This window comes from Trachinotus anak, unplaced genomic scaffold (genome assembly GCF_046630095.1).
Source record: "Trachinotus anak isolate AG129_WGS33_773 ecotype Australia unplaced genomic scaffold, CSIRO_AGI_Tana_v1 ptg000001l, whole genome shotgun sequence".
In the NCBI taxonomy this organism is placed as follows: domain Eukaryota; kingdom Metazoa; phylum Chordata; class Actinopteri; order Carangiformes; family Carangidae; genus Trachinotus; species Trachinotus anak.
The window spans coordinates 21,711,006-21,783,094 of NW_027273852.1; the positions used below are offsets into that span (position 1 = coordinate 21,711,006).

A 72,089-nucleotide genomic window follows, 5' to 3' on the forward strand; every position below is an offset into this window, starting at 1 on the left:
GAGCCTATTTCAGTGGAGTGCGAAGCGCCGAAGGTTACAAAGGGCTGTGATTCCGCTGCAGGGGAATCCAGAGATTCAGTTAGACGAAGGAGTCCAAGACCAGTTCGGAAAAGGGTCAGACCAAAACGTTACAAGAACTAGGGTTGAAGTGATTTTAGGGATGTCAGTGAAGCTTCCATGCCAGTGTACAGGAGAAAATAGTGGTGAAGGGAAATTTAGAGTCCAGTGGGAAGATAACCATGGTAGGGTTCTAGATCTGTCAGGTACATCACTATTAGGAAAGTATGTGTTATTGAATGATAAGAGAAGATTGAAGATTGAAGGAGATTGTAGTCTTTATGTACGTAGGCCTCAGCAAGAAGATCAAGGTGATTATAGGTGTTCTTTTTATGATCCACAGTTTGAGAATAAAGGATCAGAGATAGGATTCAGAGCTAGTGTAGTGAATCTAGTGGTCATAGATGAAAGTAAGAGTACAGACCTCGAAGATGTTGAGGCAATAAGAGAACTGACAATGGTGACATCAACTCTCCAGTCGAAAGTTGAAAAAATGGAATGGAAATCTACTCTTGCATCGCTGAAAGTTATGGAAGATATAAATGCGTCATATTCAACTACAGTGGCGGCTCAGAAGGTTTCTGCGACGCCAACTCCTTTGAAGACTGTGATCAGAGCTAAGTTAGGAAGAGAGGTTCACCTTCCCTGTCGATGTGGAAGATGGAATGTTGATGGTAACAATCCTCCTAAGTGGGAAAATAGTCGTGGTGAAGATGTGTTGGTAGCAGGATCTGAAGTTGATATTGTACCTTTGGATCAAAGGAAGTATCTTTTGTACAATGACATGAAGCGGTTGAAAATTAGGGGAGATTGTTCACTTGTCTTGCGGAATGTTACATGGGAAGACCAAGGGGAGTACACGTACTTCCTTAGAGCCAGAGTTTAAATTTGTTCCATTTCAAAATTATTGGATAGAGGGTTATATAACTCGTAAGGTGACACTTGTGATAAAAGATTTGAGTCCTATTGGAGTTGTTATGGTTGCTAAAGGGACTCAGGAACAGTTCACCACAGTAACTACTCCAAGGTTGAGTAGTGTACAGATGAAGGCTACTACTCTAACTACAACTTTGAAGGGGATGAATGCTACAACAGTGACGGTGACAACTTCTACTTTTGTTACTTCTGGAAATTTTACAAGTGAGGTTGCAACAAGGGCAACCTTTACTAATAAAACGGTGACGACGTCTTTGATGTCTATGAAGTTAATAAATGTGACACAGACACCTGATATGACATCTTTGAGATTTGAGGAGGTGGTAAATGTGACTCAGAAGCCTAAGTTAGGGATAGAGCCTAGTGTGAACAGTAGTGATGAGATTTTAGAAACTAGAGAACAATGGGTGGAAGATGAGTTCTTTGACTCTGACTGGACATCAGAAGATATGACTAACCATTACCATGCATTACAGAAGAGAGAAACTAAGTGGAAGGCATATGGATTTGATTCCTCTGTGTTACAAATCACAGATCCATGGGCAAGTAGGAACTTATGGTTCCAACAGGTAACTCATTCCGTAAGATCGGTTAGGAAAATGAATTGTCCATGTGTGGTGAAAATCCCATCACCAGGAACATGGCCTTCAATTTTAGAGACGGTACCACAACCACTAACTGTTGTATGTCAATTTTATGCACTATCGTGGTTGTTGTATCAGCAACAATCAGCAAAGGATATGTTGATGGCTTTGTCGGTGCATCTGTTTAGACCTAGATTTAATTGTTCTTGGTTGAGGGAGTTACCATATGTGAATCTACTGGATCAGTATGAAAATATGATAACAGCGGTTCCTGATGCAATGGAGGTGAAATCTGTGAGGGCTACAGATTGTTTTTGTTCAAACGATACCCATAATGGGCCTGGGATGTTTATGGGAATATCAGACTGTAACAAGTATATGATGAATTTGGGTAAGCGTAAACATAAGGCTAGTGATGACTTGTATGAAGTGACCTTTTATGTACCACATCAAAAACAGAGTAGAACTTTGATGGTGCGGAACCAAATTTTGCCTGGAAACGTGACTATAGGGAATTTCAAGGATATTTGGTGGGTTTGTGGTGATAAAGCATACATATTTTTACCGTATGGGTGGACAGGATGCTGTTATATGGCAACGCTGAAACTCCCATATGAGGTTTTTGCTATCCAGAGAGGAAAAGTACCTGATGAGGTCCAATCTAATGCTATTTCAGGGAGTAGAAAGAAAAGGGAACTGGCACAATTTCACAATTTGGAGTCCTACCATTGGAGGATAAGTCTAGGAGAGAAGTGGGGTATAGGATTATTTCCATGGTATGGTGTGACGTTTTTGGCAGATCACATTGATAATATTACCTACACCCTACAGGGTTTTGCAAATGAGACTATAAGAGGTTTTGAATATTTGTCAAATACTCAAAGGAGTCATAGATTGACATTGCTGAAACATGACATGGCCCTTGACTATATTTTGGCCAAACAAGGTGGTCTATGTGTGGCTTTGAATTTAACTGGGGATGCTTGTTATACTTTGATTCCTGATAGTTCTGATAATATGACTAGTGTCATAGAAGCACTGAGGCGTATAAGGGATGCGTTTGGCCCATCGGAGGGAGCTGGATGGTCTGCGAATGCTTGGTTGCAGGAGAAATTAGGACCAGTTGGAGCAGTGTTGGTTCAGATTTTGGTAGCAGCTCTTCTATCATTGTGTGTGATGTTTTGTTTTTGTACGTTGCTGTTGACCTTTGCGAAGGCTATGATATTGCGATGGGTTGGTATTGTGATGCCTGGAGATCAAGGTCAGATGCCATTATTACATAGAACAGATATAGACGATGATGAGGTAGAGGTCATAGAAGGCAAACTAGTAGAGCAATATCCATTTTGAATATCTGAATCTTTAACATATATTTTCTGTTATTATTTTTTAGTAGTTTCTTACTATGGAGTGGTATGATTAAAGGGGGGAAATGGAAAAGGTGATTTATAACTAGGAATAATGTGAAAGTATGATATTGTGAGTTTCACATCTACTTATAAGGTGTTAATCTGCATTTGATGTTTCAATTTGCATCTGTTGTTTCTGCAAAGATACTGTTTGGTGTTTTCTTTTTCCTCCTAGAATGATATTGGGGGAAGACCACTGTGAGGGTGGTTGGTTCTTCAGGAATTCTGACATTCTGAAGACGTTCAGACATGGACAATAAAAAGGACTGGCCAGATTTAAAACGACATCGACACTACACTGAGAGTCGACGCTGCTGAGGAGCTGCAGTGTGATGCATTTTTCTGTTTTCTCTTACATATATTTTCATAATATTGGATTTTGTTCTGTTTATTGTAATCTGTGATAGTAATAGAGGACGTTTATATAGTAGTGATAATTTAGCCAAACTAATATGTCTTGCTTAGTTTTGAGTTCCTTTATTACATGAGCAGTATTTTTATAGTGCTTTATAAAGTTTTTGTTTTAAATTGATTGAAGAATGATGTTTTCTGCTATTGAGTAAATATACTGGAATCTCAGATGTTTTCTTTTTTTTCGGGGATGCTTAGGGATATTGGTGCTAGGCAGGGAAAGGTCCATTGGAAGGTGCGATGGGTCGACCAGCCTGAATTTGGACATTGTTTTGATTTTATTTTCTGAGGTTTCCATATGTATTTACTTAAAGTCATGTCCCTACACTTTGTCAAAATTCCTCTTTTTAATTGGTCTGGAGTACTATATGTGGTCGCCTTAGGCAGAGGGGCCATGAGAGAATTTTCCTGTCTAGATTGTTTGATGGACATTTCAGGACAGATAGCTGCCTGACAGGTTTTTCACTCTCGCACTCCATAAAGTTGCTAAATTGCTAAGGTTATGTTGTAGGAGGAACTGTTATACTTCTTATAACTGCAAGTATGTATGTGTTATTCATTTATTTTTCGAGACTCTGCGTAGTCTCGAAGGGGGGAAATATGTAGTATCTGAAGTTCTGTATGTTATGTTGTGTGAATTTATGGATTTGGTATGTTTAGCTAGTAGTCCCCTGGTCAAAAAGATTTAATGGCCTTAGTCAGAAGGTACTAGGGTAAAAAGATTTAAGGACCTTAGCTAAAAGGTCTTAGGTCAAAAGGTCTTAGGTCAAAAGGTCTAGGTGCCACTGGGAGATGGGTGACTCCCTTATTTTACGTAAGGAAGCCTTTTTTCTGTATTTACAGAAACCATATGTTTTACCTTAGGTTCACGAAAACAACCAGCCTATATAGATGGGGAGTTAGAGCAGTTGTTCAGAGGAGATTCACATTGGCTTCGACTCCTCTCTCAGGCAATCTCGAGTGCTTGATTTGATGCTGGACTTCTTTGTAATAAATCTCTTTATATACAAGTAAGACGGTGTCAGCGGAGTTTTCTTCATCATCATCACATCATCGCTGCTTAAGAAACAACACTCTCACAGAGCTCAGTCAGACAATCATCCTCAGGCCAGGATTCAACGCAAACCAAAGAAGCAGATGCCACACCGGGAGGAGCTGTTTCAGCAGTTTTTTCCTGCTTCCCCTGAGCAGCTTCTCTGGAATGGTACGGCTTTAACATGTTAACATGGCACAGGCGCGTCTTCCTTCTCCGCTCAGGAGTGTGGACAACATAGTCAGTTTCAGACACTTTGCTTTTCACTACATAAGGGCCTGAAAAACGGGCAGTGAGGGCAGAGCCAGGTATGGGTAATAATACCCATACCTGGTCTCCAGGTTGAAAATGGCGGGCCACTGCTTTTCTGTCAAACAGTCTTTTCATGCCAGCCTGGGAGGAAGAGAGGGCTTCTTTCGCCAGAGTGGAAGCATGATGTAACTGTTCCCTACACTGAGAGACGAAATCCAAAACATTATTCTCTGGAGGAGAATCAGACATGAACCGTTCCTTAAGCACTTTCATAGGGCCACGCACATTGTGACCAAACACCAACTCAACTGGGCTAAACCCCAGAGACTCCTGCTTAGCATCTCGGATGGCAAAGAGAACAAAAAGGTACTCCCTCATCCCAGTCTCTACCTGTATCATAGCAGTATTTTCTCAACATCGATTTTAGAGTCTGATGCCACCGCTCTAGTGCACCCTGTGATTCTGGGTGGTATGCACTGGACACTGAGTGAGTGACACCAAGGGACAGCAAGGTTTTCCGGAAGGTTTTAGAGAGAAAATTAGTTCCCTGATCAGTTTGTACAACCTTTGGTAGCCCAAAGGTTGTAAAGAACTTGATCAGAGCCCTAACGACTGCTGGTGCACTGATCTTCCGCAATGGAATGGCTTCAGGGAACCGGGTAGAAGCACACATGATAGTCAAGAGAAACTGGTTACCAGACTTTGTACGGGGCAATGGACCAACACAATCAACAATGACACGTTCAAAAGGCTCACCTACAGCAGGGATAGACCGCAGAGGAGCTGGTGGCACTTTTTGGTTCGGCTTTCCAACAATCTCGCAGGTGTTGCAGGTTTTACAAAAATGCACTACATCAGCCTTCATACCTGGCCAGAAGAAATGTCTCAGAACACAGTTATAGGTTTTAGTGACACCCAGATGACCAGACTATAGGTGCTCGTGTGCTAATGCTAACACAGGCTGTCGACACTCAGTGGGAACTACTATCTGGTGCACAGTACACCAGTCCTCACCTGCGGCACCCGACTGAGAAACCCACCTACGCATCAGTACACCATCATTCACATGGAATGACTGCCTTCCACCACCCTTATGAGCGCCCTCAGCAGCAGCAAAACACTTGACCAAGGATGGATCACCTTTTTGGGCACTGATGAGTGCCTCACGAGTCAGTGGCAGGGGCACAGAGTCTGCCACACTCTCAGAGGCTACAGGAACATGATTTACTGACTCACCTACAGGGGGCAGTTTTTCTTCAGACAAAACAGAAGAAAACAAAGAGTCGGACAAATCAACGTCCTGAGCTTGCTTTCTGGCTTGGGCTCGGGTAAGAACACAAGCTGTGAACACCTCTGGATGACACTGGGCTACATCATTATGGGCAGACTCGGAAATAGGAACACTAACAACTTCAGGCGCGGGGTATACTTTACCTCCAGCTATGTCATTCCCCATTATGAAATCAACGCCTTCAATAGGAAAACATGGGCAAACAGCTACTGGAAATATACCAGTGACAAGGTCAGTCTCTACATGCACACGGTGGAGGGGCGCAGGCACAAAACTCATCCTGATACCTCTGACCACAGTGCTTATATCACAGGCAGATTCCATGCTCAAGGGCAGGACGCTGGCAAGGATGAAAGACTGAGAGCCCCCAGTGTCACACAACACAGTGACTGGGCGCCGATCCTCTGGCTTACCTGTGAGAGACACATAGCCAGAAGAGATAAAAGGTTTAAAACATTCATCTGGCACCTTCGGAGCAGTGGTCTGACCATGGGAAAATTCAGTTTTAATTAACCCAACCCCTTTTGGCTGCTTTGCAGCAGCTGCTTGCTGCTTGTGTTTTAAAGTCAGACAGTCAGCCACCAAATGACCAGGCTTGTGACAAAAAAAACCACTGTTTTCCAGCCTTCACACCAGACATGGGTGAGGAGGCACGAGAGACATCCCCAGGTTGCTGAGAAGAATCACGGGTAGTAGAATCGCGTTTGGTAAATACAGCTTTGTGTGTAAGGGCAAACTCATCAGCCAGAGAGGCCGCTTGCTGTAGGGTGGTTACCTTCTGCTCATTCAAATAAACCACAGTGCGCTCAGGTACACAGCCCTTGAACTCCTCAAGCAGCATTAGTTCACGCACTGAAGCAAGGTCATCAGCCTTACACGCTGAACACCAACGGTCAAACAGTAGCTTTTTCTCCCTAGCGAAGTCAGTGAATGTCTGGCCTGACATTTTCCGGAGGCTTCGAAAACGCTGCCTATAAGCTTCGGGCACTAACTCATACACTCTTAAGATCGCGCTTTTCACCTTATCGTACACAAGGCTGTCTTCCAAAGAAAGAGAAGAACACGCTTCCTGCACCTTACCAGATAATTTACACTGTAAGAGTATTGCCCACACATCTTTTGGCCAGTGTAAAGCATTAGCAATGCGCTCAAAAGCACTAAAATATGATTCCACCTCAGATTCGCGAAAAACGGGTACCAGGGAAAAATGTCTACTCACATCAAATGTGGTAGCTGAATCTGGGACAGATTGTGCACTAACAGGAGAGCCGGTCTTGGCCGTGCCCTTCTGTAGCTCTAACTCGCGAATCCTGATCGCAGTTTCCGCCTCCAACCTTTTCAACTCCAATTCCCTCCTGAGCTGGAACTCATGCTCCTCCCTGTCTTTCTCCATGTTCAGACGAGCGATTCGCAGTTTCATCCGGGCCCCTAACCTGGAGCCAGGAGACGACTCAGCAGAGTCTGGATCGAACCGTGGCAACGTGACCGGCTTTTTCCCTGAACCAGTCTCCTGCACATTGGGAGTAACACGTTCGGTCGCTTCCGCCACTGGGGAATCAGAGTGGCCAGCACCTGATAATACTGTGTCCATACCCTCGACACCTGTACCAAGAGCTTCAACATCTGACGGTAAAATTAAAATGCCTTTACTGGTCTAACCATTTAAAAGTACGGTTTTTAGGTCACTTTTACGCAGAGAAGTCGAGACAGGAATGCCATAGAAGTCAGCAATAGCCAAGAGATCAGCCTTCCTACAATGGTCAAGCTGGCTCCAAGTAGGATTAGCTACAAACTCATCCAGAACAAATGCCATACTGATCTTGAAGCGAACAATAGGCTACTATACACATGGACGCCACCACAGGGTCCACCAGGTCAAACAAACAGGACTAGCTAGGCTAACACAATAGCCTGGCACACCACACAACTACCAGCGGTTGACACAATGATCCTGATGCCGGATGCCACACACAAAATGCTCAGCCTTAAAACAAACTTCCTCAGACCCTGCCTAACCCAAACTTTACCTGCATATCTTCTGAGGCGTACCGGGCCTGAGGCGACTTGAAAGGCGAAAACTTCAGCGGCCAAAACCCTGAAACGCCTACCCCCACCAGGGAACTGGATCCCCGCCCAGAATTACCTCAAAAATAAAAAAGGAAAAATAATAAATGAGGGTCCGAAGGAAAGGCTGATACTGCCCAGCTGGACACTCACCTGTCTAACTGAGGAAGCTGTCAATGTTAGGAAAGGCCAGAGAATAAACACCCAAACATCAAAGCTCACTGCAACAGCCACTGGAGACAAAATACAGAGACTCCAACTTAACAATAATATTTCAGGCTTACCAACCTTCCTTTAAATATCCCGGACGAGCCCCCAATTATGTTACGTCCCTATTTGGCCAGGGGATGTGGGGAGTAACATAGATTTAAACCCAGGGAAAAGGAGAGGAGGAAAGCAGAAATATACAAAAAAAAGATAATTTATTTACAATGACTAACACAAGGAAACATCAACGAAAAGCGGACTTCTTTGGAAGGAAGTCGTCATTCTGCCTGAAACAGAGATACAACAAAGAATTAAATTAGCACCAAGACCTGGGTTAACAACTCTACCGAATCCGGTACACAACAACTGCTCACAGCTCACACACGCAGCACTCAAACTGCCAAATGGCCCACAGGCAGCAACTAGGTTCCTCCTCGAACTTTAAATACCCAAGCCACCTGATTAGTTAAGTGAACACTGGTGGGTTCACTTACCATGAGAACGGGGGAAGGGAAAAAGAAGGCGGATACCTGAATGAGAGGAGGGAAACACACAACCACACCTACACACGGCTCAACAGCCGTAACACACACAATAACCAAAACAAACTTTTTCCCTTCACTTGGTGTTAGTTCACTGAAATCCATTTGCAAGTGATCAAAAGGTTTGTCTGGTGGTGGGTGAGCAACCTGTGGAAGTTTTAAATCTCTTCCCACATTATTTGTGGAACAAATCACACATGAACCCTCTTGTGAACCAATGTCTCCGTACCTCACTTACCATTCCCCCCTTTGACACATGATCCAATCCATGTGTCAACTTTGCGTAGTGAGGGAAAAGATACCTGGGGAGACGAGGCAGGCCATCAGGGCCTGTCCACACTCTGTCTACAGCAGAGCAGCCTGCTTTCTTCCAAGAGTCTTTTTCAGCCTGTGAGGCTCTTATCTGCAGGTCAGCTATCTCCACTGTAGTCACAACTGGGGGAGTACAGCTCAAGGTTAGTGAGGCGCCTAGTATGTCAGGAGACAAAGCCTGCTTTGAGGCTGCCTTTGCAGCTGTGTCTGCTCGCACATTACCTAGAGAGATGGAGTCAGTGTTGTTAGTGTGAGCCTCACATTTACACACAGCAATTTCTTTAAGTAACAAAATGGCATCAAGGAGAGAAGTAACCAGCTTATGATGCGCTATCAGTCTCCCTGTGGAAGTCAGAAAGTCTCTGTTTCTCCATATCTGCCCAAAGTCATGGACAACAGCCCACGCATATCTGCTATCTGTGTAAATGTTAACAGATTTGCCCTCAGCCAGCTTGCATGCCTCTGTTAAAGCCACCAACTCAGCTGCCTGAGCTGAGTGTGATGAAGACAGAGGTTTTGCCATGACAGTGTCATGGAGAGTTGTGACAGCAAAACCTGCAATGTTTTTCCCCGTGCCTGGCAAAATTAGTGATTAGGATTAAATAATTATTTCCTCCACTGTAACTGCTGCAGCTGTTTCCAGGTGGTAGTGGGTTCCTGTTCTTGTAAACAATTGTTAAGACCTGCAGCTAAAATAACCTGTTTTGTATTGTGATGTGGGGTGAGTTTCTTGAGTATGGCGCTGATGTGGTGAAAATTGGCACTGGGGTAACTGTCAACCTGTACATTTGGGTTTGAAAATGGTGGGATGTGTGATAAATTAGAGTCCCCGATAATTAGGGTCTCCTTCTGCACCTCCAGCGATTCCTGCAGTTTTCTAAAGGTGCGTGGATGTGTATGTGGTTCTGAGCACCCTGTGGAGCCAGGTGCTACCCCAGATTCCCTGCTGGAGTTTGAGGTGGATGACTCAGATGTTTGGGGAGGAATCAGCTTTTCGCTTTTCATTTTCCCCAGCTTCATCATCATTTTATTATCCACCTTAGTGATTGTCTCCTTCTCACAGGGGTCTGAGGCATGCAGCTCTGGCTCCGTCTGCTGTGTGGTGTAACTGTATCTGAAAATGGAGAAGATGAAATGGTGTTACTGCAGGGTAGAGCAACATTACTGAAGAGCTGGTCTTGCTCTGGTTGGATATGATAAATTGGTGGAGGGGAGGGGGAGGCAGGGGGGCAGACAGAGGACCCGGTTCGCCCCAAGCCGAGTTGTTCCAAGTGTTCCTCAGGAATAGGATGCACCATGAATTTGACTTGGCATCTCGGATTTCGTTTTGGTAGCTGAACTGGGGGCCAGGTCCCCATGTCACATCCCTCCGCCGCCACCCCCTCCAACGTACAGGGGTCTGAAGAAGCAGATGTAGGATTCAAGATGGGCAAAGGGCTGGGCAGGAGGGTGGGAGAGGGTATGGGATTCAAAGGGGGAGAGGAAATTGGGGCAGGGAGAGAGGATTTCGGGAGAGGAGAAGGAAGGGAGATGGTAGGAGGGGAGGGAGGAGGAGGAGGAGGAGGAGGGGAAGAAGATTTAGGGATAATAGGAGAGGGGAAAGAAGGTAAGTAACTGGGAAGAGGGGAGGGAGGGGAGCTGGGGGTGTTGTTACTGTCGAGGGGCAGCGGCAAGAGAGGAGAATCATTTTACAATATACAATCGTGATTAATACAAAAGTTATGCTAAATGGATCCTAAAATCATTCAAATAGTAAAAGAATGATAAAAGGAGTGGTTGAGGGAGGGGCTAGAGAGGGAAAGGATACCAGTGTTTTCCCATATTAAAAAAAATGATAAATATTTAAATAATTTATAAAATTAAAAATATAAGAAGTATATCTATAAACTCAAGACAGTTCCAAAATTAATAAGTGCTAGAGTTGATATATACATAAGATACACACAATAATAAAATGCAAGTGGTTAATAAATAAGAAAAGATGCACAAGTGCTAATGTCAATTTAAAAAAAAAAAAAAAAAACAAGTGCAAGCAATGGACATCATTGAGTTATATACTTGTTCCTTTTACTGTGTATATACTCCTTTCTTTGGGGAAAAATAAATGAATAATGAATGAATAAATAAACTCTCCCAATCTGTTTGCTATTTGTTTATCTGTTTCATAGGGGTTATTTAATTTGCTTGGCCCTTTCTGCAGAACCATACCTCAAAACAGAGACCCAATTCCCAAAGAAGCAGTTGCGCTCCTGTGTAAATAAAAGTGCTGTTAGTTGATAAAATAGAAACATAAGTGCATACAATCAAAAATCAGGCAATAAATATATACATAAATATCAAATAATCCACATAAAAGGGGTTATAATTTTTCTTGTTTTTTTTTTTTTTTAGCTCTAACTTAATTACTAAGTGCTTGGAAAATACACAGGAGAAGAGAGTTCAGCTTCAGGGAGGAGATCTCTAAAACGGAGATGCTGATCTGCAGAGAGGGCCCCAGTGAAACCTCCTAAGGAAGGAAAAAGGTCATGGTGGGGTCAAGAGGCTATACCAAAAGAGCCCTTGGATCCCATTACCATTTTTCATTCAGACCACCCGGGTCTATAGTTTGCAATAGATGGATCCATTTTCTTTCAGCTGCCCGTCGCTGAGTCGTGGTCCAGGTGCGGTTGCTTTCCAGGCCCAGACTTTGGAGGTTGTGGGCAACAATGGAGTTTAAAATGTGTATATAGGACAGGTCAATGGTCAGGTTGAGGTTAGGTTAGGTAAAAAAGTGCTACGTGGGGCACAGGCACACAAGGACCCGTTAAAACAATGTTAAAAAGGGTCTCCCTTAAAATAACTTTAGTTTAGGTGCTTTAAAATTACACAGGGTATTCCACAGTCGTATCCCCTCCACTACCAACGGGACACAGAAAAGAAAATGACAAATTTGGGGTCATCAAGGTTAAAAATGTATAAAAAAATTAATAAGTTCAAAAGATAGCCCCTCAAGGTAGTAGTCAAGTTAAGAATGGATAAAACTCTTTTGGGCAGTGGACACCCATTATAGCTATAAAGCTTTTCGGTTTTTGTCCGTACCTTTGAACCCAGGGTTCTGGTATGATAACAGAGGTCAAAGCCAGCTAGTAACAAAACAGAAAAGGCTGTAATGCGTCTGCATGCCCTGCAACTCTGCCACTACACATGCTTTTAATCCCCCTTTTGTACTCAAATTCTATTACAGATGAGGTCTCACAACACAGACTATAGGAAATAAATAAGGTAAACTCTCCCAGTATGTCTGCTTATGTTTGTGTATTTAAAAGAGGTTATTTGGTATTTCCTGTCTGCAGACCAACATTCCAGACAAGAAACTCCATTTTCTAAAGTAAGCCTATATTTCTCCTGTGTAAATAAAATGTTGTTAGTTGGTTAAAATAAATTCATTCATTCAGTGTACACAATAAATATCAAGCAATATTATAAAACGTTAGATAGGGCAGACTACAATGTGTACATAAGGAATAAAAACAAGGAAGTGGGGGTAAGGGAGGGTAGTAATTATATTAAGAGCTACAAAAAACATAAGTGCTTACGAGATTCACAGGAGAAAAAATGTATTAATAGAGTTGAGCTTCAAGGAGGAAGTTTCTAAAATGAAAATGCTGGTCTGCAGAAAAGGGCCCCTGTAAAAAATCTCTTGAAGGAAGGAAAGAGGAACATGGTGAGATCATAAAAGCACATTAAAAGAACCTTTTATTAAAAGGAGTGTTTTGGATCCATCTAATATTTTTCATTTAAACCACCTGGGTCTATGGTTTGTAACTGATGGATCCATTTCCTTTCCGCTGCCCGTTGCTGAGTCATGGTCCAGGCTTGATTACTTTCCAGGCCCAAACTTTGTTTTAAAATGTGTGTATATAGGACACTGGTACCTGCCCCTCTCTCCATAATGTACTTATGTTGTTTTATCCTAAGAATTTTGCCGTTTTTAGTCTCCCCTACATACAGCTTATGGCAAGCTTGGCACCTAATAGCATAAACTGCATTTGGTGTGGTTGGTTTCAGTCCTTGGTTGGGGGGGGGGTAAAACCTTTTCCTGTGTATCTGTTAAAAATGTAAGGGAGACAGATAAAATCTATGTCAGCTCTCTGAAGCGCCTCCTTATATTTATGGTCTCTACTGAGTGCTGTGTGGACCAGAATATCCTTCAGGTTTTTGTTCCTTCTAAAGGCAGAGATCATGCAGCACTCCCTCGCTGTTTTCCCTCATTACCTGGAAATTAGTTTTTATACTTGACAGTAGTGGTCTTATACTCTCTGAGTACATAATTACCAGGGGAACGAGGGTCAAGCTGGATGGTTGTTCTGTTGTCTTGTTTTATTTTTGTCTGTAAATGTGCCGCTGACCTCCGCCTTGATTTTCCTAAGGAAGCACTCATATCATGGCAGTCATAGGACATTAAAACTTCAGTGGCAGATGTGCTGACAAGCCATTGATTGCCAGCCCTTTCTACCTTGGTCTCTGTTTCTTCATTTTTAGCTGACAAACTACCCTGGCACCTTTGTTCCGGAGAGTCGGTCCTTAAGTCACACAGGTAGCTAGTAACATCTCTGACAAAGGGGTTAGTTGGGCAAACCCAATGGATGTCTCTGGTTTTAGTGCAAAGACTCAAGTTGAGAAGGAGGTGGTAAGCTAGAGTTGGTGGTGTTTTTATGTATACATGTATGTTACCTTTTCAAACCCAACATTTAAAACTGACTTGAGTCTGTATACATTTGGCCTTTCAACAATGGGTAAGTTAAGAATGAATCCTATTTCTAGACTCTGGGGGTCTACAGCGATTCGGATTGTACTGCCAAGGCTGTATGCTAGGTGTACTTGTGAAGATTGTACAACGGTGGAAGTAGATTTAAGTATTTCCTCAACAAGTTCTAAGGAGACCAAGTAAATGGCAATTTTCTCACTGCTTAGGCTGTTGACTGAGGAGCTGATCTCTCTGATGACATCCTGTATTCTTAACATCCTTAACTATTCACACATACATAATGTCTTCTCTAACAATCTGTGACAGGGTTCCTAAAGCATGCAAAGTGTTAAGTAGAGCAAAGTGTAAGTTGACTGTGATTACCATCCCCTGGCGGCTTTTACTAAGGTCCAACAATTGTTTCTGTTGGAGACAGAGTCTCTGTTGGATTTCTGGCATCTCCTCATCGAGTTCACCCATGTGTTTTTGGAGTGTGCTGAGGCTGACCAAGTCAGCAGCTGAGAGGCCAACTGAAAATAGGGATCTGATGGCTGACACTGCGGCAATCAGTCCACCAAGAAAGCGTTTTGGTCATTTCGTTTCCTGCTCAGTGACTAGAAACTTTTGTAGCTGTTCGAAAATGTGAGCAGTGGTTTGTTTGGCCCGTTTGATTGTGTCATGAGTTTGTGTGCCGCTCAGTCTTTCTTAAGTTAGTTGTGGAGGAAGGCGGATGTGTTTACGGTATACGTCCCAAGGATCAAGACGCATGTAGATTCTCTGGGTGCAGAGGCCACAGTGGGTAAATAAGTCTGGGTATTTCTTGTAGGACGGTACCAGTTGGTGGGCCGCGTTCGATCACATTGGTTAGCTGGGCGACTTGTAGACTGAGGAGAATGCCAAGAACCCAAGGGAGTTTTATCCTGAAACAAATTCACAGAATTTAGTTACTTAAGGGAAAAGTGGTGTTTAAGAGTTAGCGCATGCTGGTGGGTGAGTTGAGACATACAGCTATTTCTACTGTGTTCTTGTCATGCGTCTGCTTTACTTGGACATGAGGACTGCTCCTCCTTCTCAGGTATAGAGGCAGTTTCCTTTCCTGGGAGTGAGAAAGGTTTGTACAGTTTCATTTGGTTCAAATGAACTCATTTGTATGCTGGTGACCCCCTTGGTTTTGAGACTCTGATTCTGTAAGCTACTGGTGACGGTTGTCCAACAATCTCAAAGGGGCCTGACCAGCTGGGCACGAACTTTTCAGAGGTTCCTGCTGGTTGGGCGAATCTGAAGTACAGGACTTTGTCCCCTACCTGGTATTTGTAGTGGGATGCCTTCCTATCATAATAGGCTTTGGCCCCCTTAGCGCTGTCTTCAAGATTCTTTTGAGCCCATGCGAATGGGATACGAAGGTGGTCGCAGAGGTCTGTCACGTATTGGTGTGCCGTATAGGCACATACTACTGATGTCATTGGGGCGATATGAGAGGTGCAGAGGCAGAGTCATTTGTCTCCCATTCATCTCGAAGGGTGTGATTCCCATGGAGTGGTGTGGGAGTGAACCTGATGGCCATCAACTCAGCCAGTTTAGGAAGTTGTAGGTGGAATTGCATCCCCAGATTATTGCTTTTCTAGCAGCTTGTCAAGGATTTCTTGGATTGACTAATAGGTAGCCACCAGAATTTTGTACCGTCGTACAAACATCAGTGGTGCATTTAGGTCTGTGGAAATGCGCGCACACAGTGTAGGTTGGTAATCCCACAGTCATGGGAGTCCCTCAAAAAGGTCGAGTGGAAGTCTCCAGAATAACTTTTGAAGCACATTTATCTGCTCTTCCGTCATCATAGCATCTGCTTTGGCAAGTTGCTGCTCAATCCAGGACTCAAAACCAGGGTAAGGTTCTTCTGGTGAGGAACAAGTCACACCACCACTTTAAGTTGTGTCTCCTGGCAGAGTCACAAGGGTATATACCACCATGTCACCCTCAGCGCCCAGGGCAGCGCTATAGATCACTTCGTCTTGCAGTGACTCATGGCAGGTGATGGTGATCATTTTAGTTGGGAAGGTGAAGAGAACCTCATTCAAGTCATCTCTGGCCAGTGATGGGGGCAGATTACCTATAACAGGCACTGTCAACGTCATGGAAAAAACTGTCAACCAGCATCCATAGCGATTGGCCCCTCATCACCTGAATGGGAATGTGGGTCAAATTCTGCACCAGCAGGTAGGTTGAACGATTGTCCAACTCAAGCAGGGGCATGCCACAGATAGTCAAGTTAAGCTCTCAGAAATGTGGCAAGGGTGGGAAAAACACTTGTGACCCAGGCAGCTTTTGTCCCTGCAGCATTGCAAGGCGAATAGCAACACCGGCTGTCCATGGGGGAATGGTTATATTGCTTTCACTGGCAACCTGACATGCCTGGGGGATGGTCTGCCCTGAGAGCATCTGTTCTGGTTCAGTGGTCAAGTGACATTTTTCCACTTTTGCCTGGGACCACAGAACTTGATTAACTATGTGCAGTTGGGCACCAAGTCTAACAAGCAGGTCTGCCCCCACAAGGAACAGAGTTTGTAGTTGAGGGACTATGCTTATGAAGTGCATCACCTCTTTTTTCCCTATGTACATGGAAAGGGCACATACCCCGGTTGTAGATTATATTTTGGATGCTGGCGTACACAGTCTGGCCTTAGTTTTCTGTTAGAAAAACTGCAGCTACTCCAGAGGGTTTGTTTTCCTTCTTTAATGTTCTACACATGAACAAGATACAGGATGTGTTGATGTGGTTTCCTGAAGTATAGAAATAAAAATTAATATGTTACAGACTTGAAATAATATGACTGTGAGCTAAACACACATATCGAACTACACAAAGAATGCAGTAAGATAACAACTGAGGTCAAATAATACTCTCTAATGGCCACACGGGGTGCTTCAGACCGCACCATTACAATTTAGCATACAGCAACTGCAATAAACGTAAATATCGTCAGATATAAAACCCATCCATGGTATGTAACACTCAATCAGAAAAGAATCATATGTTTAACACACATATGCAAACTTACTTGGTACTCACGCACAACTGACACAGAACGACAACGACCCGACTCTGCTTAACATGGTCACAACTGCAGAGCATGTACGCAACACGCTATAGGTATCTAGCTGCCCTTGGGTTCCCTCGGGACTACTCGGATCTTTCCGGTGATGTGACGGTAACGTCCCGAACACGGCAGAGCAGGGAAGTTTGCACACCGGTGGCCTTGAGGTAAAGTTGTGATGATATGGAAGAGTAAAAGTGCCTTTTCTGCATGGAGGGTGGAGGAAGGCCAAGCTGGCGCAGTTCATCGTACAGCTTTAGGCGGACAGCAGACTTCTCAGACCACAGAGCTAAGTGAGCATCTTGGATCAGAATGCCGTTGAGATGCACACCTTTGATCAGATTCCGACTTGTGGTCATGAAGAGTATTATGGCTGTTGGACTGTGGCAAGCCTGAGTAGGACTGAGAACTGTGCTCTGAAAGAGGCATGAGCCGTGACAGGGGTTCCTTGAAATCTTGAATGATGGCAACTTGGCCCTTGGTAGCTGGTGGATGGATATTGGGACAGAGTGGCTTTGGTGTGTTGATCTGAGCCCAAATGTGTCCACGATGACAGTCAATGAGTGGAACCAGTCGGTCAAGCAGATCCTGGTCAATGAGCAATGGTTCAGTGTCCATCGTGCAGATGTAAATAGGATGCACAGTCAGAGTCATTTCCTGGAAGGTGAGATCAACCCACGCGCGCCTGGTAATGGGTGACCTATCCTGTGTGTAGCTTGTGATGTTGACATTGCAAGCCTCGATCTGGGATGGCTTGCCGAGAGAGAGCATTGCTTTTGTGACTTCTGCAAACGTACTGGAGCACATCAGGCTGATTTCAGACCCTGAGTCAAGCAACGCAAGGGTGTTGATGCAACCCCTACTATCACGGAGGTGTAGATGCGTCTGGCATTTCCTTTGCGGACAAGTTCGCCCAAGAAGGTTAAGAAAGGAGAATGTGAGCTGGAGATAGAAACCAGAAAGGAACATCTAACAACATTACAGGCAGACATTGTCTTACTGCAGGAAACACACTTATCCAAAATAGGATATCATACACTTAGTTCATCACAGTTTCCTCATGTACACTTAGCTAACTATAACTCAAAACAAAGAGGAGTAGCAATTTTAATTAATAAAAGAATACATTTCACTTGTAAGGATACCATCACAGACCTAGAGGGAAGATTCATAATTATCAACATATCAATAAATAACAAAGATATGTATCGCCAATATATATGGTCCAAATGGCGATGACCCATCCTTCTTTCACTGCTTCTTCGCTGCAATTTCAGCACACTCAGACACAGCAGTTATTGTGGGAGGGGACTTCAACTTGGTACTTAATCAAGAATTTGACAAACTTAGTAGAGCAGCTAGTTACCGTAACTGCCAATCATCTGAAACAATAAAACAATATATGAATGATTTTGGTCTGTGCAATGCTTGGCGCTCTTGTCACCCCATGCTCAAAGAATACACCTTCTTCTCACCAGTTCACCACTCTTACTCCCATTTAGACTTTTTACTAACCAGGAACTCTTTCATGAAGGATATATCTGATACATAAATTCACCCTATCACAATCAGTGACTATACTATATATTACATACTAAATATGCACACCACCAATTAGACACTGGAGATTGAACACATTATTACTTACGGATGTGGAGTTTATTGATTTCTTCCAAAAAGAGTGGACAACTTTTTCTGAAACAAACAGCCTACCCGGCATCTCTCCTTGTGTTCTCTGGGAGACGGCTAAGGCTGTAATACGAGGCATAATAATTTCATACTCATCACACAAGAAAAAAAAGGATAAAAAAAAATTAAAACCTTGGAAGCAGCTCATGCTGCCTCTCAAGAGGAACACCTGTTGAATGAGTTGAGAAAATCTAAATTGAAACTAAAAGAATTAAGAGATATAAAAACCCAATTTCAGCTACAGAGATTGCGCCTGGAGAACTCTGAACATAGTGATGAATCAAGCAAGTTTTTAGCAAACCAACTACAACAGAACAAAGAAAAAGTAACAATCTCCTCAGTTACGGACTCCACTGGGAAAACAACTCAGGTCCCAGAGGAGATAAATAAAACGTTTAGGGATTTCTATAAAAACTTATATTCATCCAACATTAACCCATCAAACTCTGAAATAGAGGAGGTTTTGAGCAATATCGATCTGCCAAAACTATACAAAGAGCAAATGATGGCTCTGGAGGCACCTCTCTCAATTGCAGAACTCCACAATGCCCCCCAACGTATGCCTACCAGAAAAGCCCCAGGTCCAGATGGCTTCCCGGAAGAATTCTACAAAACATTCTGGCCTACGCTGGCACCAGTATTTCATAGAATGGTTACAGAAGTTAATGAAACCACCAGACACAGTTCCAAACTTTAACTGTGCAAATATTAATCTCCTCCTTAAACCAGACAAAGACCCTGCACTTCCATTTAATTATCGTCCAATATCACTCATAAATGCAGATCTTAAAATCATCAGCAAGGCGCTAGCTAGTAGAATTGAAAAAGTAACACCTTACATAATAGACCCAGATCAAAATGGGTTTATTAAAGGCCGACAGTCCACTGACAACACACGGAGACTAATTGACATAATAGACTTCTGCAACATCCAAAATAAGGGTCGACCTGCTTGGCCGGACCAGCTCCCTGTTCGTTGGCAAATCTGGATGTCCCATCCTGGGCACCTGACTGGGGTTTCACCATGCTCGGCGGGTCTGTGCCCCTCCAGCTTGCACCTGCAGGGGTGGTGGCCCTACCGCTTGGGCCGCCTGAAGGCATCTCTGGGCACCCCGGTTTGGCTCCCCGCTGGCTGGGCGGCGCAGGGATGGAGAACGTATTGGGGCCAGTCAGGGATCCGGCCCCTATGGGGGTACATGCCTCGCCTGCTCTTGTTGCTCCACTGCACCACATTCCACATGACAGTAGGGCCTCTGAGGGGTGGTGCGGGGACGAGGCAGGTTGGTGGGCAGGACTGCCCAGAACTGCTCAACCTTATGGGGGTGGGTGGCCTCCTCTTGTGGGTGGCGGGCTGGGTGGGGGCTGTGGCCATGCTGAGGGGGTTTGGGGCTCCGGCAGGTAATCCGGGCATTTCTGGGATACTCTGGGCCCTGCTGGCGAATTTGGGGGATTGGGTTTGCTGTTCTCTATCCCCCCGGGCTTGGCTTCCTGGTGGGGGGGTGGGGACTCCGTCTGCACTCCTTCCCCCATTTGTCCTGCAGGGTCACTGGGGCCGGAATACCGGGCAGCTGCGGCGGGCTGGGGTCTTTCCCGCTGGGTGGGTGGGGGCTGGGGGGTTGGGACCTCTCCGGTGCGTGGCGGGCTCTCCGCCGGTGGGGTGGCCTTCAGTTGCGGGGGCCAGTTGGCTCTGGGTCTGGCTCGCGCTGGGGTTGGTGGTCGCGGGTTGGCTCTGGGGCTTCCTGCCCGCTGTTCCTCTGCGGGCTTCCTTGCGCTGGGGGCTGTTGCCTCTGTACTCCCTTGCGGGCTCCTCCTTGGGTCGGGCACGTGGCTGCCGGGGGGGCACGCTGCCGCGGGTGCTTGGGCTCTGGGGGTGGCTGGGAGTCTTGGTGGCCTGGTTTCTGGCCACCTGTGCCTTTGGTCTCGGGGGGTGGTGTTACTGCAGCCCCCACACCTATCCCTTCCCTCATATATACACACACACACACACACACACACACGGAGCATTTAATGGTTAAGGACTATGGAGTGACCATAAATGTGGATATTGTTAGTTATTGTTATTGTTATTGTTATTGTGGTTGTTTTTCTGTTGTTGTGTTTGTTTTTCCCCGTCTCTCCACTCCCATTTTCCTTTTCCCCATGTTCTCTCTGTTTTTCTCTTCCTGTCCACTCTCATTCCTGATGCGGTCTGGTTGTCTTAATAAAGTTAAAATATGCGATAGGAGTATCCCACACTCCTCCTTCGCAGAGTAAATCTGCCCCAACAACACAAGGCATCCAGACCACTCATACTGCTTGCCAATAACTTCTAAAGACCACAACTTCTGATAGCTCACAAAGTAGACTTTGGTGGCAGTGGGAGAGGTCACCCGGCTTAGTCACACTGATGGTGGGCTGGTGTCGGGTTCCTTTGAGGAGTCCAGTGGCGCGGATGAGCAACTGGGCACCTCAAGCTGCCGTGCTTCCCGTTTCAAACTCTCCCCTCTGGGGTGGTTTAAGACCTTGCCATTATACTTACCTTCCTGCTTGGGGTTCCGCTCGAACTGGACCCTTTTTGGGTGGACGCGTGTCTCCCATGCCAGGTGCGCATACCTCCTGATTTCTTGCATAGTGAAATCACCTGTTCTGCAGTGCATGGTCACATCATAACGCACACTTTCACGAAGATTGTGGAGGAATAAGGATTTAAAGGCGTAATCCTCCTCCAAACCTGGTGCTTTGCGTCCCTGAAAGTATGCAGCTCTCAGGCGCCTGTAATATTCTTTTGGCAGTTCCTGCTTCTTTTTAATGATTGCAAAAGCTGCAAGAGTGGCCAAAGCCTGATCTGTGTACAGGGAGTACTCCTCCCGCAGGGGCAGACAGAGTGATGAGTATCGGTCTCAAGTCCCTGGTGGGAGTGTTTCCATAAAGACATAGATTCTTCTGGCAGTGGTCTTCCAGATAAGCTTCAGTTTGTCATGAGCTGAAGCATGTGGCAAGTCGAGAAGACAACGGTCAACTTCCCGAAGATAGTCATCAATGGTAGACTCCCTATTACTGGGGTCGAAACCCTCTATGTCCCTCACAAGAGACTCAAGATGGCAGGTGCACAGGCCCTGTTCCCGAGGTGGACAGGGGCTATCAGAGTCATCTGAACTGCCATAGTCTCTCACGTTGCCGTAGCGATGAGCATGACTCCTTCTGGTTTGTGCAGGAGGAGTCCAGTCAAGATGTGGGCGCATGCCACAAGATGTAGGCAGCCTAACCCTAGATGGTGGTTCAAAGCCACCCACGCTGCTTAGGGTTTGGTAGTATCCCCCTTCCCACAGGTGTGGGGTTACTGTGTCATCTGTACGCAAAGTGGTGTGGCCGAAGATGGGTCTAGATACACTACCTGGGTTCGGGGTAGTATCCACCAAACGGGTTCTCCGAGATGCTTGGTAGCTATCCAATGTGAGCAGGTCAGAGACTGCACTTCTGGGGATTGCTTGTTTCCCAGCCGCAGTATGTAGATTGGCTGGAGTAGCTTTAGCAAACTGCTGGACGTCTTCAAGCCTTCAGTGCAGTGTTGCTACTCTCATCTGGGTAGGTCAGAGTTCTGCCTGTAGCCGGTTGGCTGGGTCATCCAAAAGCAGAGTTGTGCCGAAGGGGAAACCTGTCTCAGAGTCAGAACCTGCCTCAGGGGACACTTGGGCAAACAGGTCAGAGGCTGTGCTTGCCTCTGACCTGTTTGCTTCTGTCGCTTCCTATTCGAGGCGACTGTCAATATACTGCACAGACTGAAAGTTGTCTTGCAGTTGGACGAGTTGTTCCACGTGTTCTGCAGCTTGTAACTGGGCTTTATGGTGGAACAACATGGTCAACTAACTGAGTACGTGGGGGAAGGTGTGCACTTCCCCTGTTTTTTATTTTTAATATATTTGCAAATATTTCAAGAAAACTTTTTTCACTTTGTTATTATGGGGTATTGTGTGTAGAATTTTGAGGTAAAAAAATGAATTTAATTCATTTTGGAATAAGGCTGTAACATAACAAAATGTGGAAAAAGTGAAGTGCTGTGAATACTTTCCGGATGCACTGTATGTCTGATATATTGAACAGCTCTACTAGCTGATCTAATGCGGAACTCTCTTGCCTCAGACACTTTGGTATTCAATTCAATTCAATTCAATTTTATTTGTATAGCGCCAAATCATAATATACATTATCTCAAGGCACTTTACAGGGTAAGGTCAAGACCTTACTTTGTTACAGAATAAACCCAACAGTTCCCACAAAGAGCAAGCGCTTGGCGACAGGGGGGAGGAAAAACTCCCTTTTAACAGGAAGAAACCTCCAACAGAACCGGGCTCGGGGTGGGCGGCCGTCTGCCTCGACCGGTTGGGTTTAGGAGAAGATAGAAAGAGGGGGAGGGGGAGGAGAGGGGAGAGAAGAGAGAGAGAGAGAGACCAGGAACAGCTGTGTCGGTAATGGTGTTATCAATAATAATGACAGGTAACAGTGGTTAATAGTAAAGATGAGTAGTGGTGGATCTGGGTCCTGCCGCTCCCGGGGCAGAAATACCTGCAGAATGAGGACAGAGAGAGGGAGAGAGAGGAGAAGCACAAACTACGGGAGAGAAAAAATACAATGTTAATGGCATGAAGTTATCGAGAGAGAGAGGGGGAGAGAGACAGAAATAGAGAGAGAGCGCCCAGTGAATCATGGGAATCCCCCAGCAGTCTAGCTCTATAGCAGCATAACTAAGGGATGGGTCAGGACATACCCGAGCCAGCCCTAACTATAAGCTTTACTAAACAAGACCGTTTTAAGCCTGATCTTAAAGGTAGAGAGGGTGTCTGCCTCCCGAACCCACACTGGGAGCTGGTTCCACAGGAGAGGAGCCTGATAGCTGAAGGCTCTGCCCCCCATTCTTCTCTTACAAACTCTGGGAACCACAAGTTGACCTGCATTTAGAGAGCGAAGTGTCCTATTGGGAAAATAGGGAACTATGAGCTCTCCAAGGTACGATGGTGCCTGACCATGAATGGCTTTGTAGGTGAGGAGGAGGATTTTAAATTCGATTCTAGAGTTTACAGGGAGCCAATGCAGAGAGGCTAACACAGGAGAGATGTGATCTCGTTTCCTAGTTCCTGTCAGTACTCGTGCTGCTGCATTCTGGATCAGTTGGAGGCTTTTTACTGAATTTTTGGGACATCCTGACAATAAAGAGTTACAGTAGTCCAGTCTTGAGGTAACAAATGCATGAACTAGTTTTTCAGCATCCTTTAGACATAGAATGGGTCTGATTTTAGCAATATTGCGCAGGTGGAAGAAGGCTGTCCTAGAGACTTGCTTTATATGTGAGGTAAAGGACAAGTCCTGGTCAAAAATGACACCAAGGTTTTGGTATTGTGGCCAGAGTATAAGTGTTGTTAAATAAAACAAGAGACTGACTGCCCTGCATGACTGTGACAAGTGTACTACACCTATTGGTGGCAGGCACGCTATACTGAAACACTTGTTCTTTTGTGTTACCTGTTTTTATTGGTTCTCATCATGGCTTGTCTCCACAGGTGGTGTCACAGCCTCTCGCTGCCGGACAGGTGCACCGCTGAACGTGTCAGCATATAGGCTGGTGGGGAGGGATCGGTGCTGGGGGTAGCTTCTCAGCCTCCCTACGGAGCACTTTGACCGCTTGGGTTACTTTATCCGTATATGTTTCTGGCAACTTGAATTAAATCAGAAAAATTAACGCACCAAAACACAACACGACAGGTGGCTAAACAATGTTTTTACCACACACCTTTTATTAGACAACAGGAAGAATAAACATTTGTTAGAAGCATTGGGAGGGGAGGGGGGTCTGTGAAGAGCATGCAAAGCGAGAGGGGTGAAGAAGGGGTGGGTCTCTCTGTATGTATTTCACTCCATTGGTGTCTATGTAGGATGTGTGTCGGTGTGGTGGTGTGTGCATATACACTTATGAATGGATGTCTGTATACAGTTGAAGCCAAAATTATTAGCCCCTCATATGAAATTAGACAAAACTTGTGATTTCTCCATGGAAGTGACCATTAAGAACAAGTGTTTATAGTGTATTTGTTTCCAAATAACAAAGACAAAATGTCCACTCAGTTTCATTTGGATATTTTAATGATAGACTGAGTTGAAGCAAGAAACAGCAAAAATGAGATGTCCAAAATAATAAACCCCCTGGCCATTAATAGTCAATAGTGTACCCATTCTGAGACACAACTGACAACAATCTCTTAGAGTATTTTTTTACTAGGTTGGCACAGGTTTCCTGAGGGATTTTGGCCCATTCTTCCATTGCAAATTGTTCCAGCTGCTCCAAATTGCGTGGTTTCCGAGCATGGACATTCACCTTGAGCACTCGCTACAGATTCTCAATAGGATTGAGATCTGGGCTCTGAGCGGGCCACTCCAGGACCTTGGTTTTGGTGTCCTTTAGGAAATGTTGGACCAATTTTGATGTATGCTTTGGGTCATTGTCTTGTTGGAAGACCCAGCAACGACCTAAACCTAGACTAAGAGCAGATTTCTTCATATTATCCCTCAATATTTCAACATAATTCTCTTTTTTCATGATGCCATGCACCCACATAAGGCTCCCTGTGCCTGTGGCTGCAAAACAGCCCCACAGCATGCTGCTTCCACCACCATGTTTAACTGTGGGAACTGTGTTCTTAGGGCTCAAGGCCTCTCCTTTTCTTCACCAAACATAAGCAACATCCATGTGCCCAATTAGTTCCAGTTTAGACCAAAGCACAGACTTCCAAAAGTCGTCTTTACCTTTTAAATGTTCACGGGCAAACCTCACTCTAGCTCTGATATGCCACTCTTTGAGTAAAGGGGTTCTTCTGGGACGATGGCCCTGAAGCCCACCACAATGAGGAGCCCTCACAACCATGTTCCTTGAAACATCAACCCCAGAAGAGGCCAGGTCAGCAACAATTAAAATTAAACATGCATGGTGTGCCCTCCTTTTTGCAACTCTTAGTTTGTGTGTGTGTGTGTGTGTCTCCAGTTGTATGGAATCCACCTCAATGCATGTCATCACTTTCAGGGGGAGGTTACAGGTTACATATTTGTTCTATGTAAACAATGATTTCTTGATCTATATTTGTGCCAATTTTTGGCACGTTTTTCACCTAGAGCAGACAATGTGTTTGAGGTGATTCACACTGCTGAAATTCCACTGCTAACAGGATTGATTTGACACAAATTGATTGACCTTACAAAGAAAATTGCTGCCAAATCTACCATCATCAACTAAGAATTATTGTTTTCAGGTAAGGACTTGGAGTCAACTTTTGGTTTCTAGCTTCATGAAATGTTCTAGTTCCCTTCTGGTAAAAAAGGGAAAACACTTTGCCTCATTGCCAATGTTTGTCAACCTCACAGGATTGCTCTCTTTTGCTGGAGCTACTGAAGACACTGTCAAAATGTTGAACCAATATTTCCTGTGCAATATGTCCTGGCTGCATGCATGTATCCGAATACATCCCATGCAGCTGTCCACCATTAATGTGTTGCTCTATATCATTGTCCTTTAATGCTACAGCTTGAGTTTTATCTTCACCTATATCGGTTTCAGATTTATAACTACTGACATTACATTTCTTTTTTTCATGAGGATTTGTCCACTCTGTATTAAATTGCATATTTTATACCATTTCATTATGGCTTTTTAAATATTCAAGTGTTGTGCACAGGTAGGAGCAGATTGGTTGTTAGGGGTAATGTTATAATTTATCGAAGATTTCTTACTAATTAAATTATTAATTAATATTACTAATAATTAACTAAACAGGGCACCACCCTGGTATCAGGGACCTTTAACCAACCTATGAATTCAGTCTCAATTCAGAATGCACTTGAAAATATTTATACTTATGAAGTGAAGGATGGAATCCGAGCACTGGCTTTCAAACCCAGCTGTGACCACCTGAAACATGCACAAATAATCACCAAACACGACCAGTTAAACTACCACAGGGTTTATTATCAAACATCAATTTACAATTGATATCGTAAAATCAATAAACACCTGTCCCAAGCTGTTCGACAAAAAGACATCACACAAACTATTATGCTGCAGGGTTAGTCATGCAAACCAGCACCCATTTAGTTAATGTGGAGTGTGTGCAGCCACTTTACTGCCACACTATCACCTTCTGTGTGTGCATGTAAATATTAACTGAGAAGAAAAAAAGGGATAAGGCAGAAAAGGTTCCTATTTACCACTTCAGCACAATAAACTGTTATTTTGCCATGGGGTAACAAGGCAGCTGAACTGATGCTTGACTGGCTTGGCACTGGTCCTTCAACTGGCAAAATCTCAATTATTAGCTTGGCAGTGGTACACTAGGCAAAGTGACAAGGTGGAGGAGTGCACACACCACCACAACAGGCTGAGTACTGGAGGGGCCGTTGTCTCGCGATCTCTGAGGGATCCAAAGCCTGGAGTTGCTCTTGACAGTAACATGGAGCGCAGGGAAAAAGCAAAGGAGTGGAGCAGGGTTGCTTTTATTACCTGAGTGATGTCACCGGGGAGCTTCCTGGGGTTCCGGTGAGAAGCGGACTTTGAATTTGAAACCAGGAATTTCACACCTAGGTGAGATTGTGAACACTGAAAAAAGTGTTACATGCAGTTGTTCATTCAAACTAATAACTGCCATTTAAAACAGGATAAAATTATTGATTTGATTGTAAAACTCATTCTTTTTGCATTTAGAGGCATCAAGTTTGATTTATACTGAACTAAATATACGTACAAAGGACCCAAAACAATGTTTCTGATTTCTCTCAAGTTTTTTTTTTTTCTTCATGACCTGCAGGTAATATTTTTAGTTTAACATGTGCTCTGCACAGTCAGAGCACATGTTTAATCCATGTTTAATCCCGTAGCTCTCTCTCGGCATGCTGGCCAGACGCACCATTTGACATCATGGACGTCGCTTAAGTCCTGGATGGATTTCGTCCAAAAATAAACCTAAGTAGCAAAGCAGTTGCTGATAATAAAAGTTTGAGTGTTTTGTGTTGTCAAAATTGCAAAGAATAGCCCAATTGTAGCTGGCTTAAATGGGGCAATAGCTGGAATGATTGTAGCTGGCTAGCTAGTTGGCAGCAGGCTAACGTTAGCTAGCTAGCATTTACTAGTAACATTATGGTCATGAATAATAATAAATTTATTTGTGATGCACTTTTACAAGTATTGGTAACATAAACCAGCCAAAAGCTCAAATTGGGCCACATTCAGGGCTAATATTGCACCTGGAAATTTGTTCATTGTCTGTAAAAAAAATAAATAAATAAATAAAATTAAGACTGGCCCCCTCCTCTCGGGCTCAATTGTGTAGCCTCCTGTCTTTGACAACAACAGTTGTCAGGACCGTAAAAGTTTTGTTACACTGAGCAGGAGAGCTGGTGGTGTGCTGGGAACCGGGTGTTAGTGGCGGATGCTAACCGCTACTGCTAGCCCAAGTTAGCATCGGGCTAGCTCACTACAATGGCTCTCATACTTATTACCACTCGAGGCTTTAGTTACATAGCGCCCGCCCACGGCTGCAGAGCTTCACTGTGACTGTATTTATTTTTCTTTTCGGTGCTGCTGCTGCGAGAGAGAAAAAGAGAGACGTGCTAGCACTTGCTAACATCCGGGGCAGCTAGTTGGCCTACTCTGCGGCTGAGCTCTGTAATTTGCTGGAGAGAAAATGCTGGCTCTGTTGCTCTCCACCCAGAAAGGTTTAACATTACTTCTTGGTTCTGTATTATGTGGTCTTCAGAGAGTAGTAATTGTTTTATTTTGTATGCTTTAAGAACTACAAGGCTCTCTTCAGTTTCCTGGCTGTGGCCTATTTCTCCATTCAACCTGAACAGGTAACATGCATCTACACTGCACATTGCCTTTTTAACCATTTCACATATCACCCTGAATATTAGACCCTAACTCATCTGTACATTTTCATAACAGCAAATGGATTACTCTATTTTTTTTTTTTTTTAGCTCTGTTGATTGAGCCAACACAGATCAGTGTATCACCTGTAAGGGAATTCACTATTTCCTCCTTTGTTTTCTCAGTTATCGGATGTGGAAATGCAAAGACTGCAGCCTGTCATTTTCAGAACGATCTGAGCTTCTAAAACACTATCACATTGACCATCGGTTTCACGGTAGGTGCCATGCATCCATGCAAATTGTCCCCGTTTGACCAAGACATGTAATGGTCTACAAAAACATCTTACTAGGAATCATCCTTCCCAGGAGTCCACACAAAGGCTCTCTTCATTCAAGTGCTACATTTGTGACAACAATCAGCTTTCCACAGAGTATGATTTTTTTCTTCATATCAATCAACATTTGAAAAAAAATGAACAAGTCTCTTGTATGTTTGATGGTTGTTCATACAAAACAAACATATACAGCAGTTTCAGGACCCATAAATGGAGAAAACATCAGTCATGCACCGTTAATGACTTCGAAAGTGGTATAATTTTCACATCATCATCACTCAGTTCCAATCCTTCTGACTCATTGAGCTCTCACCTGGATGAAGAAGTACAGCTGGATGAGCCAACCACTGAAGAGTCTAGGGATTTTGAAAAGGAATTTGAACTGAAATTAGCTTCACTTTTACTTAAATTGGAACATACATACTTGGTCTCCAGTACAGCTGTCAACGAATTGCTTGAGGAGCTACATCATCTTATTGGAACTGTCTCTGTGCCACATAGTCTAAAAACAATTAATCAGGTTTTGGGAGATAATGATTCTCATGTGGAAGCATCTGTTGTTGAAGAGCTAACCACAGTTCTTTGTTCTTCACATCCAATTCAAAAAGCAATAGTGAAACAGGGCCCATGGTCTACTTCTTGGAAGTGTAAGTCATATTATAAAAGAGAATTTGGTGTACTGTCACCAGTGGAATATATTCTTGATAAAAGGAACAAAAAATCATTATAGTATGTATCTGTGCTGAAAACATTGCAGCAGATTCTAAATTTAGATTCTATCTTGATAAAGACTGCCAATTTGAAAGGGAAATATCAGTCACCCGAGAGTGATATAGCAGTTTACAGTTGTCCCTTTGATGGTGAATTTTTCAGAAACAACACGCTTTTGTCTAAAGACGGTGCAATTTCACTTAACCTTTATATTGATGATTTAGAAATATGTAACCCCATTGGGACATCACAAAGAAAACATAAGATCTGTTCACTCTATTGGACTTTAGGTAATCTGTCCCCCAGTTGTCAATCTTTACTGTCATCGATACACTTGGCTCTTCTAGTCAGAAGTGATGATTTGAAGGTGTATGGCTATGAAGCAGTACTCGAGCCTCTCATTTGTGATTTAATTTCCTTGGAACAACACGGTGTGTTTTTGCCAAAGTTAGAGAAATGTGTTAAGGGAACAGTACAGTGTGTCATAGCAGATAATCTTGGAGCCCACAGCATCGTTGGATTTATTGAGTTTTTCAAGTGGTCACATATGCCGATTTTGTACAGCTTCCAAATCAGAAATTCAAACTAAACAAGTAGACAGTGGATCTTTTACACCAAGAACAGAGGACCGTCACTCAGACCATCTCAAAACCATCGAAGAACAATCTCTGAACAATTTCTGTGGTGTTAAGAGGAGATGTGTTCTCTCTGAGAAACTCAGTCATTTCAAAGTCACTACCGGTTTCCCCCCGGATCTGGTCCATGATTTATTCAAAGGGATTGTTCCTGCAGAGATAGCTTTATGTCTGGCCATCTTCATATCTAAGAAATACTTTACACTTGCATATTTAAACGAGTCCATACAACATTTCCCCTTTAAGTGGACTGACAAAGTTAATTGTCCCCATCCAGTGCCATTGAACTTTGCATCTCGAAAGACGATAGGGGGGAATTCCCACGAAAACTGGACTTTGTTAAGGTTTTTCCCCTTCCTTGTTGGCCAGAAGGTACCTGTTGAAGAACCTGCATGGAAAGTACTGACTGATCTAAAGGATATTGTGGACCTTATTGCCTCACCTGTCCATACAGAGGAATCGATTGCATATTTGAATTTCAAGATCTCAGAGCACAGAGTACAACTTAAAGAGGTTTTCCCAGACTACAACCTGCTGCCTAAGCATCATTATTTAGAACACTATCCCCAACTAATTCATCAATTTGGACCATTAGTTTGCCTCTGGACTTTAAGATTCGAAGCCAAACACAGTTTTTTTAAAAGAGTTGTTCGAAAATATCAGATCTTTCAAGAATGTGTTGTTGCCTTTGGCAGAGCGACACCAATTTCACATGGCGCAGCAGGTATTTATGTACCCTCAAAAACCTCTTCTGGAAGTGTCAAATGTTTCAACTCTTTCTCTTGATGTGTTGAAAGAGGAGATTGCACAAGCTATACGTCTGAAGCACCCGACTATAGACAATGTGTGCCTGGGAAAGAATGTTACTTACGATGGATTCAATTTCAGAACTGGAATGATCCTTGCACATGGATCTTTGGCAGGGATCCTTGAATTCACTGAACTTATCCACTTGTTGGTTCTGAAGGACAATCTTTTTTTTATTGTTCGGAAGCTGAGTGCATGGCACTTGGAACACTTCAGGGCCTTTGAACTTAAAGTGAGCCCCACCAAAGACATAACACTCGTGGCGCCAGATGAACTGATGGATCTATATCCGCTGGTGGATTACACTGTGGGAGGAGTCCGTTTGATTACCCTGAAGAGATATATTCAAGTTTAAGGTCTGCATTCTCATCAAAACATCATATTTGCATATAATAATATAAAATGTTAAATGGGCACTTAATTGACACGGGGGCAATTTGACACACTGCACTTCTTACAATTCTAACCTGTCATATTTATGCTCACACAATGTGGTTGTGAATGTGAAATAATGCTTTCCTCCCCTCTCTCCTGTTCTCCAGACACAATCAGGACGTGTTTTGATACTTTCAATCTTGTTTTGATCGTGTTTTGATACTTTGAATCTTTCAACCCCTCTCAACACACCCAGGTAAGAAATGACGGTCCTGACCTTGACCCCACCCTGATTCTCCCTCTTTCTCGCTCTCTAGGAATCTTCATTTATCTCCTGCTGAGGTTCAGTATTCTGCATCACACGTGTCTGTCTCCGAGTCCTGTTGTGGTGGTGGACTACGACTCTAACCTGTCGCTTTTATGCCCACACAAGGTTGTTCTGAATGTAAACTAATGCTTTCCCTCTCCCCCTCTGTCTCTCCTGTTGCTCTTCAGATATCCAGGACGTGGTTTGACTCCAGCCTCCTGCACTACACAAGCTGTCAGGGCATCAAAATCTACACCAACACCTCTTTCAACACACCCAGGTAAGAATGAGTTGTGACCCTGTCTCCTAACCTAGTTATCTTTCGCTCACTCATTGGTCACCGGAATCTTCCTCCTGCTGACGTTCAGTATTCTGCATTATATCTGTCTGTATCTGACTGAGTCCTGTTGTGATAGGGACTCCTGGGTCCTGCTGTGTCATGTCTCTTCCCCAGTGTAAAGACATCCAGGACGTTTTTTGACGCCAGCCTGCACTTCATCGGTCGCCTGGGCATCACCATCTACATTCACCTTCCTTCAACACATCTAGGTAATAACAGTCCTTAACCTGACCCCCTCACCTGGTGAAGCCTACTCAACTCTAACCATGATTGTTGTGTGGGCTACCTAGAGGAGCCTGTCCATAAAACAAGTTAAAGGACAATTTTGGGGTAAAATCAACTTATGTTGTAATGTAGTATTATCCTGAGTTGAAGCATTACCCGAGAGCAAAAGCATTTGTGCCAAACGGTAGCTGATCTGAGCATGGCTAACGACTAGCTAGTCTATGGGGCATATGTCTACTGTGTGATATGCCCCATAGAGTTGCTTGTTGCTCAGATAGGCTACCATTCAGAAAAATGCTTTTATTCATCTGTAGAAACCTGCAGTGGGAGCTGATGCCATGTCTTTTGTGTGTCCCTGTCCTTTATTTTAGTTGGTATTGAAGCAGCTTCCTGGACCCTCACACTGATGCTACTTGATCCGTCAATATGGCAAATCCCATACGACTCCTCATCTTGTTGAGTGACGACAGCTCAGAGAGGATGGATCTACCACTGGTGCCAGACACCGTTGAAGAGCTCATTGAACAGGTCAAAGAAGCATGCAAACTTACTGGAGGCATCAGGCTGCAATACAAGGATATTGACTTTGGTGGAACATTTGTAAACTTGAGCTCAACCTCCTCGATCAAGGATCTTACCACCATCAAGGTCATACCTGATACTGATATCATTTTTGAATTCATATAAAGTGTCCCAACTGATTTGAGTGACTTAGATTCAAGCTCCTTATTGACACACACTGATTCAAGCTCCTTATCGACACACGCTGATTCAGATGACACAATCATACTCAGCAGAAGCTCCTCTGAGAGACTCCGATCAGAGCCCTGGCCGAAGGAGTTCAACATCCCAACTTTCTTGTTTGAAACAGAAGGTCAACTCGAGAAAGGTAATGCTGAATACACAAAGAACCAAATTAGACTCACACCTACGTCAAAAATGCTGTCGAACATTTTGGAAAGATTGGCAGAGAAGATTTTCTCCTACAAGGCGTATCCCACTAATGCAGACCTGAGTGATGTTGCGGAGGCTCTGACAAGGAAGCATCACTGCCTGAGGCAACCAGACTCCTTTAGTCAGAGCTATGGATGGAAACTGAGACTCAAGAGAAAGATGTGCAATTATCGCACTCAGCTTAAGTTGCATGGACTTGCATCTGAGCTCATGGTGAACACTTTCAAATCCAAGTCACGAGAAGATCCCCTTGCCCGCCCAGCAAAGAACAACAAAAAGGCAAGAAGAGGTGAGGCCAATTTTTATCCTCAGCCCAGCATTGAGACTCCAGAAAGCCTGGAACAAGAGAGAACATTGCTTCTGGCTGAAGTAAAGAAGAGAAACAATGAGAAAACCATACAAGAGAAGATGGCCAGGACCTTCGAGTTTAGGAGGCAAGAGGTTGTGGATCAGAAGCCTTCCATCGAGAACCTCATGGAAAGATGGCCAGCTCTGTTTCAGGTGGAAGAGGTATACCTTTCTTAACCTTTTTCATACTAATTATAACAAACATTTTTTTTTCAGAAATAATACATCCGGCTTTGCGAAGACTCGTAAAAGTATTGCTTTTTCATCAAAAATTATATTTTGTTTGAAATTACTTCTCAATTAAATTTTGACTAGGTAACAATGAACAACAACAAATCATAACCAAAACAGCCAAATGGGGAACAATTGTTATAGACCATACATTCTAGTGGGACTTAAAAGATCATTGAGGGGTATTTACTATTTAATGTGTATGAAGAATTATAACTTTTGATAATTGACAATTTAATAAAGGAGAGACTACATATTCTATCTTTAAGTCTTTGGAGATGGGGAATGCATGCTTGTGCCAAGTTTGTTTTCAATAAAAAAAATATTGTGCACTGCTTCCTCATGTACAGATCAATGCAGAGTTTCTGCGGGTTACTGCAGTTCCCCTGTTGACGAGATTTATGGCCCAGCTGAATAAGTACTCCACGCAGCTACTGAAGATCATCAGAAGAAGGGAGGGGCAACCAAAGCAAAAACTGCCACTATCCTGGAGTTTCTTGATCAGCTATGATGTATATAATTAACTACTAACAACAGTTAGCATTTTAACCCTTGTCTGATGGGGATAAGTATCCTTTTCTATTTATATTTTTCTTTCAGTGATTATGGTTATAGTCATTTGGTAAATGCTGTGTCTTTTTAAACTGTTGGTAGGAATTGTGTGTGTGTGTGTGTGTGTGTGTGTGTGTGTGTGTGTGTGTGTGTATGTGAAGCAGAAAGATGTGTGCTTTATATATGCATATATATATATATATATATATATATATATATATATATATGCATATATATATATATATATATATATATAAATGCTTTGCAAATGTTCTTTACACACTAGCAACAGGTGCCCTTCCTCTGGTACACACAGAGTTGCATTTTGGGGGATTTGGAGGAACTGCTGTCCTAACCTTGCTGTAGCCACTGTCATTTTTGCATTTGTGAAGTGACCAGTACTGATGCCAGCTCAAATCCACATTTATCCACAGCACAAAATAGTGAAAGCAGAGACATCCAGGATGAGAACACAAAAATGAGCAGTGGCAAGTATTAACAGAGGGATGTAAAAGGCAGGATTGGCCTGACCTGGCAAAGAGACTGACAGTGGTCTCTGACATAGATCCTGTAATGCTCTGATTTAAATTAATTGTGCTATGGATCCAATTGTACAAGCACTGACTGTTTGTGGTAGAACTGGGAATAAAAAAGTGTGCCTATCCTACATATTGCATAGTAACCCTTTTTCACTGTCCCTGCAGGATGCTGATGCTGATCTCAGAAGGGAGTGTGTCCTCAAATCTCTCATCATATACCTGGGAGAATGTGTTGAGGACCTGATAAAAGAATACACAGTATGTATCTGTTTTCTCTTCATGATAAGATGCAATTTAAACTTGATAGCTCTGCCTATGGATGTGGTGATTAATTATCGGTTGTTCACTTATACATTTTGTCCTAAATTTTACCTCAGATGTCCGAGAAAGATCAAGCCAAGCAAGAGCTGGAGAGTACCACCATGGCGGTCTTCGTCTTAAGAGAGAACTCGAGCCTTCTACAACAGCCCAAAGAGATCAGGATCATTATTGATGGTGTGGAAGTCCTCAATGAGTTGCCCTCTGTGGCAGCTGGAGTGGTAATGCTCTTTGGACTCTGTTATGCTCTTAACATGGAATATCCACAGGGGTTCAGGTTCACCTTTGAGGCTCTTCAGAAGATCCTGATGGAGCTTGGTTCCAACAAGATGAGCTCCAAGATTCGCAAACTGAATGGTGAACTCCACACTGCACAGTAGTATGTGTGTCATGCAAACACATGCTTGTGTGTGCTTGCAACATCCACAGTGTGTGCACCTGTGCTTGTGTGTATTTATATAGTGGTAGCCTGTAGTAACCACAAGCTGCTAGCCAGCACTTTCTGAGGGGGAGAACCTCAGCTGCACTTTGTTGCACCTAGCCAAAGGTGCTGTAGCCATTTAAGGCTATGTTATATTGTTGGGCTTTGAATGATTGTTTTGAATTTGGTCGTTTGAGGGTCAACACTGCTTCCAGAGAGTTCAGATTGGATAGAGCCTGTTTATAGGCCTATTACCACGAGTGTGTGTTTGTCCTGGTTCATTTGCTTGGAAGGCAATCTATTTTTTATCTGGCTTGCATTTCTTAAAGATCGTTACAGTTTATATCTGTGCTGAAAACATTGCAGCAGATTCAAAGTTCAGATACCATCTCTCCCATTTAAAAGGGAGATTCCAGCTGCTAGAGGGTGATAAAGCAGTATATGTTTTCTCAAAAACAATTCACTGTTATTATTCCTGTGTGCTACAGTATATAGCATCCTCCCCTGCCCTCCCCAGTCCTGCTCTCTATCCTTCTCTCCTCTGCCTCTCATCCTCTCCATCCTTTCCTCTGTTCCCCTCTCCACTCTACTGCCCTCTCCATCCTATCTTCTCCTGGCCTGACAAACAGAAAATCAAAGGTAGTATAATAGTTTATATGAATGATTGGCATGAAAAATAAAAGGGATCAGTACCTTAAAATTGTATTCTTACATGGCTATACAAGGTGTAATGATTTCACATACAAATAAAATTATCAGTAACTTTGCTAATGTTTATGTGTTGCATATTGTTCATATGTTAAAGATTAATAAATTAATTTAATGTAATCTGTTGGCCAAGTGTCTTTTATAAGGTGGGGAAAAAGTTATTTTTGAAGTTAAGTCAAATAAAATGTGAAAAATATAGTTTGGGTATATGTAAATAAATTAACTGGTGTCAATGCAAACAATAATTCAGTTAAAAGTGAATATATTAGGTTGGTTCAAATTAAATTTATTAGTTTGGGTCAATAACTAAAATGTTAAGAAAATAATTTGGATCAAAGCAAAGAATTAAGGTTGAGACAAGTGCAGTGTTATTGTTTACATCAACATAAAATAATCAGGTCATAAGAAGTTACTCAATTTAGATTCTATGAAGTAAAATACTTTAGATGTGATATCTGGACATCATTTTTTTTAGTTTGAGCAAGGTAATACTTTTTTCAGTGCACAGCTGTAAAACTCTGATTCAGGCTTCTGGGTTTACATGCAAGCCCCTCTATTGTTCTGGTCTCAGTACATGGCATGAGATCCCAACATAAGTATGTACAGAGGTGTGTGTGTGTGTGTGTGTGTGTGTGTGTGTGTGTACACTTGTACTTGCTACGTAGTAAGGACCAAAAAAAGTATTTTACTAATAGAGTGAGGACATTTTGGGAAAGTAAGGACATTTTGGCCAGTCCTCACTTTGTGAGACACCTTCAAATCACATTTTGAGGGTTAAGACTTGGTTTTAGAGTTATGGTTAGAACTAGGTTTAGGTTAAGGTTTGGGTCAGGGTTAGGGTAAGGCACTCAGTTGTGATGGTTACGGTTAGGGTAAGGGGCTAGGGTTAGGGTTAGGTTAAGTAAAAAAGAGGGGCACGGGCACACGAGGACCCAAGGTTAGGGTTAGGCTCAAATGGCTGCTGATGTGGCATGTTGGGGGAGGGTGAGTGTGACTTTCTTTTTTCTTTCTAAGGGTACAAGGTTGAAAGAAGGTTAGCTGCATGCAAGTTCTAGTCCTTGGAAGTGCTAGAGGTGTGTGTGGACATCCAAGTACTATTACATAGTATAAAGATTATAATGTCGACCCATGATACAATTTCAGCATCTCCATAACTGATTACAGTAACTAATCATGGCAGCCCTATAATACACTATGGATACTAAAACAGTTCATGTGGAATAGTTTTAATTTGGTTTGCCTTTGGGGAAAAACACTTATTAAAATTTCTGTATGTTAGAATTAACTGATTATTCAAGCACAGGTATGAAATATATATAATGTGTGTTTGAATTGTATGTTTTTGTGTTGGTCATCACTGTATCAAATATTTGTGGAATTTGGATGTTGTTTAAAGTAGTGTAAACTATATATATTCTATATGTATCATATATAAACAATTCAAAGCAGGCAATTAACTTCCTCATGTTGAAATCAAGAATGTTCATTTCTAAATTTTATATTTAACATAGTAAGCCTGCACTGCTCAGTTGTTTCAGGTTTTCCAGTTACACTTTGTAAGTTGTAAAATTTGAATAGTGATGACATAAATGCTGCTGGTAGGTATATTCCATAAAGATTTAAAATTGAGCATAGATGAACCTTCCCCCTTCAGCAGATACCCGACAGTCAAACTGCACAGACATGATTCTGTACTGTGACTCATACATCACAGAAGGAACAAGAAGGAAAACAAGACGACAAGATGTGTCTTGTCTAACACCTCTCCTCCTGCCACGTCCTCTACACAAAGAAAAAGAAGGATTAGTAAGTCAACTTGTGTCTGACAATAATGTCTAGTGAATTTTTGATGGACTATCTTGGATGTCGCTGCAAGAACATGCTGTCCATGGCATCTTTTCACATTTTTTGTAAAGTGAAATGAGTAACATATCCTGTTTGTAGAGTCTGAGTGAATTTATTGTCATTCAGACCCTATAAACAAAGTGCACAGCAGAACAAAAATTTCATTTCTCCTACCTCCACAAAAAAATGGATATAATAGACAACTAAGACATAACAAAAAGGACAACATGTCAGTTCTATATCGATCTTTAAAACATAGTCTGGTAGTAAGCAGCATATGACTGTATGAACATATGACTTATATGAACAGAGGCAGAAGATGTTATGGAAATGTCTGATCATTACTAGGTGATAAAATAATACAAGGTCTGTGATATTCTACAAAAGTCCCGTACGACATGAATGGCCTGATGTCTGAAGCTGTGGTAACTGACACATTGCCATTACAGGCCAGATAATGTCTAATTCATTGCTTGAGGGCAGGTATTTTAGGTGGCTTTAAAGTCTGACATTAGACATTAAATTTATCAATTTACTTTTAAGTTTAGGACACTGCTCCCTCTTCCTCATCCTCAGCTGTAACCATGTCAGTCTGCTCCTGTTGGATTGAAACTCCCTTTTCACCCCTAAGAAATACAATACTACACAAAATAATACAATGGCATAGAACCACCCAGATGTTCATGTTTTTGACCAAAACTGATACTTTTATTCACAAAGACATTAAATAATTTGTCACATAGAAAACTCCATTTCAGCAACATATATGCTGATTTATTGTTTTATCAAATCAAGGTTATTACTTAATTTAAAATATGATTTACCTTCTTTTTCCTATAAGAATTTATTTCTCTTAATTGGCTCCCAGTAAATTATGATTGACATGGTCAGAAAGACCTATACAAGAACTTTATTTCTTTACTTTAAGATTTTTTTGCAGTTCAGGTTATTCAGTGTTACTGTTGCCAGCAGCCAAAACACATAACAAAACAAAATTAAAAATATGTTTGTGTTATCCGGTGCAGCTTTCCACGTGCAGAAGTGTCCTTGAGCAAGACACTGAACCCCAAATTGCCTCAGATGACTGTTCCATCAGTGAATGAGTGTGTGTAGATCAACCACAACAAGGTGTGTGTCATCATATACTGGCATCCACTGCCCAGTCGCTGTGAATGCAACGCAAATGTCTCGAAACCAAGATGGCCGATAGAGGTCCAGGAGTATCTTGCCAATCCTTCTATAGTAGGAAACCCTTGCAGGTAAGTAGGAGTGATGCACTTGTTTAAAAGTATTGATAATATGTTGTCTGCTCACTAAACAGGACATCATGCAGCATTGTCTATATTTTAGCTACAATTCATACTATTACTGTGACTTTGTTGTTCTTAAATATGTCATCTGCAGTTCCTGTTTTGACAGTAAATCAATTGATTTAAGTTGTTAGAATTTAACTTGCAGTTGTTTTTTTTTCAATATTCTGTTCTGTTATATTTCCATTATGTGAGTAACAATTTGTGTCTTTATATTTTGTAGAGCTCAAGTGCAGACTGCAGGACAGTAGAGCAAATGCCTGAGTCAAATGAAGATGATGATAGTGGCAGTAATGAATGGCTGCCAGAAAAAGAAGGATTTGCAAATGTTAGCAGTAGTGACAGGGGAGCTGAGGATGCACCACCTGACAGAGATCAAAAAGAAGAAACAGCAGTGTCTGGGAAGCCAAAGAAAACCAACATGCCTCCTCTTTAAGAGAGTGGACAGTGAATGTTGAGAGAACACAAACAATACACGTCTTAATGCATCTATTTCCAGAAAATGTGAGATGAGAGAATGCACAATACAAATGTGTATTCACCCTAAAAAGGAAAAGAAAAACTGGCTGTGATAAAAGAGGAAATTAAGAAATTTCTAGGAATTAATATGGTCATGGTATACCTCATATACCTAAGATCAAGAATGTGTTGGTCAGAGGAGGGATTTTGTCTCAATTTGATGGCAAATACCATCCTAGTGAACAGATTTGAAAAGTCTATGATGTGGTTACTCACAGGATCTAGGATGACAAACTATAAAATCAGACCAGTGTTAGATGCAGATGTTCTCTGCTCTGTTAAAAGTTGACTTTCTTAAGACTGCAGCTAGGAGAGGGCATGGCTAGTCATTAGCTGCTCTTTAACATGCATGTGATGCCAGGTATCATTTGCAATGAACATTGGGAAAGGAGCAGTGTGCCAGAACCTGACTTATGATTCACAACCAGACACAGAACATACCCCATTGCTGAGCCTGTCCTTTGTTCAGGAGGAAATCAACAGTGTCCTCAGTCAGAGTTTCACTCATGAATTCTATACCTAAGCTTTCAAGTGGCAATTGAAGGAAAATACTGAAGCAGTAATAGAGGACATGGACAAGTTGAAGTAGCAGGAGGTTATTCTACGGAGCGACAGTGCAGTACTGAGTGAATATTGTCTGAAGCATGAGGTGAGGCTGGTGACTGCAGTAAACTGGCATCTCAGAGAGAGAAGGGAAAAACATCAGAGAAGAAATGATTAGTATCAAGGCTTATCTACCCATGCCATTCTTTGCACACTTAATAAAAAGTGGTAAAGCCATCTAACTAATAATACGTTTTTATGTTACAATAAAAAATGCAATGCCAACGGATATTGCAAGTGGTCAGGGATAAGGTTAATGGCGGCTTAAAAACCATTGAATATGAATCTGTAATTGCAGCCTTTAGAGTCAATAGTTGAATGTATTTGTAGTATCACTGTTACTTTTTGATATTGATTAATTATTTGGAACACAGAGCAGTTTCAAACACAGACATGACATGCCCCTGCTGAGAAGCACACACACACACACACGCACACACACACACACACACACACAGCTGATTGGTATGACAATGGGCTAACATTTGTCTATGATTTATTTAATTTCTTTCACCGGAAATTATAATGTTACCAATTCAAATTTTCAGTGTTCAATTTTCTCTGTTTACACTTTCCTTACCTCCTCCTGAAAAATTAAAAAAAATGGTAAAAATATTAGAACAGAAAGTCTTGCTTTTAAACAAAAAAAGAAGGCCTCTTTCAAGAGACATTGCTTTTCCTTTTATGTATTATGTCCTACCGCTTCTAAAAAATATCAGCAGTACACCCTGTTAGTGATTTTCTGCACAAATGATTAACATTTGAAGTAGACCTGAGCAGCTGTTGTTGTTCAGAGGCTGAAACCATTGTCCATCTATAATTTTAAAAAATGTTCTTAAGTCACCTTGTTTTGGTCTGTTTTGGTTCTCATTAATTTACTACTTAAAATGATATAATTTATTTTGTGTTTACACTGTCAACCTGATTATTCTGGGTAAGTATCACATACTTTCTAAGTGGAAAAAAGCACCCCCTCTTTTGCTGTGTTCTCTAATCTTCTTCTTCTTCTTCTGATCTAGCTATAAAAACATTATCCACTGTATATCACTCTACTAATATAGTGTGTGTGTGTGTGTGTGTGTGTGTTGTTAATTGAGTTCTGTTCCTCACATTTGTATAGTTGCTCCTTGGCTTGTCTTATATTTTTTTCCCTTTTGCTAAATTAGGTTTAAAACAAAAACAAAAACAAAAACAAAAACAAAATACAAGTAAGTTACCACAGTCTGTGACTCAGAGGTAAAGTGATCTGTGGATTTTCTGGAACCTCTTTAACCTCAGGATTGTCACTCACTAAATCACCGTTTTGGAATGCACACCCTGTAGGTCACAGTGAGTTTATCTGTGTTCATATATAAGAACTTCTCACATTTGACGTAACATATAATTATACTTAATTAGGGTGATACACACAAACAGGGACAGACAGATTAAATCTCTTTAGGTATCGTTTCGTTGAACTAAAGCAAACGCACACACGCGTTTGACAGGAACTGCTTCCTTAGGTTTCGTTTTCCTCCGAACTCAACGCCCTCTGCGAGCATCTTCAGCTTCATCGGGAATGATCTCCTCTCCTCTCTGCCAGCACCAGGACAGAGGTGGCTTTATTTGCTCTTGTCGAAATCTGTGACACCAGCTCCGCTCGAAGACCTCACCAAGAAACAGCGAGGAATGGAGATGACATTTGTCCTGAATGGGTATGTTTGTTGTTTTGTATTTTTATCTTATTTGAGCAGTGTGAAAAATCGGATCGGGCACAGTATGAATGATTTGAAATGCAGAACATATCATGAGTTATGATGCTGTAACCAGCTCGTTTGAGGTCTTTTTGTTGTTCCTACGTTGGTCTTGCAGGTTTGAGGTTTGTGTGATTTCGACACTTGATAATAGGTCTATAACTTATCGTTTCTGCTTTGACACTGCAATAATTCCTCACACGTTTAAAAAGTAGCAGCCTGACAGAGCCTCGATCAGTCCTACAGTTATGAAGTGAGATTGTGGTCGTTCTGTTTGAACTGTCTCTGTTGAATTGTAAGCGAGCCCGAAAACGGCTTCTTCCTGGTTTTATTTTAACCACACCAGAGAGCGCACTGGAGAAATCATCATTTTCGAGTGCATCCTACTGCAGCATTACACAATACACACGACAGAGAAAATAGATGTTTTGAGAATGAATAACTTGCAGTGTGGTCATTGTTACTGATGTGAATCACACTTTGGCCATTTCAGCTCTCAAAGCGAACTCACAGCCATTAGTCCGCAGTTCTGTGAACAAGCGGAATGATCTCAGACAGAAAGGTTCGCTTCCAGTCGCGGTTCGCTGAAGCTATGGACTGTGACAACAGAGCTGCCAACGTTCGCTGCCCTCTCGCAACACCCCCCCCCCCCCCCCCCCCCCCCCCCCCACGCACCTACGCTTCCTTTTTCTCTCTTAGACAAATGCACACACACACACACACACACACACACACACACCCTTATAAGGTTGTATTTATTAATGCAGAAGTAGGCCTACTCTCCTGAGTAAATTTGAACTATTTGATACCTCGTACTATATTATATCTAGTATACAGTTTATACTCATGGGTTGGACCGCACCCATCTTTGAACTCAGCCTCATTCATTTTGATGTCAGCTACACACCTGTACAGTTTTATATCTTACACAGAATTGATGCTGTTGCACTGACAAAACTTGTTCAGACAGACTGTGTTCAAAACTGCCTCTGTGGTACTTCCTGCAACAGACACACATACACACAGATTCATCAAGTGAAAAAAAAAAAAACAAGACCAGCGCCACTGCCACTGCTGGTAACGAAACATAAGACCAAACTGGTTCTTCCACATTTATTACATAATTTAATTTTTATTTCGTTTTATTCTGCTTGTTTTTTCCAGTGCCCGTTGCAGTTGGGCAATAAACTATATACTGTAAAACAATAGGACTATATTATTGGATAACATGTGACTTGTGATAACAAGCAGTGTACAGGTATAAATGCCACAGGTGTAACTATTAAGTGGTGGTTTTGTTTCACTGTTCACTATTTCAGGTGTCATGGCACACGCAGTAGTGGTCAGAAAGAATCTCTGCAACTGTCTCTATATGACAGGTGTGTCGCATTTAACAATAACTTGAATAAAACATGTCATAAAATATAATACAGTGATATTTATGAATTTACAATGCTTCAGTCTGTTTGACTTACCAGGTGTCTGCGTCACTTGAGTTCCACATATACACAGAAGTTTTACCTTACACACCCTGTCTCACACAGGACTGAAAGATGAAGTGTGTCTTATTGTCGTGTAATCATTTATTACTCTGCACAACAGTTCAAGTAATAAGGGTTAGCCTGGGATCTGCCAGAAAAACCCTAAGGTGGTAATATTTATGAAGCACAGTTTGCTCAAATGTGGCCCAGTTATCACTGGCTGGATGAGCAGCAGGTCTCCAGTTGTGCACTCGAACACCATGCAGCTTACAGGGCTCTGCTGACCCTCTGTAGGAAGCCACAGCTTTTAAAGTGAACTCCAGGGAGGGATCTTTCCTCTGGCTCTTTGTCGATCTGAGTCGCAGTCCAGAGGTCAGAGCAAAGGGGATGCCTTTGAACAGTCAGACGTTTTTTTTACGGATATGCATTTTCAACTTCTCCCACAGTTCCTTCCCGTTGTTGCACTGTTTTCTTCCTGTGCATGAGTTACTGTGCAAACAGGGAAATCCTTTGAATATTCAAATTCTAAACTGTGAACTTTAGACTATCCTACTGGTCTTCACTCTGCTCATCCAGAACACAACATAAATTCTGCAAAAGGCTTTGGGCCTTTATTTGACTGCTTTAATGTTGACATTAACATTTTTTTTTTTTGGGTGTGTCCAGTCAAGGGGCGTAGGTCTGTTTTTTTCCCCCAGTTTGATTTCTGTGGTCCTCTGATTGGACCATCTAGGTATCTGGAACTGAGGTAATGCTTCCCAGATACCTGATGAATATATGTTACAGCAGTAAGCAAGATAGTGTGCAGGAGGTTTTTTAACAGGTAGTTTTATACAGGTAGTTGCTGGTACAAAACATTTTACCAGTACTAACACATCACATACGCCAAATTTGTTGATTGTCAGCCTTACCTGAAAGGCAGGGGAGCTTGGCCAACTTTTTGTTGTTGCTGAAATCCTTTCCATATGCACACTCAACTGCATATTCAGGCCAACTTAGCAGGATCCACTTTGGTCCTCTTCATTTAGGTTAACAAACAGATTAAATTAAACCACAATACTTAAGGGATGAGTGTTGGCAGAGCAGCACGACACAGCGGCTACTCATTGTGAACCCAGGTAGCACCGAATTTGCAGGAAAGGAAGACAAAGAAAACGTTCTGCTGTGTCTCAGTCCACCCGCACACTGCAACTCAAAACAGCTGCGTGCAGGAGGCCTTTTATTAACCACGCCCATCAGGTGGCTCGTGAATCACAAATTAAATTAAATGTTTGCCCCATTATTAAGAAAACAAATAAACATCCATTAATTGAGAGCACTATTCAACACCCCCACTTGCTCTCACATTATTACAAACAACAAAACAACATTACATTTACATTCAATCAAAAGGGGGGAAAAATATCATCACCTTTCCAGGGTTTTTCTTTTAGTTAACTCCAAACATAAACTTAGCAAATTTGACTAACTTAAATTTTGTTACAGGTTTGGTCATCAAATCTGCTACCATGTGATCAGTTGGACAATACTCCAATAATACCTTTCCATCATTCACAATGGACCGTATGAAGTGGTATTTTATATCCACATGTTTACACCTCTGTCTACGGACAGGATTCTTAGCTAAAGCAATTGTGCCTTGGTTGTCCTCATACAGCTTAGGTAGTGCATACAGATGTTTATCTATGCCATCTAAAAGTTGTGTGAGGTACAGACACTCTTGAATGGTTGCAGCCAGAGCAATATACTCTGCCTCACAAGTAGACAGTGCTACAGTGGGCTGCTTTTTGGTCTTCCATGACACTAGAGGTCCGCCCTTCGTCAGGCTTACACAATATCCAGTTGTGCTTTTTCTATCATTAAAATCACCAGCCCAGTTCGCATCACTGTAGGCTTGTATACGCAGGTTCTCATCACATTTCCTGTAACACAACTTCTTATCCCTTGTGCCTTTGAGGTACCTCAACACATGTTTAACTGTACCAAAGTGCTGTTCAGTAGGTCCACTAAAATACTGTGACAGTTTGCTTACAACAAAACTCAAATCCGGTCTTGTACAGACAGTCAAATAAATCAGACTACCCACTGCCTCTCTTTATATGGCAACATCACTCATCAATGCAGCATCATCTGTGTAGTTCAGTTTTTGTTCACAAGGTGTTGACCTAGGTTTACAATCTTGCATGTTGAACCGTTCCAGGATCTTCCCAACATACTTTTCTTGTGACATTGTTACACAGTCGTCACTCTGGTTAAAATCAATACCAAGAAAATGTCTTAATCTGCCCAAATCCTTCATTTTAAATCTTGCTGTAAGCATGTCCTTCGTAACATTCATAGCATTTTCATCACTTGCTGCAATTATTAAGTCATCAACCCAAATTACTATGATCACCTTCTCATGGTCTCTTTGCCTTGTGTAAGCACAGTGGTCAGCCTGGTTTTGTATAAACTCGTTTTGTGTCAGATACTCATGTAACAACTTGTTCCAGTTTCTGCCTGATTGTTTTAGCCCATATAATGACCTCTCCAGTTTGCAAACCAACTCTTTGTCTGTGTGGGATTTTAACTCGTACCCCTCCGGCTGTTGCATGTAAATCTCACAGTCAATGGGTGCATTTAAATAGGCAGTCTTCACATCCATCTGGTGTAAAATCAAATTTTCCTGTGCTGCTTTCTGCATCAAAACTCTGACACTAGTCATGTTAGCGGTAGGAGAAAATGTCTCCTCATAATCTACACCAATCTTTTGACTGTACACTTTAGCAACATATCGGGCTTTGTACTTCTCAGATCCATCAGCATTGGTTTTAATAGCATACACCCATCTACCCCCCACTGCTTTCTTACCCTCAGGCAAGTTGGTCAGGGTAAATGTGTTGTTCTCTATAAGTGAATGCATTTCCTCATCCATTGCTTTTACCCACTCTCTTGATTTATCTGATGTTACAGCTTCTGTAAATGAAACAGGTATTTTACACATCACTCGATAACAGTAATCTATGTTACTCTGAACTTGATCAGTTTCCTCATCAGACATACATTTAGATACATGGCTATCTGTGTATCTGTCTGGCATTCTCCTCTCTCTAGTGGGGTATCGGCTAGACTCATACCCACACTTGACCTCAACCATCTGTGGTTGGTGGTGACTCACTTCAGGTTTATGCTCTGCTGCAAAATGGTGATCTGGACTTCTGGACCTGTGCTGTGTGAAGTCTTCATAATCAGGTGTAAAACCAGTCTGTGTCTGTTGTTCTATACCTGACTTAGCTACAAACTTTACCAGTCTGTGCCTCTGCACTTTCTTACTGTCAGGAAAGTAGACAATGTATGCAGGGCTGTTTTTGTCGTACCCGATAAAAACACACTTTTCACACCTTGGATCAAGTTTTCGCTTGTCTTGTTTATAAGCAAAACACTCTGAGCCGAACCTTTGCATTCTAGACAAGTTGGGCCGTCTTCCTGTCAACATTTGGAACGGTGTCTGCCCTGTGCGTTTATTAAAACACCTATTTCTAATCACAGCAGCAGTCTGGACCGCATAAGTCCACAGTTGTTTTGGCAAACCACTCTCAATTAGCATACACCTTGCCATGTCAAAAAGTGTGCGCCAATTGCGCTCAGCAGTACCATTTTGGTGAGGAGAGTAAGGTGCTGATGTCTTATCGCATTTTTAATGAGCAAAGTCTGGTACTCTTTTCCTGTGAATTGATGATGATGATCGAGCTTTATTGTCACTGTAACAGTACAAGTACAGTTACAGCGAAATTACAACAATCACCCCGTCTACACATAGGGCATACAACATATAGTAAGACAGACATAACAGGATGACTGCGCTGCAAAAAGGTGGGGGGGGGGGGGGGGGGGGGTACAGTGTGGGGAAAAAAAACCTCAGCAACATAAGCATATATAACCACATCTTACAACACAATGACTCAAGACAATTTGCTCCAGGGGAGGGGGGAAAGGGGGGAGGAGGTGGTTCCAGTGCAGACAGGCAGCCAGCCACAGCCGCTGCCATTAAGGCGCCGCCATCGGACCCAGCCTGCCGCACTGGATGGGAGGAAGCGGCGAAGGCGTGGGATGGGGTTGGGGGTTGGTGTGAGTTGCATATGTACATGTAAGAGGTGTCCGTGAATGTGTGTGTGTGCATAGGCCTGGAGAGTCGCTTCGTCTAGTTCACAATCAGTGCCTCAGTTCGCGGGGTGTCATCGCGATAACACAGCAAGTTGCCATGGAGACATCCTTGATCGGGTCCCGGACGGACCATTGTACCATTATCAGATCTGAAGCATTTCACCTTGCCATATGGGGCTGTATCAGCTAGAAACTTCTCTGTAGCTAGGACTGTGTCACTTTTGTTCTTTAAGAAATATACAAACACTGTACTGGAAAAATCATCAGTAAATGAAAGTGCATATCTGTACCCATCTCTAGACTCTGGGTGGATTGGTCCTGCCAAGTCTGTGTGTACAAGCTCTAGAGGGGTTTTAGCCCTCACATCAGGGTCTCTATTTCGGGTCTGGTAAAACTTCCCCTGGGTGCACACTTCACAATGTAGAGGTTTGTTTGTTGAACCTTTAATTTTCATACCGTCCACAACATCTTGTAACCTCTGAATGTCATTGTAGTTGCAGTGTCCCAGTATCTCATGCCAAGTCTGTATGTCATGACAACTATTGCATTGATCATCACATTCACCATTATTTACTGTGTGCAAATAAAATAGTCTATCATGTACGTGAATGTGGAATTTGGTACCGTCTTTGTGGATCAGAGCGTTCTTCCCTTTCTTGAAGGTCACGGTCGCTCCGCTGGCAGTGGCTGCTGTCACAGAAAAAATGTCTTGTGAGAAGGATGGGATATACAACGCCTGCCTCAGCGTTACGTTCAGGTGTCTTCCTTTGCTGTCGATCAGACAAACTTTAGCATCGCCTCTGCGCTCTGCCACGCCCATGCACCGCGTGCCGTTCGCCAGCTCCACGCAGTGTGTCTTGGCCTGGAACCGGTCGTCAAACCTCTTAAACTTGGCAAGGTCCGTGACGATGTGCGAGGTTGCCCCACAGTCGACCATCAGGCCCCTCCCGTTGACTTCTGCTGCCCTCTCGCTCACTCTGAAGGCGTACATGTCCTGGTCATCTGTCTCCCTGGAGACCTTACGTGCGTCGTCTTGATTCCGGCGCTGTTTCCGTCTGCAGGTCGTGTCCCGGTGTGTGGTGCTCTTGCAGTGACTGCACCATAGTTTACGCTGGCAGGCTCTGGCCAGATGTCCCTTTAGGCCGCATCTGAAGCACACCACGTCCACTGCGACCCTCTCAGCTCCCCGTTCACCTTTATCGGCGGGTCTCACTCTCTGCTGCTGCACCTTCATTACGTTGTCATCTGTTGCTGTGGCACGCATCTTCTCTGTGTCCTCGTAGCTGCGTAACTTTGTTTTAAATTCAGCAAACGACATCGTCTCATCCCGTTGTGTGACATGAATCACGAATGGTTTGAAGGACTCTGGCAAACCTTTCAAAACCATCGCTACCAATAGTCCATCTCTTAGTATCTCACCGGCATTTCTTAGCGCTGTGATTGCGGTCTCTGCCCGGATCACGTACTCCGTCACACTTTCACTGTCTGACTTCTGAAGCGAAGTCAGTTCAGTATCGAGGCTTATGATGCGTGGCTTTCCTTTACCTTGGTAGTAGTCTCTTAAAATCTGTAGGGCTTCCCGCCCGTCATCGGCAGCCTCATGCATCACCAGCGACAAACTTTTATCGTCCAGAAACTGAATGAGTTCAGCATAGGCTTCAGCATTCTTTTCCGCATCTTCTCGCAGCTCATTCAGTCATGGGCTCTGTTAAAATAGTGTCCTTTAACCCTTGTAAATGAAGGTGGCCCAAAAATTTCGCCTCCCATAACTCGTAACTTTTTTCATCTCCATCAAACAGGAGCCGCGACCAGCGGCTACCATGGCGGCTCGCGTCTGCAGCCCGTCCGCCCATGGTGCTAACAGCGTGCTATCATCACCGGTACATTGGTGGGAACACGCTGCTGTCTCTGGGTTTCTCTGGGCCCATAACCTGTTGGCAGAGCAGCACGACACAGCGGCTACTCATTGTGAACCCAGGTAGCACCGAATTTGCAGGAAAGGAAGACAAAGAAAACGTTCTGCTGTGTCTCAGTCCACCCGCACACTGCAACTCAAAACAGCTGCGTGCAGGAGGCCTTTTATTAACCAGGTGGCTCGTGAATCAAATTAAATTAAATGTTTGCCCCATTATTAAGAAAACAAATAAACATCCATTAATTGAGAGCACTATTCAACAATGAGGGTTATTAGTCATTCATGGTCTCCACTAGAAAACTTGTGTTGAGAACTAAGAAAAATAACTGATAAGATAACCAGTGACTATTACATTCCACCTCCCTCAATAATAATAAACTAAGGCCAGAGAAATAGATTTAAGAGGGTTTGTATTTTTTTCCCCATTTCCTTTTAGAAACATTTAAAAACTGAAAGATCATTTACACAGATACATTTTTCCAGTCACGGTTTTTAACGTATGTGGACATCAAAATGCTTAACTGCCAAAATCCTTTAAGTGCACAAAAAATCATTTTATAGCTTTATAACAATAATAATGATGAGAACTCTATTGATAGAGCACTTTTCTAAACCCACATTACAAAGTGCTTTGTACAGAGCAGCACAATAAGACATGCAGGTCATGAAAAAAAGCAACAGTTAAATCAAGCAAATCAGAAATACAATTAAAGGGTCTTAGTATTATCGTGCAAATAACCAAAGGCAGCATCACTAGCAGGAGGGTGACAATATGTATGACTATATAAAAGGATTCCATCAGTTCATTGGTGCAACATAGTTCAAACTGGACAAACAATACAATGACGTGTAAAGTAGGCGTGGATGGTGGCAGTGCTGTCTATTCCCAGTTAAAAACTATACATTTGGGTTTTCACATGAAGATTTTCCTTCGCAGAAGCATATCACTCTCCTCTTCACCAACTCTCTTGTTATCTGTCCTGAGGTTAGGTCATAGCAACACCTGCACTATTGAGATATGCTGAGACATTTGTTTTGTACATCAATTTATTGATATGTATATTTTCTTTTGCAGCATTAATGGTCAAGATTTGTGAAAAATGAGCCAGCTATCATGGGTGACTAGCAACAATGAAGGTAAGTCTGAAATCTATGATATGGTGTGTTGCTACAAGTATGGTGTTTAGTCTTCTATTGTTAAATTAATTTTTTAATTTTTTTTGCAGGAACAGTGAAGAAGTTATAATTGTGAAGAAGGAATCCATGCTGTTATGACAGATCAAGGTGAAATGAAGGTAAATAATAGTTTAATGGAATAGCAGCATCTTTCCCTGAAATTCAGATTATTTAAAACTGTCAGTATCATAGATTTTACATTATTTCCAAATGTGCCTTAAGATAAAGATATGAAACTAACATAACTTAAAGATTTGTTCACTTCCTATGCATTGAACCGCTCAAGTCATTGTGCATTAACACACTTAAATATTCAATGCTAAATATGATCATTATGCAGTGATATCAGTGAAAATGAGGAAACACTAACAGCATATTTTATTTTACGTTATTTTATTTTTTTAGACTCAGGAGGAGGATCTGCCACCCGACATCAATGACTGGACTAAACATCAAGTGAGAGAATGGGCTCTCAAGTTGGATGATGTGGAAGACACAGATGCAGAAATACTGTTTCAGCAAAACATAAGTGGGCGTAGTCTTTTGCTTTTAGATACAGCAGACTTAAACAAAATGGGTATGACTTATGGACCAGCAAAACTTATCATTCATGCCAGAGATGAGGCAAAGAAATTAAAGACAGCGGGGCCAATAAGCTCTACAACCCAGCCAGAAAGATCATGCAAGCCTTATCCATTTTGTAGGTACCATGATACATATAGATACATGGAGAGCAGTATTCTTGATGTTACAGAATCAGGTGCCTCGGACTTGATTGAGCCCTGTCATGAGTACAAAGGTTTTTACAATACACCCGATGAAACAAAAATGATCAAATTCACTGGTGAGGTTATTCGCTTTGCAGCTGCCTGCATGAATAGCTGCACCAATGGTACTATACATTTTGGAATAGGGGACGACCCGGACTTCACCCACGGTCAGGTGTTGGGATTGGTTGTTAAGGACAAAGAGGCTTATGAAAAGGCATTACGACCTGCCATTCATGATTGTTTTGAGTACAAACACAAAGAGGCTGCTCAAAGATGCATCAGACCTGTTCGATTTGTTGGAGTTCTCAATAAGAATATGACATCATCTGACAAATATGTGATAGAAGTCGACATAGTTCCTGACTCTACAATCTGTGGAGAAAACATCTACCACACTTTGAACAACACAAAAAAAGCCAAGAAAAAAGCAAAAGATAAAGAAACAGTCAAAAGTGAAACAAAACAATCAAAACAGTTCTTTGTCCGAGATGGTGGTAGCAGCAGGAATCTCCTCACACCAACCACATCTGCCAAACCTATGGAGGAGTACAACAAGTTTGTTGACAATATGCAACAACGATCACAACTCCGAAAACAAGCTGAAGAGAAACACGTCAGTGTGATAAAAAGCAGTACTCAAGGCTCTAGATTAAGTCAGATGATAACTGGTGGATCCCTCTCTTTAGATATGTCACACTTTGAGCGTTATGTGATAGTAACTAACAAAGCACATTCAAGCCAGTTTGAATCACTGGGGTTTCTTGTAGAGCTGAATCCAACAGCAGTTTTGGACTTTGATCCAGAATCAGCTAAAAATGGATTACAGTATCAATTTGACCAGCAGAGTCCAGTACATGTCCATTTACCAGCACAGTATAAAATCACAGGACCAATTGAGGACATTGCAAACAAGTTGAAATTAACACGAAACACCAGCTGGGTATTCTGTAATGGGGGTATTGAGAATGAGGCACCCTCAGACATAGACCAGTGGTTAATGGACAAGGGAGCCTCCATTCGAGATGTGATTTCTTTCTTGTGTCGGAAAGATGTGCTTCCAAACAAGAGATTCCTCGTCATTTTCTTACTCTGGTCAACAGTGAGTGAAAGGATCGACCCACTTGTTGAGACCTTCAGTACATTTTGGCAGGAGCTCAAAGGCACAGAACAAATCCTTTGTATATGTGATAGTGAAAATGCATTTACCTCCTGGAATGACCTAATCGAGGCTCGGTGTGGAATCAACATCTCTAGTAGATGTATATATGAGCTCAGTTTTGCTGAAGTCAATGGCACCATCCTTAGTCTTTTGTCAAAAAATCGTAGATCCAGCCGTTTCCTACCCTGTGGTCAGGGAAGCAGAGTCCTTCTTGAGAAAAAAGAGGAGCGTAGCCTGAATAACTTAGAGGTCCTGTGTGTGAACCAGTGTGAAGGCGGAAATGAGGACAAAATTGTCAAAGAGGAGAACTTCTACAGAGGAGGAAAAGTCTCATGGTGGAATTTTTATTTCTCAGAGCAGCCTGGATCCACACCATTCGTCAAACGAGACAGGTTCGACTACATCATGAACACAGTCATACCAGACTTGTGCTCCCTGAGAAAAGCCTGTGTGTTGTTCAACCTCCTTCATGTACCTGGATGTGGTGGAACAACTTTGGCCATGCATACTTTGTGGGCTCTCCGGGACAGATTCTGCTGTGCTGTCCTTAAAGACAACAATGCAGACTTCACTGAAGTAGCAGAACAAGTGGTCAAACTTTTAACGTATGTCCATAAGGAGCAATTGCCACGGGTCCCCGTTATGCTGATGATAGATGACTTTGATGATATGGATAAAGTATTTGACTTGCAGCAGCTCATTGAAAAAGAATGTGAGAAGAAAGACATTCAGTCTAAGTCTGCACAGGTATTCCTCCTGAACTGTATGAGGTCAGAGTTCTCTGGGTTGATTGAACCAACTCAAGACACTGTATACATTGGAAATAATCTCTCTGATATAGAGCAGAAACTGTTTGAGGAAAAACTTGTGGAAATAGAGAAAACACATAAGAATGCTGAAACATTCTATGGTTTCATGATCATGAAGAAGAACTTTAAGCCAGAGTATATTCAGGGTATTGTCCACAACACTCTGAAGAGTTTCAACAAGAATCAGAAACATGCAGAACTCCTGGCTGTTTTAGTTCTGTTGAATGTGTACTGCAAGGGTGCATCTCTCTCAGTCTCTCTGTGTGAGGAGTATCTTGATCTTCAACCAAAACCATATTGTGGAACCATCAAAGTGGAAGAAGGATTTGGGAAATTTTCCACTTTAATTGACAGCTGTTTAGTTGAGGGTAAAGTAGAGTTCAAAGCTGTAAAAATGATCCATTCAAGTATCGCAAGAGAATGTTTGCAGGAACTTGCAACAGCACACAATGTGCACAAAGCTAATATTGCTGACCTTCTACTGACCACAGATAAGCTGTATGAGTGCACGCAAGGCAAAGACAAACTCCTGCAAGATGTTCACCACATTTTGGTGAAGAGACATTATTCATTGGAGGAGGAATCTCAGTTCTCTCCACTCATTCAAGACATTGCAAAAGAAACTCCGGGACTGGAAGAGGTAGTGCTGATAAATGCATCAAAAAGATTTGAGAAAGATGCCATTGTCTCTCAGTTAGTAGCCCGGTATTATTACTTAAAAAAGAAAGAATTCACACAGGCAAAATTTTGGGCAGGGAAAGCAAAAGATCTTTCCACAGACAGTTCATATATTGCAGACACATCAGCACAAGTCATCAAGCATGAGCTGAAGAATGCTATTGCAAACTACAAGGAAGAGCCCATTAGTCATGAAATGTTGAACATGTTTCTCAAAATGGCTCAGTCAGCAATAGATGCATTCAAGGAAACACAGAGCCTTGCAAAGAAGGAGTCAATTCAGCGATTAAAAATCAAGACAGACAACTGCCCCTTCAATACATCAGGGTGCCTGGGAGAAATTCAGGTTGGAGTACTTGTCATTGAAGTGCTGGCAAAGACCCCAATATTTTCAAAGGACAGTGTCCGCCATGACATAATGAGTCAGGTTCTCTCTGGAGATATGAAACTTAAGAATGTAGAGAAATGTGACAAATGGTACAACAAACATAGATCCTACTACAATATTCTCAGACAGTTTGAGGATTTACTGTACAACCTGAAATACAGAATGAAAGTGAACTTTGACCTCCTTGACAATTTCTATGTGAACTTGGGCTCCAGATTTGGAATGAAAGACAGTCGTGAACAAGTAGCCCAAAATGAGCTTTGCAGATGTTTCAGAGTGTATGCCAAGCTTTTCTGCAAGACAGATTGTGCACTTCTTTGGAAGAACAAATCCATACCTGTCATGCTCAAACTACATGAGGTACGACAATTCCTGGAGATGCAAAAAGCTGATACGTACTCTGGGATCCTGAATTATCTCTCAAATGACATCCCAACTGAAATAATGGCGAAAATAGCCAGACATTATGAATTTGTTTGTCATCACAACCCAACTGTGAAGGAGAGAATTAATTTCATCTACGTCAATGTTGTGTTGAGTTGTATCAAACTGCAATCACAATACCTTCGTCCATACCAGAAACTAATTGATCTCCTTGAACAAGTTCTTCGCGAGCAGACTCAAATAAATGACATGTTACCACTGCACTTCATTGCAGTTATGTTGTTGTGGCCACAGCAGCGCCGTCCACAATGTAGAAGTCTGGGGAAGTACATCTCACAGTTGAGGATGTTTTATCATACAGAGATGAGGGAAATGTACAATGGAAAGAGTCCCATTGTCCATTTCTTTTTGGGGAAGAAGCAGGGCTATGAACGACTGGTACCCCTCAGGGAAATCAAAAGGTGCATCATGGCTGGGCCAGAACAGTTTGCCTCCATGTGGGAAAATGGGAGAATATGGAAGGAGAAGAAGGTGGAGGAGGTCCTGTGCAGGGTTACCGGCAGGGTGAAGAACAATTTGATCCTGGCAGATACTTGTATCCCAATCGAAGTAACTCCAATGTTTCGAAATCAGATTAGCGGGCGCGCTGAGGGGTCAAAAGTGTCATTCTACACTGGTTTCTCATTGAAAGGTCCTCTTGCACTTGACATTAACTAAGTCTTAAAAGCACACAGTTCCATTAGTATAAGTATTTGTACTGATGAGCATTTTTAGCTAAGTATTGTGTATTATTCAGTATACCTCAAAAAGTGGTTGAGTTGCTTGTTTAATTTGATGTGTTTTCTTGTGTGGCTCTTACATTATTGATACCAATTTTTTTGTAAAACATTTGTCAAGTATAACCTTGACAAGAAGAGATATCTTAAAAGGGACACTGAAACCTTTTAAAAATGTCTGGTATTCATATTTTTTTTTTCTGTAGCTCACAAGTTTATTGTAAATAGTTGTTTTGAGAAGAAATTCAAAAGTTACCTTCTGTCTCTGCATTAACTGATTAAATGTGTTATGTAGCAATTTAATATTGTTCCATGAAATTAACCTTCATCATTGCAATAATATAAATTGTATTATCTTTTAACCTACATGTTCCATTATTGAACAATTAACCTTTGAACAAATGTATGTTATTTGCATCAGAATATCTCACTTGTGCTCTTATTTTTTGTGTTTATTCATGAATGTATCTGTTTGAAATACTATTTCAAATGTTCCAGCTTTTATGTTTTGTCATTAAGTATTACATTTAGTGCAGCAGGTGACTGTAATAATCTATCAAATGTGGATGCAAGCACCAAAATTGGCACAAGACATGCTTCAAATGATCTCAATAGCTCTTAGACCTGGCACCTGTAGTGTTGTGCTAGCTAGCTCGCACGTTAGCAACCAAACCTTGTTTGTTGTACACTGAATTACACATGCTCTTAAGCTTTGACTCGGACAAACTGTTGTCATGTTGTCTGCAAAATCATTGCCAAAGGAAAAATATTCTAATATCTTAGTCTGAAAGATAAATAAAAAAAAAAATTATGGGTAAACTTCCTTGCAGGAAATATTGGCCATCTTGGAAATGGCAGCCATTTTGAATTTTCAAGTGACTGACATGTTTGATCAATAGAGTAATAGCCAAGGAGGATTTGTGCCAAGTTTAGTACTTGTGAACACATTTCAAAAGATTTTCCCTAAAATATGCAGTTATCTGCTGCACTGTGAATATGTTTCTCTTATTATCACCACACATGATTTCAAGTCACTGAGTCCTTGGAGCCCTGATAAATACTGTACAGAGTGTACAGACTGTTGAGCTGCCTTTTGTTATGAGGTCATGTGTTTGTGTTTTTCCTTGAGGTAATGTTGACGTAAATATTCAGTGAGTGAAAAGAAAGTCACTCCTCTCCTCAAATTTGGCCCTCACCAAATTTCTTGTCAGACATTCAGCTGTGTGTGAGAGTGCGTTTGTGTGTGTGTGTGTGTGTGTGTGTGTGTGTGTGTGTGTGTGTGTGTGTTTTGTGAATTTAGTTTTAAGAGTACGTCACTTGTAAGATAAGGTGAATGAATTATGTTGATTTATCCAAATGCTGTTTTTAATGAAGATTTTCTTTTACAAGTTATTTAAAAAAAAAAAAAAAAAAAAATTCTGTTGGTTTTCAATAGTGTTTATCCTCTTGGTTGTGATAAAATACTTTATTAATTAAAACAATATATAAAATTTAATTGTTGCAGAATTTCTCTTCTGTACCATCTCACAGCAGGCCAGCCTGGACATTCAGTATTTAATGAGAAATAACATGTTCCAAGCACCTGTGGTGTCATAGGGTGGAAACACCTCCACTAGGTCACATCCAATAAGATATAGACTACAGCAGCGCTGGATAATCTCAACTCTGTAAAGCTGACACTAATGATAACTGTAACTGTGACTACTGTACTGAGAGAAGACTCTAAATCATCAGGAGTGCTGAACAGTTTTAATTTAACCCTTTTTGTATCATTTTGCTGTTAAATGCTCCTCCGTTGTTTCTTCACTTAAATTTTATTATCTCCATTTCCTGGCTTGGATGCTGAATGTTAAGAGTTTAGCAGTGTTTTGTCACACAGTGGGGAGAAAAAAAAAAAAAAAAAATTAATAATACAGGCGACTCACAGTCACAGGCCTTACTCACAGCAGACAGTTTCACTTGCTATTGTAAGAAAAAAAGCAATAGGTGTTAAGACCTGTACAAGGCTTTTTCACAAAAAAGCAGACCAGTATGACTAAAAGGAGTTATGCAGCAGAAAAAAACTAACTATTTATTACTAAACAAAGAATAAGAGAAAATAACAAAAATTACAGCAGAAAAGAAGAAAGAAAAAGACAAAAAGGGAAGCCACTCAGACCAACCCATAAAGGGTTGTAGGAGCTGGTGTCTCTCCTCTAACCTAAACCAAGCACCAACACTGACCTAACACCTGTGTCACGCTGTGCCAATAACAGTAACAATGGCTCTGTCAAGTGATCCACTAAGCCATGAAAGTGTCACCATGAGTCAGCATGTCCAACAGACAGAATACTATGGCAAGCGGATTTAACATTTAAAAGCTAAGTTTGACTATCCGGAACATAACATTGTAACATTGTAGATATCAACAACATATTTTTGACTAGTCGTAATTACATTTTGGATAGTCGTATTTTTCATTCAAGATATCTGTAACGTAATTGTGACTAGGCGAAACGACATATAGAGATATCTGTAATTCAGTTTTGACTAGGCACAACTGAATTAAAGATATCTGCAATGACGTCACTGAAAACGTCACTCAACTTGTCACACATCTTAAATTACAATTGCAGATATCTGTAATTCAGTTTTGACTAAGCAGATTGAAATTAAAGATATCTCAAACGTCATGCATGACGTTTCTCTATTTTAGATATCCAGAATTACGTCACTTCCCCTCCACGCCAAAGAAGAAGAAGAAGAAGGAGAAGAAGAAGAAGAAGAAGTCAGTTCAGAAAGAAGCAGGATGGCATTGGCTGTGATTGAGAAAACAACAAGAAAATGCCATGAAATTGAAAGAGCCCTCAAAGAGGGGATTTGTGGAGAGAGAGAATGTCGTTCTGTCAAAAGCTGTGAAAGAAATATTGAAAGAATTGAACATTTATTATCACCAAACACAAACAATGAATTCAAAAGCAGTTTGGCTGAATTGAAAACTTTAATCGACGCAAATTTCCAGGCTGGGGAAGACCGACGTTTCTCCGTCAGGCGCATTGGTGTGATTTGTTTGTTAAGTTAATATTTAATATTTTTGCCTATATACCGGTGTTGTGGGGACATGTAGGCCTCTTGGCGATGTGTTCCCTGCGGACATTTTTGCAGGTGGAGAGGTTGAGAAAAACAAAAACAACAACAACAAATATAAATTCAAAAAAAAAAAAAAATGCATGGGCAACCTGAACCGAGTCGGAAGGGATTTCGTTCATCTGTCATTAAAGAAAAAATAAACAAAAAACGAATGGTTATAGGTCCAATAGTAGGCTACCACAAGGACACTCTGAGCAGCCCGGCTAGCCCGGCTGGCCTGGCGGCTCTTACAGCATGTCATTCCCTACTGTCCTCCCCACATTTACTGTTTCTTTCTTCACTGTCCTATTGATTAAAGGCAAAATACCTTTTTTTAAAAAAACAAAAAAAAAAAACATTAAAAACAAAAAACAATTTGCCCCCATCAGCAAATGCATATTTTCTTATCAGTGATTTATATTATTGCTGCTTATATTCCCAGACAGCAGGAGGCGTTCGGGGTTCAGTGAGCAGTGGGAACCACAGGGGTCAGACTGTGTTGTTATTCCTGTCTAACCTGATGAAGACAAGTTCAATAAAATACTTGCTCTTCTCTAGTAATGGTGTCGTCAATGAGAACCCACCACACAAAAACAATACAAGCCACTCTTATGAAAGTATAGCCTAGTAAATATAAAGTAAAGCCTATGAAGTCAAAAATTACTGGAAGGCTATAACTAAGAGAAATAAAAAGCCCATCCCAGTTGCATCATGTTAAAACAGAATTAATATTTCACAAACGAATTATGCATAGCAATAATTGTTTATATTTATTAATTTACTATCCATGTGCTTGTTACACAATCATTAAACATAGGTCTTACACCACTGTTATGTCCACTGGTCACAGCAATAAATAGCCTGCTGTATTTTTGCATTTCCTTCAGCATAGCCTACTGGCCTATTCATTAACTATATAATTTCAATGCATGTATGAGAATTAGTATGTTGATATTACAAATAATAAATAGCGGAATGCTGCTTTAACACTTAAAATTATGTACTTTTTCTTTTTGTAGGGAGAAGAGGCCGACCAGCCATTGATGTTACCAGAGAACACATTGAATTTCTGCTGAAGCAAGGCCATACAATTGCAAAAATTGCTGAAATACTAGGATGCTCCTCATCATTTCTGTACAAGAAGTCAAAGTTGATGGGTATACCTATTAGAAGTATGCTGTCTGCAATAGATGATGATGAACTAGAACAACGTGTGAGGCAACTTCAGAGCCAATATCCTAATTCTGGAAATGAGGTAATTGGTGGTCTTCATCTTTAGGCTGTATTTAATTCACATTTGTGTGCTAATGTTTTGTGAATATCATGACAATTTAGATCTTTTCAAAAAATCTCGTTCAGATGATTAGAGCCCTGTTGCGCACACAAGGTGTGCTTGTTACGTGGTCCAGGGTACGTGAGATGTTGACACGAGTAAATCCTACTGCTGCTGCAAGGAGATGGAGCCTGACAGTTGCCAGACGTGTTTATCATGTACCTTACCCCAACAGTTTGTGGCACATTGATGGGAACATGCGTCTCATAAGGTTATTATTACCAGACTTGTCATTCTTTTTTATATTGTAATGGGAAATTTTGATATAACTCATGTGTGACTATGCAAAACTGTGTAAGCAAAGACTGTGTGTGTATTTCTAATGAAGTTTTGAAGTAACCTTTGTACACCCTTTTCGTGGCTATGAAGGAGACCTCTGGATGAGCTGATGATGAGCACATGGAGACAAGATATCAGGATGGCCTTGCCTTCCTCGCCATGATAAACACGTGTAGACAAATATATGTGAAGGTCTTGCCCGTCTGCCTTTCTGTTCATGATAAGGGTAGCTCGTTTGACCTCGGTGGAGACAGAGCTGTGGATTACAGTGACATTGTGTCTGGGGAGAGACAAGCAGGTGAAAGAGAGGATCGCATCTCATCTTTGTGGAATGTGTTTTGGGACTGTAAGACTGTGGCCCTGGAAAACATCTTCAGGCCACTCACTCACTGACTGTACTGCTGTTCGGTTGTGTTTGTGTGACTCCATTCATGAATGTTTATTAAACTCAAGAAAGACAGCTGATGCGTGAAGATCTTCTTTTTCAATTATTGAACAAGGTAAAACATTTTTGCCACCACAATATTTTGAAAAGTGAACAGCTATATTATTTCCAGACTACTGTCAATAGTATTATCATTTTCAAGTAATGATTTTATTTGTTCTTTCTAGATGGGGCTTTGTTATTCACGGTGCAATTGATGGATACTCGCGTCTGATTACTTACCTCAACTGCAGCACAGACAATTGTGCCACAACAGTGCTTTCTCAGTTCTTGAAAGCAACATGCCTCTACGCCCTACCATCAAGAGTCAGATCTGACCATGGTGGTGAAAACTTCCTTGTGGCTTTCTTCATGCATCTCGTTCAAGGACTTGAACACAGAGGGTTCATAACCGGAGCATCGGTTCACAATCAGAGAATTGAAAGACTTTGGCGTGATGTATTTGTGCATGTGTTGCAGCACTTTTACCATGTGTTAGAGGATTCAGAGGTTCTAAACCCAGATAATGATGTTCACAGACTTTCACTGCATATTGTTTATCATCCTGAGATTCAAAACAGACTGGAGCACTTCAGACAGGCCTGGAACCTCCACCCATTGTGAACAGAAAATAATCACACACCAACTCAACTCTGGACAGATGGCATGCTCAAAAACATCAGAGCAGACAGCACAGCTGTCAACAATGTGTTTGGGGAAAATCCATACAGCGACCAAAACATTGATGCCATCCTAGCGCAGTATGGGATTCAAACACCGCCTACGTTTGATGAGGAAGAGTTCCCAGCTGTACGTCTAGAACCACCTCAACTCATCCTCACTCAGCAACAACAGGAGTCTGTGAACAATGCAACCCAACACATTTCTGATCTAAAGGTAAAATATCAGACATGCTGCACTGCAATTCTCAGTATTTTGCAAATGCAGGTATAGTTAGAGTCCAAGCCCAGAGACTAAAATGTATTGCTTCCATATATTATCCAGGATGGAAAGACATGTTAAGTTCCAACAGCTGTAAATAGTATTTTCTGTTAAAATAAGGCGGTATGGGCAGTGCAGCGATAGCTGATTGAGCTAATGCCAGGTGTGCTAGATTTGTGGGTGCCAGTCCACAGACATTGGCAGTAGTTAACAGCACTGGTGTGTTGTTGTATTTTTGTCTTATTTTTGGGGTTGGGTGAGTAGTAGAACTGCTGTATAAGACTGTAATGTTTTCTATTTGTTTGGAAATTAATAAAAACAAACCATGCCTAACCTTAACCTTAACCTTGTGGTGGAAAGTAACTAATTGCAGTTACTCTAGCACTGTACTTAAGCACAACTTTGAGGTACCTTTACTTCACTTGAGTATTTCAATTTTTTTCTTTTTTTTACATTTTATATTTCTTCTTCATTATATTTAGACACCTCCAGCTACAGTAGGCCTACTAGTTACTAGATTTAGATCAAATCAATCAAAATTCTTCTAAATGTTTGGAAAATATCAGATCTAAAAGCTTACAATGCGGTTGCAAAGTGAAAGGCTATGAGCCTGTTGATTGCTATTTTCAAATTGCCAAGACTTAGGTGGTTAATCAGTAGTAATCATAGTTAAATAATATTATACATTTGAGTCTAACAGTATAGTCACTAGAATCAAATACAATGCATGCATCCAATGCATCTAATTTGTATGAATGAGATTTAAATGATTAAGAAAACTTAATGTATGAAAAGTGTTAATTTTCTTAAGGTTTAAATGGAGTATGAATCAATAGACAAGATTGGAAAATAAATGTAAAAGAAATCAAATCAGTATGAACACTAGGAAAAGTGGAGAAGGGTTGAACTATTTTGAATGGGATTGAAAAGAAGAATAAAAAATATGAAAAAAGGTCATGTAAAATAATGGCTTGAATGGGAATTTTAGATTTAAATTTCTTCCCCTGCCTCAGATGGTAAAGACGCTGCCTGGCCTTCTTGGACTGGGCCTGTAGGTGTGCAGTCCAGGTCAGATCCTCAGAGATGGTAACACCGAGGTTTCCCACTGCAGTCCTGTTGATGGTGAGGAGGTCATGGTGCTGCTGCCTCCTAAAATAACCAGCTCCACAGAGCCTAGATCACATCAAGTATCCCCCCAAAAGTAGGCCTACAACTGACCCAATCTTTTTAATCTTTATTTATTATTATTATTCGGCTATTACCCTATTATCAGAACATGGACGGGCAGCACTGTGGCGTGATGGTTAGAGCTGTTGCCTCACAGCAAGATCAGGGATCTTTTTGTGTGGAGTTTGCTCTCCGTCTGCGTGGGTTCCCTGGGTTATAGGCTGACTGGCAACTCTATATTGTGTGTGAATGGTTTTCTGTATGTATGTTGTTTTTCGATAAAGTGGTGACTTGTCCAGGGTGTAATGTGCCTCTCACCCAAAAGAGGATGGGATAGGCTCTAGCCCCCCGTGACTCTAACCCCAAAATCGTATTCATGTATAGGATGAGTTTTTCTGTCTTAATGTCTCAAATTTGGTTGAGACATACAGGGGTTGGACAATGAAACTGAAACACCTGGTTTTAGACCACAATAATTCATTAGTATGGTGTAGGGCCTCCTTTTGCGGCCAATACAGCATCAATTCGTCTTGGGAATGACAGATACAAGTCCTGCACAGTGGCCAGAGGGATTTTGAGCCATTCTTCTTGCAGAATAGTGGTCAGGTCACTACGTGATGCTGGTGGAGGAAAACGTTTCCTGACTCGCTCCTCCAAAACACCCCAAAGTGGCTCAATAATATTTAGATCTTGTGACTGTGCAGGCCATGGGAGATGTTCAACTTCACTTTCATGTTCATCAAACCACTCTGTCACCAGTCTTGCTGTGTGTATTGGTGCATTATCATCCTGATACAAGGCACCACCTTCAGGATACAATGTTTGAACCATTGGGTGCACATGGTCCTCCAGAATGGTTCAGTAGTCCTTGGCAGTGACGCGCCCATCTAGCACAAGTATTGGGCCAAGGGAATGCCATGATATTGCAGCCCAAACCATCACTGATCCACCCCCATGCTTCACTCTGGGCATGCAACAGTCTGGGTGGTACGCTTCTTTGGGGCTTCTCCACACCATAACTCTCCCAGATGTGGGAAAGACAGTAAAGGTGGACTCATCAGAGAACAATACATGTTTCACATTGTCCACAGCCCAAGATTTGTGCTGCTGGCACCATTGAAACCAACGTTTGGCATTGGCACGAGTGACCAAAGGTTTGGCTATAGCAGCCCGGCCGTGTATATTGACCCTGTGGAGCTCCCAACGGACAGTTTTGGTGGAAACAGGAGAGTTGAAGTGCACATTTAATTCTGCAGTGAGTTGGGCACCTGTGATTTTATGTTTTTTGGATACAATCTGGGTTAGCACCCGGACATCCCTTTCAGACAGCTTCCTCTTGCGTCCAGTTACTCCTGTTGGATGTGGTTCGTCCTTCTTGGTGGTATGCTGACATTACCCTGGATACCGTGGCTTTTGATACATCACAAAGACTTGCTGTCTTGGTCACAGATGCCCCAGCAAGACATGCACCAACAATTTGTCTTTTGAACTCTGATATGTCACCTATAATGTTGTGTGCATTGCAATATTTTGAGCAAAACTGTGCTATTACTCTGGTAATTGAACCTTCACACTCTGCTCTCCTGTGCAATGTGCAATCAATGAAGATTGGCCACCAGGCTGGTCAAATTTAGCCATGAAACCTCCAACACTAAATTGGCAGGTGTTTCAGTTTCATTGTCCAACCCCTGTAGATCGCCTCCTTGAAGAAGCCAACTCAATATCCAAAATATCCAAAATCATTTATTCTTCACCTGAACTGTTTCAGACAAGGATTTCCTCAGTTCACTGTAAAACAGATCATTGAAACAAAAAAATATGTTCCTCCACTATGCTGAAATCACACCAAACAGTTGCTTGTTCCACATTGACTTTTATGTCACACTTTTAAAACCTTAAGAAATTACCAGAGTAGTGCAACTTTAGACCTCAAGAGAAAATACTTTCAAAATAAAACATTTAAAATATATTATAAATCAATATAAAATTATTAATAAATAAGCTAATGAGTGAGTTTGAGTTACAGAAAAACTCCATTTAATAACCTCCAAACTGAATGTGAGTTTGAGTTAACAGAAAAACTCCATTTAATAATCTCCAAACTGAATGTGAGTTTGAGTTAACAGAAAAACTCCAATTAATAACCTCCAAACTGAATTATACTATCCTCATTCCTTTCTTCCTTCCTATCCTCCCAGCATCCTTTCCTCCACCCTGTCTTCCTTCCTATCCACCACCTCTTCCTTCTATCCTTTCTTCCTGCCTTCCCTCCCCTCCTCCTTTTTTTTTTTGCCTCCCCTCCTCCTTGACCTAAGGACACCCGAAGGGTATGACATCATGCCATTCCAAAAGTTGGTGCCTGCAAAATTCCTTCCTTCATCTTGTCTTTGAAGGCTTCGTAGAAAGCGTGAAGCGGCAGGTGGAGTAGAAGAAGGCAAGTATTGGCTTCTGGGAAAATATGGTTGCCCTCATGCAGGAACTCAATACTTGGTTGGTGGGGAAAACCAAGTGGAGGCACTGCTGAGGCTCCACTACTGAATTCCAATACCTTCTCAAGGGTGATTGGACTGCATTCTCCTTCTGTAACACAAGAAAGTGGTGAGAAAAAATAATTAAGACCTCTGTAGTTGTGTCACATTTTTGGTTAATTATTACAACACAATATGAACAACTTAAAGGAAGCTACCCATGTACACACAACCAGACTTCACAGTGTCACTTCAACTATGGCATTATCAACATTTTCCTGCCAACCAGGATAACAAAATGACCACTAACAATTTTACTTATTACTTCCATGTAATTATAACTTTTACAATAAATAGTGTACCTTCAATTTTAATTAACCAGTCACTCCAAAAGCATATTGTCTTGTTTTCTTTGTCCCTCCTGTTGCTGCCCTGCACAGAGAAGTCCACTTCAAATAAAGTGCATAGGTCCTTCGCTTGTAGTGGCCTCTCCTCACTAACAAACATGTTGTAGAACACTGCCGGATTCTTCCTCAGCTCCTCCAGTAAACCAAGGGTTTTTAACCCCTCAGCAAACCTATAACACATGTGACAATGTGTGAGTTGTCCTGGGCTAATGACAGTTTCATTTTTCTCTCAGATAAGAAAGGTGAGGCAATTACTCACTGGTCCAGGGCTGTCGCCAACCTCCATTGATGAAGAAGTCTGCAGCTGACTGGACAAGAGAGTCCTTCTCCTCCAGGGTGGACACATGTCTCAAGGCACCTATAATGCTGAGACTATCTGCTGCATCTGCAATTGCACTGTTCGCCTCTTTGACTGTTGTTGCTTCCTTTATCTAAAAAAGAAAGAAAGACAGATAGACAGAATGAAAGACAAATAGAAAGAAAGAGTGAGTTGCACTGCACATAAAAAGACAAGGATCATTAAAACATGCAATAGTTTAGAATCAAAAAGTAGCTTATAAGGATACCTTCTCTATATAAATCACATGTCAATAGTTGTACACCATCTCCTGCTTACTTTGATTAACTGTTCCCTGAAGGTATGGTCGCCAACTTCATCCACGGTGGCCGGGGGGGTTGATATCCCACAGATTTGCTGGTAAAGCCTTTCAGAGAAGAAGTGTGGACTGACTCCTCCATGAATGAAACACACTGCTATCATTTTTGCCACCCATGTGTACAATTTGCTCTGCAATGCTGAAATTAAAGACATAATTAACTATTGTTCTGCTGTAATGCTTCTTTATACCTTAAATGCTATATTAATATTAGTGCTACTACCAATAATCATTTTATTACACCTACTGTATCAAAACACATAAAATGTCTTTCAGTAAATTAAAATGAAGCAATTAAAAATAATGGAACAATCCTAACCCTTAATTAACAAATCAAGGCAAAATATATATAGATTTTTAAGTAAGACAATACCCAGACAATTACACACAAGATGAAACCTGGCAAAAACATATAATAAATCAAATAGTTAGGGCAAGCAATTCTTTTTGAATGAGTTTCCGTGTATACATTTTTAGAATTCTGCCAGTTGAATGAGGACAGTGCTAATAATTTGGGCTTATTTACCCTGAATATTAAGCAACAACTGTCGGTCTTTCTCATGTCCCTCAAAGATGTTTGACTGGTGGACAGCCCTCATTAACAGCCTCAGGTACTCTCTTGTCGGGCCACCTTCATCAACTGCCCCTTCACCATTGTCGTCTTCATCAACAAAGACAACATCCAGTTTTGCTTCAGGGTTGAAGTTTTTACGTTTGAATGTGCGCAGGCTACACTGTAAAACGTTATCCCTGCACACATTTATTTGGTTGCTTGTTGGACAGAAGCTTCCATTGACTTTGCTGACCAGTTTTTTCAAGATGGTCTGTAGATCAATCCTGCAACCAAAGAAGTTCATGCATTTTATTCATATGACAAATCATATTTATAACAGTGTCAACCAGCTGATTAAATGTTAGAGGATATAAGCAGCATCACACTGACAATACTACTTTAGTTTAGAGTGAGTCCTTTTTATGGACTAGAAAATAAAAACTCTACATACAAAAAAAAAAAGAAATAGTCAGGTTAATGAGAAACATACTCATCCACGTCATCAAGAATAATGATTGGTGCGTGAGAAGTGTGTTCAGACAGCGATGGTTGGAGAGAGGGCACAGAGTGACTTGGCTGGGTGGAGGTCTCAGACAGCGATGGTTGGAGAGAGGGCACAGAGAGACTTGGCTGGGTGGAGGTCTCAGACAGCGATGGTTGGAGAGAGGGCACAGAATGACTTGGCTGGGTGGAGGTCTCAAACAGTGATGACTGACCAGTAGATGTGTGTTGTAGGGCATAACCTCCATCATTTTGTTGACCTGAGAGAATTTCCTGAAGACAAACATGCACAATACATGATCTTGCACAAACCAAAACACAGTCTGTTTGCGAAAGAAATAAAATGCAACACACATGTACCTGTACATGCTGATTTGAAAACCAAAGTACATATAGAGTTGTGGATTCCTTTATGCCATTATCCATTATACACCCAGAGGAACTGCTCTGAATTGATCTTGATGATGTGGCTTCTTGCACCGCAAAGATTTTACTGGCAATATCATCTTGTCCCACAAAGTCAAACAAGATCTAAAAAGATATGAAACACTGTTACACAAGTCTAGTTTTACAACCAACTGAACCACTGAGAAGATATTTGATATTTTCTCAAGCTCAACACACATCACCTGAATTGGCTCAGACAAGCTGAATTTCCTCATGTTGATGTGTCCATTTGAATATTTGAATTTGATCGACATCCCATCTGAGGGTTCCACACATGCAGACATTTGCTCACGTCTTGCCTCAATAGCCTGAAATGTGATTTCTCTCATTAAAATAAAACGAACAACAAAAACAGCTGGTTCAGCAAAAAACAGAACAAAAAAAAAACACAAACCTTTAGACGATTTTTCCTCACTGGCCCGATAGGCTGCTTTCTTCCTCTCCTATTACATAAAAGAAGAACACATTAGAAATGTGTGCATTCTGTAAGTGCATGTAAAAGGTACATAATAAGAACTTGTGAGTAATATCTTCTCTTGATCCACCAACAAACTTTGATTAAACTCCTGGTCTTGCTGGGCCCGTATTGCTTGCCATTCCTCAAGAGCCTAAAGTAAAACATCAAAAATGGCATTTTTCACAAATCACCATCAAATTATATAGTACACACCAATAAATTGAACAAATACTTCAATAAAGATTATACAGTGTCAAAATTGTTAACCTGATTTGCGACCACACTTTGAGCCTGGGTACCCTCAACTACAGGGGTGGTCTCATCTTGTACTGGAGCAATTGAGGCAGAAGATGTGGATGTCACCCGAGGCTAGAGAGGGTAGTTTTATCAGGATAGACACTATAGAACACATATGATTGTAGTACAATATGAATCCTTGTGTATATAATTCCATACCTGCACGACAGTGGCCCTAGGCACAATTTATAGCCTGCTTTTTCCGACAGCTGCTTTGAGCTCCCTTACAGAACAAAACTTTAATTTCTTCATCTTGTGGCCTTTGCCTGTTCTTGCTAATTCAAAACCAATTAAATTTAAGCTGATGTGATAGCTGATGTGGTAGCTCTGGCAAACAAAGTTATTTAATTCGGGTAAAGTCCAGTTCAAGTCGATCTTTGACATCCTGGGTCCAGCCTCGGCCATTTCATGCATGGGTTTTCCTGAAAATGGAAATGTAAACATGTATAATCTGTTTCTACTGCCAAAGTAACAAAGACAAATGACACAAATCAAGGCATTCTAACTGTGTTGTCATATTTTCAGACAGTCATAGTGTTGCCAAACCCCAGAAGTAGACCTGTATGACTACCATAGTTAACTAAGATCTTTTGTGTTTCTACTACTGTGTATTCCTGTCTTATTTATTTTATTGTTTTTAACTGTTTTATGTATCTGTTGTTTTTGCCTATTATGTACAGCACTTTGTTTTCAGCTGTGGCTGTTTTTGAAGTGCTATATAAATAAAGCTGAGTTGAGTTGAGTCTACTAAAAGGCTACAGTGGTTTAACTAAACAAACCCTACACTCTTAAGAAACTTGAATATGATAGAGAAGAGCCTGGTCTGGGCATATTATGTGAAAGAACAGTAACAGTGTAGCTTAGACTCTGAAATGCACCACCTAGATCTTCAGAATAAGCAGAACCACAAATGACTAACTACCACAGATAGCAGCAAAATAATTCATTGGGAGGTATTCCTGGACGCTATCAAAGTGATGCCTTGGAATGAGAAAGTGTTGGAAGGGCATAGGTCTAACTAAACACTTAACATCACCAGGCAGACTCAGGCTAACAAAATTCAAAGCAGCTCATTCCATAGTTTTCTTTGCAAGAAGGTTGCAGATAATGAGGTGTAAAAAGTAAATAACACCCAATTCTTATGTGCTCAGTCTCACATTTACCTAAACCAAGTTTGGTCAGTTCCTCCAGTGCTTTCATGGGGGGCAGAAAAACAAGATCTGGGCCTGGAAGCAAGAAAAGGTGTGTTGACCACATTGGGTTTTCCCTGGAGTAACCAGATCCTCCTGCAAATACAAAGACAAGTTTAGTTTAGTGATTTTTTTGTTAGAGAATATTCCTTCACTTAAAAAAACAACAACATGGTAGCTTCACTTGATGCCTTTATTGAATATGCAGAGGTAGAAAATAATAAATTAGCATTTTTTGACAGGGTAGCCTGAGTCAGTTTCTTAGGCTGCATTCAATAGGGATGGGACGATACACTTAAACTCACGACATGATGCACCTCGATCTGCCAGGGTCACAATATGATATCAAAAAAAGATGAAAAAATATTACTGAGTAAATTATAACTTATTTATTTTGTTCCAGTTGCACACAAACAGGGAAAGTGCTTCCTGTTTCTATTTCAGACCTTTTCTCTATGTTGTTTAGTCTCTAGGTTTTTAATTTCCCCAAAATAATCAAAAATTGTTTTACACACACTAGGGGTGCACTGCTTTCCTATTTCTAGGTTGTCTATCCTGGCCTAAGAGTTTTAGGTCTAAATATTCAAACACAAACAAGAACAACACTACTATTCTGCCCTCGCAGTACGATGTCAGCTTTGTACAGCTAGACAGATGGTTAACAATTAATGAAGAAGGGAAACTCCAGAAGTCTTGTTGAGGATTGATGTTTTATCTTTTGTTCTCTTTTCTTGCTCAGTTTTATTTCTTAAAGTTTTTCTCCATTAAGGTCTGTAAGACTGAAAGAATAAACAGAAAATAAACATTACAAAAGTATCATGTCTGTTGTGTCTATTAGACTACAAAATATAAAGTCACACAGTAACTCAGTAAAGTTACACAGTAATCAACATAAACAGCATAGAAATGAGACAAATCACAATACTGTATCACCAAACTTACTGCTACACTGTCACGCACATTATCCTTATGAGTAAACAAATCCACTGATTAACCGGAGGCGTAGTGCCAAGGCCCCCTGCTGGGCAGATTCAGCAGTGCGTTGGCAAAACAGAAGGAATTAACCATGCGCATAACTCGAGAAAACCATTAGTCACAAACGTAATAAAATGTGCTACAGAAAGTAAACATGTATCACGCACTAAACCACAATGTTTATGTGTAATTACTAACAAAGATCTGATCAAGCACTGTAATGAAGCACACGGGTCTGACTAGGAACTCAACGCCGCAGGGCGGAACTAGCCTACCAGGCCCTACCTTAGTGCTTTTCTAAACCGTAAATGATTTGTATACCACAAAAATTATGTGGCAGTGCTATCAAGTGTTTATTTCGCGATACATTTCTTTTTCCACATGATGCATTTAGTTGCATTTTGTATCGAAATTTCACCAAACAATATTTCGTCCAATTAGCAATGCTGATATGTTAGCAAAACTTACCCCATCAACGACGAAACAGTCGTCTTGTTGAAGACAATAATGCATCCACATTTCCCCCTGCCAGCTCCTGCCTTGCACGGGCTGCAGCGCCGAAAATTCGATTAAAAACATTGGCCTCTGGCTCTGCCTCATGCTGCTCCGCCATCTTGCTCACCTGCAAGTGCAATTTTTCCGCTCCCGCCTCAAGTGTTAGGCGGGGCCATCTGCAACGTCATTTCACCTAGTCAAAACTCTAATTCAAGATATCTGTAATTACATTCTGATTAGGCGGAATGTAAGTTACAGATATCTCCAGTTTCAGATATCTCTAACCAAAATTCAGTTCAAGATATTTATAACTTAATAATAGATATCTACAATGAAATTATGACTATTCCTAATTCCGGTTTGAGATATCTACAACGTTATTTTGACTAGTCATAATTCCAGTTACA

General features: G+C 41.7%; 2 protein-coding genes and 1 long non-coding RNA gene across 9 annotated transcripts in view; 2 read left to right on the forward strand and 1 right to left on the reverse strand.

Annotated features, from left to right (window-relative positions):
* Positions 1–21,959: 21,959 nt before the first annotated feature.
* Positions 21,960–34,473, forward strand: LOC139619314 (uncharacterized). Its single transcript, XM_071474908.1, has 6 exons — positions 21,960–21,989; positions 30,026–31,607; positions 31,847–31,938; positions 32,113–32,207; positions 32,595–33,687; positions 34,107–34,473. Exons 1-2 carry the CDS (start codon positions 21,960–21,962, stop codon positions 30,953–30,955), a joined length of 960 nt encoding a protein of 319 aa, XP_071331009.1. The 3' UTR covers positions 30,956–31,607; positions 31,847–31,938; positions 32,113–32,207; positions 32,595–33,687; positions 34,107–34,473.
* A 4,992-nt stretch (positions 34,474–39,465) lies between these two features.
* LOC139624934 (sterile alpha motif domain-containing protein 9-like) lies at positions 39,466–57,478 on the forward strand. Its single transcript, XM_071484372.1, has 4 exons — positions 39,466–42,265; positions 50,919–50,980; positions 51,070–51,138; positions 51,425–57,478. The coding sequence occupies exons 3-4, from the start codon at positions 51,115–51,117 to the stop codon at positions 55,922–55,924; spliced, it is 4,524 nt and encodes a 1,507-aa protein (XP_071340473.1). The 5' UTR covers positions 39,466–42,265; positions 50,919–50,980; positions 51,070–51,114; the 3' UTR covers positions 55,925–57,478.
* A 6,332-nt stretch (positions 57,479–63,810) lies between these two features.
* LOC139624941 (uncharacterized) overlaps positions 63,811–72,089 on the reverse strand; it is a 9,017-nt gene continuing 738 nt past the window's right edge. The window contains exons 1-3 of one of the 7 annotated variants that reach the window (XR_011691793.1): positions 70,186–72,089; positions 67,294–69,444; positions 63,811–66,906 (exon numbers count right to left, since the gene is read on the reverse strand). The exon at positions 70,186–72,089 is cut by the window's right edge and continues 738 nt beyond it. This is a non-coding gene — a long non-coding RNA (uncharacterized lncRNA). Of the gene's footprint in view, positions 66,907–67,293 lie in introns of all 7 variants that reach the window. The other 6 variants (XR_011691795.1, XR_011691792.1, XR_011691790.1 and 3 more) reach the window with 6 other exon arrangements.

Coding starts and splice junctions, on each gene's coding strand:
- LOC139619314 (XM_071474908.1), top strand. CDS start 21,960: ATGGGTCTAGATACACTACCTGGGTTCGGG. Junction 21,990..30,025: donor ATACACTACCTGGGTTCGGG/GTAGTATCCACC, acceptor GTGTCATAGCAG/ATAATCTTGGAGCCCACAGC.
- LOC139624934 (XM_071484372.1), top strand. CDS start 51,115: ATGACAGATCAAGGTGAAATGAAG. Junction 51,139..51,424: donor CAGATCAAGGTGAAATGAAG/GTAAATAATAGT, acceptor TTATTTTTTTAG/ACTCAGGAGGAGGATCTGCC.